Genomic DNA, 72,089 nt, shown 5'->3' with positions numbered 1-72,089 from the left:
CAAGTCTCTTGCCAACCCTAAAATGGCTCCCTTAATTAAGATATATACTTCCTGCTTCCATATACACCCTTACTTTATCCCAATCATCCCATTCCCCAAGCTCTCCCCATTCTCCCCTTCACACTTTTCTCTCCCCATCTCCCCTTACCCCATCCCACCCCACCCCCAAGTTCCCAATTTTTGCCCTGCAATCTTGTCTACTTCCAGTATCCAGGAGGATAACTATATATTTTTCTTTGAGTTCACCTTCTTATTTAGCTTCTCTAGGATGATCACGTATTATAGCCTCAGTGTCCTTTATTTATGGCTAGAAACCAATTATGAGTGAGTACATCCCATGTTTATCTTTTTTTTGGGTCTGGGTTACCTCACTCAGGATAGTGTTTTCTATTTCCATCCATTTGCATGCAAAATTCAAGATATTATTGTTTTTTTTACTGCTGAGTAGTACTCTAATATATATATATATACATATATATACATATATATATATATATATATATATATATATATATATATATTCCACACTTTCTTCATCCATTCTTCCATTGAAGAGCATCTAGGTTGTTTCCAGGTTCTGGCTATTACAAATAATGCTGCTATTAACATAGTTGAACAAATGCTTTTGTAATATGATAGATAAAGTACACAATGGAAAAAAGAAAGCATCTTCAACAAATGGTGCTGGCATAACTGGATGTCAACCTGTAGAAGAATGAAAATAGATCCATATCTATCACCATGCACAAAACTCAAGTCCAAATGGATTAAAGACCTCAATATCAATCTGAACACACTGAACCTGATAGAAGAGAAAGTGGGAAGTACTCTACAACATATGGGCACAGCAGCACAGACGTTAAGGGCAGTATTGAATATATGGGACCTCTTGAAACTGAGAAGCTTCTGTAAAGCAAAGGACACTGTTACTAAGACAAAAAGACAACCTACTGACTGGGAGAAGATCTTCACCAACTCCGCAACAGACAAAGGTCTGATCTCCAAAATATATAAGGAACTCAAGAAACTAGACTTTAAAATGCTAATTAACCCAATTAAAAAATGTGGCACTGAACTGAACAGAGAATTCTCAACAGAAGAAGTTCAAATGGCCAAAAGACACTTACGGTCATGCTCAACCTCCTTAGCCATCAGGGAAATGCAAATCCAAACAATTTTGAGATACCATCTTACACCTGTCAGAATGGCTAAAATCAAAAACACCAATGATAGCATTTGCTGGAGAGGTTGTGGAATAAGGGGTACACTCATCCATTGCTGGTGGGAATGCAAACTTGTGCAACCACTTTGGAAAGCAGTGTGGCAGTTTCTCAGGAAATTCGGGATCAACCTACCCCAGGATTCAGCAAACCACTCTTGGGAATGAGTAATATTTCACTGTGTAAATTTGCCAGATTTTAAAACTCATTCCTTGGGTCAGGCACATCTAGATTATTTCCAGGTTCTGGCTATTATGATTAAACCTACTATAAACATAGTTGAACAAGTGTACTTGTGCTATGTTTGCACATCCTTTGGGTATATGCCCAAGAGTGGTATAGTTGTATCTTGTGCTATTGAGTCCTAGTTTTCTGAGAAATTACCACACTGATTTGCAAAGTGGCTGTACAAATTTGTACTCCCACCAGCAATGGAGGAACGTTCCCCTTTTTCCACATCCTCTCCAGCAGGAGCTGTCACTTGTGTTTTGTTCTCAGCCATTCTGACAGGTATAAGATGGAATTTCAAAGTAGTTTGGAATTTTGTTTCATGGTGGCTAAGGACATTGAAAATTTCCTTAAGTATTTCTAAGTCATTTGAGACTCCTCTGTTGAGAACTGCCTGTTCAAATCTGTACCCCAGTTTTAATTGGATTACTTTGTTGACGTCTAGTTTCTTGAGTTCTGTATAATTCTTGAGTTCTGTATAATTTGGAAATTGGCTTTCTGTGGAATGTGGGGTTGGGGAAGATCTTTTCCCATTCTATGGGCTGCTGTTTTGTCCTATTAACAATGCTCTTTGCCCTACAGAAGCTTTTCCTTATCATGATGTCCCATTTATTAATTATCAATCTTAGTTTCTGGGCTACTGGTATTTTATTCAGTAAGTTGACTCCTAAGCCAGTGTATTCAAGGCTATTTCTCACTTTTCCTTCTGTCAGGTTCAGGGTAGCTAGATTTATTTGAGGTGTTTGAGCAACTTGGACATGAGTGTTGTGTTGGTGATAGATAGGGATCCTTTTGCATTCTTCTCCATGCCAACCACCGGTTAGACCAGCACCATTTATCGAAGACACTTTCTCTTTTCCATTGTATAATTTTGGCTTCTTTGTCAAAAACCAGTAGTCCATAGATACGTGGATTTATGTCTGGGTCTTCAATTCTATGCCATTGATCAACCTGTCTGCTTTTATTCTAATACCATGTGGTTTTTATTACTATAGCTCTGAAGTAGAGTTTGAAATCAGGTATGATGATACTTCCAGAAGGTCTTTTATTTTAGAGGATTGTTTTAGCTATCCTTTGTTCTTTGTTTTTCTGTTGTTCTATTGTTCTCTCAGGTCTGCAAAAAATTGTGTTTGAACTTTAGTGGGGATAATGTTGAATCAGTAGATTGCTTTTGGTAAAATAGCCATTTTTACTATGTTAATTCTATGAACTCATGAGCATGGGAGATCTTTCCATCATCTGATGTCTTCTCCAATTTCTTTCTCAAAGACTTGAATTCTTTGTCATACAGGTCGTTCACTTGCATGGTTAGAGTTATACCAAGGTATTTTACATTACCTGAGGCTGTTGTAAAGGGTGTTGAGTCCCTGGTTTATTTCTCAGCTTCATTATCATTTGTATATCAGAGGGCTGCTGATTTTTTGAGTTGATCTTATATCCTGTCATTTGACTAAAGGTGCTTATCAGCTGTAGGAGTTCCTTTGTAGAGTATTTTGGGGTTGCTTATGTATACTGTTATATCACCTATGAATAATGATACTATGACTTCTTCTTTTCTTATTTGTATCCACTTGATTTCCTTTAGTTGTCTTACTGCTCTAGCTAGAACTTCAAGTACTATGTTGAATAGATAGGTAGAGAGTAGAGAGCCTTGCCTTGGTCCTGATTTTAGTGAAATGTTTTTGAGTTTCTCTCCACTTAATTTGATGATGGCAATTGACTTGTTGTATATTACTTTTATTAGGTTTAGGCATGTCCCTTGTTACCCTTATCTCTCCAGACTTTTTTTTTTATCATGAAGGGGTGTTGGATTTTGTTAAAGGTTTTTCAGCATCTAATGAAATGATCATGTGGTCTTCCTTTCTTTCAGTTTGTTTATATGGTGGATTACATTTGCAGATTTTCATATGTTGAACCATCCCTGCATTTCTGGGTTGAAGTCCACTTGATCATAGTGGATGATAATTTTTATATGTTCTTGAATTTGGTTGGCCAGTATTTTATTGAGTGTTTCTGCATCAATGTTCATGGATGAAATTGGTCTGTAATTCTCTTTCTTTGTTGAATCTTTCTGTGGTTGGGAAACAGGGCAACTGTGACCTCATAAAGGAGTTTGGCAATGATCGGAAGACTCTTTTTGATGATAGACACTGTAAATTATTTCTCCAATATTAACTCTCCTTTCTTTTCTGACAAAAAAATGCCTTTGAATTGAATTAATTGCTATCATCTCTTAAATTCAAGACAATAATAATAGTTCTCAGCCTACCTTATAGCTAGGATTGGTCAAATGCCAAGGTCCTTGATGATAAGAAGTAAGTGAAAGTTGCTAGAGTTAAACTGGGGAAGCTCCATAGAGAGAAATAAATAGGCTAGCATCTTTTGCAGTTGCTTTCTTCCTGGGTCTTTGCTGTTCCTTCTGCCATGTGTAGCACTGTACTGCTGCCAAACCTATCACCATCAAGTGAGAATGGGTTAAAGACACACAGCAAAAATAGAACAGATGAGAGGATCTGCTCCTTGTTGACATAACAACATGATATTTCCATCACAGCAACAGACCTCATATTTGTTTTACATGAATAGTAAAACATTTATCTCCTTATGCTTTAGTAAATTAAGTTTGTTATTAGATACACTTAGTAGGATATTATCTGTCATGTTTAATTGTAGAGATAAGTTTGCTAATTGGTTTAGAGAGTCATTTATATTTAAAGCCTATAAACTACCTAATGAGTTTGATCAAATAATTTCGAGCACTTCATTTCTGATTATTTTGTATTCATTTTCTTATTTTTGTCTAATCAGTTCTGATATTTTCAAATTATTTATTAAAGTCATTAGCTTATCCATTCATGGTTTCTACCTTGTCATATTTAGAATACCTTTTTAGTACATGATCAATCACCTCAATTTCCTTAAAATCTTGGCCTTATTTTTGTTAACTGATTAGAAGAGATGGCTATTATTTGTCCCTTCTATGTTCACTTAAGACATCATTGGTTGTTGTACCCATTCTTAGTAAGTAGTACATAGGCTAAAATATGTATTTTTGTAAAATTAAGTACTTTCTTGGATAAGATGGAGTGTTAATAATAAAAATATATAGATGTATCTACTAATATCTTTAGGATATGTTCCTGAAGAAATAAGCCAAGAACAAACTGATATAAATGCAGGCAATAAGAGAAGTTTGGAAAAATTTTCTACTTAGGTTTTGGTATGTGCGTGCACGTGTATATATGGGCCAAAATTTGATGTCAGGTGTCTTCCTCTGTTAACTTTCCTCAATATTTACTAAGACTGGGTCTATGGCTGAACCTACAGTGTTCTTTTGCGGCTACTCTAACTAATCAGCTTCCTCTGGGATGTGTCTTTGCTTCCTGAGTGATGCGATTATAACAGCACCTATATATTATGTTATTTTTCCAGCTTTTGTGTAGATTCTAAGAATCTAAATTCCAGTCTTCCCATTTGAGCAACAAGCACGTTACAAACTGAGTCATCTCCTCAGCAGCCTCAGGAAGCTTTCCCTTCAAATTGTGTAGTTTGAGTCTCATTCCCGCTTCAGCAGCAGAACACATAAGGCAGCCTTCCATGTCCCCCACCCCTGCTCATGTCTCTCCTGTGGATCCCACAGATTTCTAATCTCCCTCTTCTGATTCGTAGCTTTCTCCCAGATCCCAACCCCAACAGGCACACCTACTAAAAATCCCTGAAACAAAACATCCAGAAAATCTGGAACACTGTGAAAAAGATCAAACCTAAGAATAATAAGAATAGAGGGAGGAGAAGAATCACAGCTCAAAGACTCAGAATATATTTTCAACAAAATCATTGGAGAAAATTTTCCTAACCTGAAGAAGGAGATGTCTATAAAGGTACAAAAAGCACATATAACACCAAATAGTCTGGACCAAAATAGAAATCCTCTTAGCCTATACTGATCAAAACATTAAACATATAGAACAAAGAAAGAATATTAAAATATGCTAGGAAAAAAGGCCAAGTAAAATATGAAGGCAGACCTGTTATAATTACACCCGATTTCTCATTGGAGACTCTAAAAGTCAGAAGGTCCAGGACAGATGTTCTGCAGCCTTTAAGAGAGCATATATACCAGTACAGACTACTATATCCAGCAACAATTTTCATCACCATAGATGGAGAAAACAATATATTAAATGATGAAATCAAATTTCAACAATATCTATCTACAAATCCAGCCCTACAGAGGTGCTAGAAAGTAGACTCCAGTCCTAAGGAGGTTAACTACATCCATGAAAATACACGGAATAAATAATATCAGACCAGTAAAATAAAAAGAATGGAAATACACACACACACACACACGCACACACACACAGAGAGAGAGAGTCTCTCTCTCTCTCTCTCTCTCTCTCTCTCTCTCACACACACACACACACAGAGGCGAGCACGCACGCGTGCACACACACACACACACACACACACACACACACACACACACACCACTACCTTCACCACCACCACTATTAAAAGAACATGAGTCAACAGTCATTGGTCATTGATACCTCTCAACTTAGTATCAGTGGCCTTGATTTCCCAATAAAAAGACACAAACACACAGAATGGATATGAAAACAGGATCCAAACTTCTACTATATACACACACCTCAACATCAAGGGTAGATATTACCTCAGGGTAAATGGTTGGAGAAAGATATTCCAGGAAAATGGACCCAAGAAGCAAGCTTATTTAGCCGTTTTGATATCTAACAAAATATACCTTAAACCAAATCTAATCAAGAGATAGGGAGGACACTATACACTTATCAAATGAAAACTCCATCATAATGACATTTCATTTCTTCACATCTAGGCCCTAAAGAAATGGCACCTATGTTTTCTTAAAAAAAAACACTAATGAATTAAATCACATATTAACCGTCAACACTGTCATCAACAGACAGGACATCCAGACAAAAACTAGACTAAATTACTGGAGCTAACAGATGGTGTAAACCAAATGTAAACAATAGATACTTTCCGAACAAGATGAAGTTATTCACTCTCTTCTTATCTACTTAATGTAGTATTTCATGACTTAGCTGAAGCAATAGAATAAAGGAGATTAAAGGAATACAAATATGAAAGAAAGAAGCCAAAGTACCATAATTTGCAGATGATATGAGAATATACACAAGTGACAATAAAAGTTTCACCAGAAAAATCTTACAGCAGATACTTTCAGCAAAGTAACTGGGTACAAAACTTTATCACAAAATTCTGTAAATTCGTTTATACAAATGAAAAACAGACAGAGAAATTAACCAGAGAAATAACACTTTTCACAATAGCCTCAAATAATATAAAATTGGGGTAACTCTACCCAAGCAATTGAAACACTTGTTATAATAAAAACTTCAAGTCTTTGAAGAAAGAAATTGAAAAAGATATCAGAAGATAGAAATATCTTCCATGCTTATTGACCCATAGCACTAGCATAATAAAAATGGTAGGGTTACCAAAACAACCTACAGATTCAATGCAATTTCCATTAAAATTTAAACACAACTCTTTACAGACTTCGAAAAGACAATTCACAAGAAAAAACAAAACAAAACAAACAAAAACTCTGAAGAACTAAAACAATTCTGAAAAGTAAAAGAACTGCTGGAGGTCTCTCCATTCCTCATTTCAAGTCATACTACAGAGCTCGTATAATAAAACCAGCATTGTATTAGCATAAAAAGACATGTTGATCAATGGAATCACATTGAGGACCTAGGCATAAATCTATGCACCTATGACACCTGTTTTTTGATAAAGAAGATCTAAATACACAATGTATAAAAGAAAATATCTTTAGCAAATTGTCCTGATCATACTGGATGTCTACCTGTAAAAAAGTGCAAGTCGATTCATATTTATCACTCTGCACAAAACTCAAGTCCAATTGGATCAAAGGCCTAAAAATAACCTTGTAGAACAGAAAGTAGGGAAAGCCTTGTACTCATTGGCACATGAGAAGACTTCCTAAACAGAACCCAGCTAGCACATGGACTCAGATAATTAATAAATGGAAGCTCAAAAAAATGAAAAGTTCTGTAAGGCAAAGGATACTATCATTTGGACAAAGTGATAGCACACAGAATGGGAAAACATTACTTCACATCTGATAGAGGACTTATATACAAAATTTAAAAAGAACTCAAGAAAGTAGATGTCAAAAATCCAAATAATCCAATTAAAAATGGGATACAGATCTAAACAAAGAGTTTAAGAAGAAACTCAAATGGCTAAGAAATACTTAAAGAAATATTGAATATTCTTAGACATCAGGGAAATGAAAATCAAAACTACTATGAGATTCCATCTTACACTTGTCAGAATGACTAAGATAAATAACACAAGAGACAATTCATGCTCTTGAGAATATAAAATAAGGGCAACACTCATCCACTGATGGTTGGAGTGCAAACATATATAGCCACTTTGGAAATCAATATGTCAGTTCCTCAGAAAGTTGGGAATTGATCTACCTCAAGATCTAGCTAATCACTTGGGCATATACCAAAGGACACTTCATTCTACCATACTGATCATACTGATGTTTACCTATAGACACTTGTTCAACCATGCTCATTGCTACTCTAGTTTTAGTAGCCAGAAACTGAAAACAACATAGATGTCCTTCATTAGAAGCATGGATAAAGAAACTGAATGTTCTACATTTGCACAATGGAGTATTACTCAACTTCTTAAAAAATGATATGATGAAATTTTCAGGCTAGTGCATGGAACTTGAAAAACTCATCCTTAGTGAAGTAACTCAGACTCACAAAGAATATATGGAATGGATCCAGTTATATGTGGATGATAGCCATTAAATAAATGATAATCAAGCTATAATCTCTACTCCCACAGAAGATAGGTATAGAGGAAGGGACTAGGTAGAATACCTACCAGATCTTCATGGGAAGAAGAAACAGAATAGATTTTATGGGAGGACTGGGGTCAGGCAAGGATGAGAAAGGGAGGATCAGGTGTGGGGCAGAAGGGAAGAGAGGGTTGAAGGAGGAAATGCAAGGAGTGACTGCTGGAATTGAGGGGCTTTTGAGAGATGATACAGAAACTAGTACAGTGGAAACTTCCTAAAATATATGAAGCCAGTCCTAATGAGGTCTCCAAATAATTGGGGGATACAGAATACCAACTGGCTATCTCTTGCCACCAAATAAGGCTGCTCGTACTGGGACTGACTTGCATTCGGTTGATGTGTTGGCTAAGGGAGTCCCATGGAAAACCCCAAACAATCCAGGATGTTGCTAAGACAATGCATTCCTCTCTGCAAACTGACGGCAGGGCCCCATTGCTGAGGAGAACACCTACACAACTCATTAAACATGGAGATAATTCAAGCTTGTGCCAACATAGAGCCTCCACACTAACATTCTAGCATCTTTGATGTAAGAAGGTTCTCTTCAGGCTACTGTAATACTAACTCAGCCAAAAGAAGACAAGACAAAACAAAACAAAACAACGTTGACCTACAATGTCTTGCCTGCAAAATATGCTAAGTCAACGTTGACACGGAACTTGTGGAGGTGGCCAACTGATGTCTGATTTTGACATAAGGCCCACTCCATGAGATGAAACTTATACTTGACACTAATTCAGTGACCAAGAACCTGAGACCAGATAGCTTAGAGATGTAGCAAATACTACTGAACAAAAAGAAAAAAAGACAGTAAACTGATTCCTAAAGATATGCTGCTATGTTCATAGATTGGTGCCTTATTCAGCCATTATCAGAGAGACTTCCTTCTGTAGCTGATGGAAATAAATTATTAAAAAATCTACAACCAGACATTAAGGAGACACACACACACACACACACACACACAGAGAGAGAGAGAGAGAGAGAGAGAGAGAGAGAGAGAGAGAGAGACAGAGACAGAGACAGAGACAGACAGAGTGACAGAGAGAAAGAGAGAGAGAGAGAGAGAGAGAGAGAGAGAGAGAGAGAGAGAGAGAGAGAGAGAGAGAGAGAGAGAGCGCTACTTTGGAATACATTATTTTAAAAATATGATGTCTTTATGAATGCCTCTGCTTACAACTCAGGGAATCCCAAGCAAGAGAAGGCAGAAAGAGTGTATAAGCCAGAAGGTGTAAAGGATACTAGGAGAATAAGACCCTATGAATCAACTATGCAAAGTGCATATGAACTCACAGAGACTAAAAGCAGCAAGCAAGGAACTTAAATGAATCTGCATCAGTTTTTCTTAGTATATAGTATAGCTTATAGCTTAGTATTTTTATGGAACTCCTTAGTGTGTAAATGACTGGGTCACTGGTTCTTGTGCTTGCTCTTATGGCTCTTTTCCTTCTGTTGGTTCCCTTATCCAGCCTCAATGTGATGGTTATTGCTTTATCTTATTGTATTTTTATTTTGTCATGTTTTGTTTTTATCTCTTTGAATCTTGTCCTTTTCTAATGAGAGACAAAATGGGAGTGGATCCAGAGGGGAGGGGAGTTGTATAGGAAATGAGAGGAGTAAATGGATGGACATATTGTTTAAGAAGAGAACCTATTTTCAATGAAAGAGAAAAATGGAAAAAAAGTGTATTTTCAGTCTAAAAAATGTAAATGATGCTATCCCTGAAATGACAAAATTGTTTATAAACCTAAAGGAATCCAGTTATTTAGACAGATGCATATGCTTTAGTTTAGACTCACAATATGGTGTTTGGATATCTGAAAAAAAGCGATATAAGTAGTTACTAATCTGTAAATGATAAGTTCACAACTTTATGGAACAAAATGTTCTTCAATAGATTTGAAAATCTTGAAGGGGAGATGTTCCTCCAAGAACTAGTTTTCATGGTACCAGAGTTACCTATGCAGGCTTCCGAAAAAGAAAAACAGGGAAGCAACTAACAGTTCTACACAACTGTCATGAAAACCCTAAAGGTTAGAAGTACAGCGATAAAAAGCATGGTGGAGGACACATGCTCTCTAAATGTACTTAAGACCCAATCAACAAAAGGGAAATTATCCCTAGTGCTGGAAGCCTAGCCTGCTATTCAGGGCTAATGAAGTCATGGATATTGGAGAGAACCTAAAGTTATGACTTTATCAAAATAACATAATTTTTAACTGCATTCTAAATATTTGTCTTCATACTCCCAAATAATTGTAATCCTCACCTCCCTTTAAGGAAATTTCTCACTGCAACACAGATAGAGCCATTGCTGAAAACCATACCCAATCAAACTACATAGTTTATGGCCTAGTCCCAGCAAAAACATCTACAAAACACTCCAGTATTTAAGGCTTAGGGAACATTATGGAAGAGGGGAAGAAAGATTATATGAACCAGAGGATCAAGGATTTTGCTATAAGACTGTCTCCTAGTAATATCAGAAACTTCACCTGTGAAATCTTACCAACATGATTTCTTAAACACGAGTTGAACAGAATAACAAAAATAGACATGCTCAAATGGGGGGAAAGCCCATGATGTTTCAACACAACACAAAGATCTATAGGCAACTAAGGAATGTTGACAGTTAGGGAAATAGTCTTACCCAAGGAAGAGTACACCAATTAGTTACCCAATGCCAAATGATCAACTCTGAAAAGACACATAAAAGTAACATTATACAGACTGAGCAGGTTATATGTTGTAATATATATATATATATATATATATATATATATATATATATATATGTGTGTGTGTGTGTGTGTGTGTGTGTGTGTGCATATATACACATGCACACATATATACGTATACATATATATCATATACACACGTAACAATGAAGAGAGGTCATGAATTAAAGAAAGTTAGGAGTATATGAATATATAGAAGGGTTTGAAGGGATATAGAAGGGTTTAAAAGGGACTGGGAAAAAGATGTAATCCTATTTTAATCTCAATAAATGACATAAATAATAAAAATAATGAATTCTAGAAAGGAGCATGGTCTTTAGGTGTGATAGCTTTTTTTCTTTGACTTTAAGTCTAGCCCATTTCCTCATTTTCCTTATTGTAACTTGCTTACTTACTATTTACCATATGTTACATTGATGGTAGTTGGAATCTTTCTCTGTTTGCTTATCACGGAAAACAAAGGACATTGCTGGATTAGCTGCATACTAAATTTAAAAAGGATATATATTTTTAAATTCATCCAATACATTTTTTCAAAGCCTAATTTGTATTACTGGGTTATAAAGGAAATACATAGACATTTTTTCCCTTTAGCTAGTGTCTGCCACTTTGCTACTAACTAAAGATGAGTGAGTGGCTGGCTACTCCGCTATTATGGATTGTGATACCACAAGATAAAGTAGGAAAGATAAATAGGATTTGACTTCATTGGTTTAACCACTAGAAGAATCATGAAGCTAAGAAGAGAGGCTGTAGGAGGGGATCAATAGTTGACAAATGAAAAGAGTCTCAGTCAGTTGGAAGGTGCATTTATTTTCACATGACGTAGGAAAATAAATCACTTGCAGAATCCAACAGTCAGGACTGTCCTTGGCAAAACAACATTCTGCTTTTCTCTATTTAAAATCTCTGGAAACTATAGTACAAAGTGGATTTTAAAAATAATATAATTTGGGAAACTGGAGGTGCATCTATCCAAACTGATAATTGCCTCAATTAATTACTAAATATAATATCAAATTATCTGAGGGAATGTGAGTTATTACCCACAGTCTGTTTACAAACATGCGATTCTTGTTGCTATCAAAGCAATAAAGAAGCTTATTTTTAGTCTGCTAGTGATACATGATCTCTATGTTATTGCTTATTGAGAGAGTTTTTCCTCTCTGATTGTATTTTGCTTCCCATATTTTTGTAACTTAAATTTATCCTTTAGTATAGGAAATTTCTTTATTCTTTGCATATATTATAAACCTGTTAGATACATTTTGGGGCTTGACATTTGCCCTTATCTTTTTTCCCATCTGTTCTCTACTATATTTTGGTAGTAGTCACTAGTCAGTAGCTTAAGGTTATAGACACTGTGCTTTGCTCCTAAAATAAGTAGGCTATCAGGGTTTGTTAGAGCCCAGATTCTAAGTGCCTTCTCATCTTGTATCATGGATATTCTCCCCAAAAGGGCAGAAATCAAAGACAGATCCTAACTCAAATTCCATAGTTATGTGTTGTGTGCCATTTTTCTATAAATCTCAACATTCACTACAAATGGAAAACGTTGCTCCAGGGAGGAAGGAGAATCTAGTGATGCTTCTCTTCATACTTGGAGTCTGAAGCTGCCTGCAAGCTGCAGAGAGATCCAGTGGTCATCACCCACGTGGGGTGGGCTTTCTAGCAAAACAGCTGCATTTGAGTTATTGCTGTTCCTCAGAAGTAACCCGGGACCTACACTCCTGTTAGTAACCCCCCAAAACACTCATGGATACACCAGAATCCACATTGGTCCAATTATTACTTTGGTCTATTGTGGACAACTTTTTTTGTAGTGAAGAGATATAATGATTCGTGTCTTCCTTGGAAAAGTCTGTCAAACCATAGACAGAAAGCTTATTTTTTTGAAAAGAGAATTGTCAAAATTGTTCATATCCAAGTGACCAAAGCATATAACACGATCAGACCAAAAGTAAAAGAAGTGAGGGATGCATTCTTTGCAAAAGGAATAAAAAGTTTTCTGCTAGGATTCAACTAGTGTATGATCTACAAAAAAAAAAAAAAAAATTGAAGTGAACAGCTGATTAGAATGACACAAGGAGTTGTCTGGATGAATCCAAATGCAAGGACTGCTTCTGGCCTTCAAGACTCAGAATAAGAGACCCTTGTACTTTTAAGACGTACCTTATCCATGCATGCTTAGATGTTTGCTTACCTTTTTGCAGGAAACTCCATTTGCCTTCTTACCTTAATGAGAGAAAGCGACAGGGGTGACATACCCTACATGTCAGGATCCAAAGAGAACTGTCAGTCAATCTTAATTAAACACTATCAGATAAAACTGAGCCCGACTGAGTGTGGATGAGGTTCTGATTTGCAGAACACAGCAGACAAGGAAGGGCAAACTGAACAAGGTAGCTGCTAGCATACCATGACATGGTATGGTGATTTTGTTGAGGTAACATAAAACAGAAAATGTAAGGTCATCACTCTACATAAATTTAATTTAGCTGTAGGTTGCCATTTAGCAATCATTCATTTATAAAATATTACATTAAAAATCTAAGTAAAATTGTTACTTCAATCTTCATTTCTTGTAAAAAGAAATTGGGGCTTTAAACCACAAAGTCTTCTAGCTCCTCTTTTGAAAATGAATTTCTTCTTGAAAAATGCTATGCCCAAGTTTTTGATTTCTCCCTAATATAGAAAGAAAGAAAATATTATAAGTAGATGTCATTCCAAAGACACCCAAGATATCAACACAGCTTTCTTTTTACATACACAGTTTTGAATGCAGCAATAAAGATATTTTCACTGATTGCTATTAAGTAATTTTGGATCAAGAGACAGAATAAAACCAATGAAATTTATTAATACTTGCCTTTCTATATCTACCCTGTCTATAAGTAGTGGCAGCAAGTAAATAAAAATGCATCATATTTTAAAATTATTGCTATCTATTGCTGTTCACAATCTGTAGTTATTTGCTTCTTTGTTAATGTCATGAGGCAGAAATTATAACTCCACATTGAAGATGAGACAAGTTGAGTAGTGGGCTAATGGTCCCATAGTTATTAAATGACAGTCAATGCATAAATCCATGTTGCATTAATTCCCAAATCTGAACATGTTTGTTTAGTGTCTAGCTTTTCAGTTTCAATGTCTTTCCATGCTAATAGTCATTGAGCATTGTCCCAAGTCGGAGCTTGAGTGCACACAGGAAATGATATATGGTAGCCACATTTGGGAAGAGTAGGCCCCGAACAGTCACTACACTGCATTGGAGATTGAAAAAAATTAAACCACAAATGCTAATTAAGTATCAATTTGTGATGTTTAATTGTATCTTTATCTTGACATATAGGTAAAATGACTGGTAAAATATTTATAGATGTTCTGTAAGGCTCTTCCAGGAAGAAATTAACGTAAAAGTGAGTAGACTAAAGATACACTCCCACTAGCATCCAATCTGTTTGTCTGGATGGAACACAAGATTCTACCCACAGAGGAAGGAAACTTGCTTCCTGGTTCCTTTTTTAGCTGGGACATTCATTTTCTTCTGTCTTTGGCCATTAAATTTTCTAGTTCCTTTGTCTGTAGGCTGTGGTTGTGGGCTGAATTATACCACCTGCTCTTCTAATTCTCCAGTTTTTTGGACTTCCTCACTTCCACAACAGTGTGAGCCAATTCCCATAATAAATCTCATACACTATCCATATCTTACTTTGTTCCTCTGAAGAAACCTGACTCTTACAGTACTACAGATGAGAAAGCCAGCCAGATTTTGTAGAAGACTCTCAGACTTCTCTCAGATGACAGATTACATAGGCTCTATGGGGAAGCTGAAGTAAATGAAGGCAAGGGAAGATTGAATGAAAGGGATTGGATTTGTTCCCAGAGTTCCAGATCTCAACGTGAAGAAAATGAGGAGGAATAGGAAATGATTCACGAACACCTCCTATAAGTTTTGAAGAAAAAAATCCCTAATAAGAGATAATTTTCCTGTGATTTATCTTTTATAATTGGTCATTTTACTCATTGATGGTTTGATTAACTAATTTTGGGTTAATTTTCATTTGCCTCCAAGTAAATGCATGAATCTGTCCTCTATTTTGGAGGTTAGACAATCAATGGATATATTTATGAAGTAAAGCAGGAGTTTTAGGCAATGTAGCTATTCTACACAATTTAACAATTTCTACAAAACACAGTTTCAGGTACTGTAAACATTTAGGACTTTAAATGAAATGTTCTGCTGGTACTAATTCTTATCCAGATGTATCTTTGGATAAATAACTCCATTTCACTTTTTATGTAATTTCAGTTTTTAGAAGCATTAAATTCATAAGGAAATGATCACCCTAAAAATTTTAGAGGAAGAATATTTTGAATGCCATCTTGGTGCAAGAGAATTGTCTGTATTCTGTCAATCGTGTTTTAAATAAACAGGAAGTATAAGTGGAAAAACTAGACAGGAAGTAGAAATGATGCAACAAGAACAGAAGAATTCTGGGAAGGAGGAAGTTGATTCCCCCCATTCCCGCCCAGATTACTGAAGAAGCAGGATGTGATCTGCCCCTCTGAAAAAGGTACTGAGCCACATGGCTAACATAGATCAGAATAATGGATTAATATAGCTACAAGAGCTAATAAATAGCCTGACCTAATGGGCCAATCAGCTTTATAACTTATAGCGGTCTCTGTGTGATTTTCTTTGGGACTTGCCGGCTGTGGGGAACTTGGCAGGACAGAAAACCCCAACAAGCAGCCCCCTCATGTTACACCATCTTATGCTTATATTAGTGGTTTGGGCTGTGTCTTCAATCCATTTGTTGTAATTATTGGCTGAGTTAACTGTCTCATTAAGAATCAGTAGGAAGGCATTTTAGTTACCATACCACTTCATTCGATTTCTTGGGGATGCGGTATAACTGTCAACAGACAGATATAGCAGCAATAGTGCTCCCTTTCGAAGTACTGATCATTTGTTTTATTTGGTTATTAGCTTGCCTTCTAGTTTAACATTAAATTTTCAAAAGGTTTTATTTCTTAATTTTTTGAACAGTTTATTATTGCTCCAGAAAATTGCTTATATTAATGTCATTTTCCTTAACTGAGTACTAGAAAGCAACAATGGTTTTGATAGGAATGTGTGCATATGCTTATTAAATGGGGTCTGACTTATAATATGGCAAGTGCTATCGCTGATGATTATGTAGTTTAAAGTGAAGTTATGACTTAGAAATAGATGTGGCATATGTTCTACACTACTTTAAAAATATGCTTGTGGGAAACTTGAAAAAAATGCACAAATCCTGCTTGAATTGAAGAACTGCATAAATTGACTTACAATTTTTCTTTGCATAGAAATGCTTATACCTCTTCGCATTTGAACATCAGATATTTTAAAATCTAATTTCATGTTAAAAAACACAATAAGGACAGCAGCTGCACCTACAGGATTTTTTACTTGATGTCAAACTATCTTTTATCTACTTTACATTAGTTTCTACTTATTCTATAATCTTCTTAGCCAGCCTATCCTATTTAACATGTATACAAGAAAAATCTCAATAGTTAATTGATATTACATACCATACACAAACATACCAGAAGAATATAACTGAGGGGAAAAACAAGGAAACTTCTTAAAAAGCAAGCAAACACCTAGAGTCATGTGCAGAACTGGCAAATAATTTTATTTACATAAAAATGCACACATACTTCATTTGTACACAGAAAATCTTAAGTATATATTACCCACATATTTTACAATAAATAGTATTTTACTCATGTTTCTAGATGAACACAAAAAGATGTCTCAAAATATTATTCACCAATCACAAATTTACCAAAGCACCCCAGTGAACTCAAAGGAGAAACTTCAAGCATGGACAACCACATACTAAACCAAGCACAACTTGTACAAAAAAAAGAAAATAAGACACTGCAGATATCACCAGGGAAAGAACAGAATAGAAATGTGAAATAGGGAACAGAACTGCTGGCTTTCTGAACAGTGTGATAAGAACATATTTGTTGGTTAGGACTTACCTTCCATGAGCCCTCTTTGAGTATTTTATTCAGTTGATTTTGTACAGATGAGAAGTGAGAAAGAAGTTAACATCTACTACAGAGAGAGTAATCACACATCTGGAGCCCTAAAAGCCTTCATCCTTTTGCCTCTTCTCACATAATGTCAAGTTACATCATAAAGATGGCCACCCAACCCTTCTAGAAGATGAGGACACTGAGCATAAAGTAATTTCTAAAGCTTAAGGGTATGGGCACGGTAGGTATCAGCACTTAACATTTAGAAATATCTAAATATAACTCATATTGCCACACAGATTTCTTATTCTCATTTTAGTAATTACCTAAACACACACAAAAGAAAACCTAATCTGAGGGACTACAAATAATAAGCCCATGACTGGAATTTTCTGCCCAGAAACACTTCTTTTAGATTTCAGAATTGTTCCAGGAATGTATATAAAATCAGATTACCAAATGAAGGGAATGAAGTCCTAAACTTTGATGAACATAGAACTTTAAAAGACAATCTCCCGGCATGAAAGTGTTTGAAAACATTGTCATCTTCATTTCTGTTGAGCTGATTTAGATCCACATTTGCTTATCTAATACCCTAATGGGTATGTCACACTATGACTCAAACGGAAATCATAAGGGCAAAGTGCTTTGACCACATTCTACTCAACTGCCCACATGGTAATGAGTTTGGTTCTCCTGTGAAGCCATAGTCATTAAAACTGGCACCAATACGAAGAGACAGGAGATTTAGAAAAGGTTTTGACACCAGAGGCACAATTCTTCTATTAAATACCACCTTTTCAGTTACTCCGCTGAACCTACTCTTTCTAAGGAAACCTTCCAAAGCATTTCAACAGCAGGCTCATTTGAAGAGCAATGTTTATCATGTGCACAGTTCGGTTCCTTCCTTCACACATGGCTACTACGGATGCTTCTTACAGAGAAGCGTCATTTCCAGAATGTTACCATTCACATTGTGCGACAGTTTCACAATCAGTTTGACTTTTTTGATAAAGGTACTTAACACGGAAACAAATGCACTCCATATTTGAATATATTATTTTAATTTGAAAACTGGACATGGAATTGTAGTCCACTGTCAGAAATAAAAAGGATATTTTTCCATGGAGAGCTGGGGCGGTTTCTTGGGCATTTTAGATAAATAGACACGAGTATTTCATTTCTACTACTGAGAAAAGAATCATCCAGAAGAAAGGTATGGTGTCTCACTATGGTAATTGTAGTCAGGACAAACCTTTTGCACAAGTTTATAATCAACACTGTAAAAAGCAATGTAAATGCAGATCACCTTAAAGGGTTTGGAACATAACCAGGACACATGGCTCTGTGTCTGCTCCTGGTAGCAGATCTTGGAAGGGTCGAAATTGCACAGAGCGGTCTTCTTTGCCCGATCTGTTTTTTCATACTCAATACGGCAGTTGAAAGCTTTGGATTCCTTGGTCTCCAAGGTAGACTGGGGTGATACTTCAAATTCCACTATTTTAGAAGGCGGTACCAAGCTCACTGAAACATTGCCCAGGCCTGTTGAATTGTGTCGGAAATAAACACTGAACGTTCCATTTCCGTGATCGACAATTTTCCCTGTGATGAGCAGGTTAAGTTTAACGGTCTTAATGTTAGAATGGAAGTCACCCCAGCCAAACATTTTCTTAAATTTTCCTGTTTTCACTATTGGCCGTCTTTTAGTTCTTGCCAGTGGCTCCTGAATCTCCGTGATGTTGGCCAGCCAATCCCAAAAGTTTTCCATGCTGTCTGTATATGCAGGCTTTGGACCCGGAGGTTGCTTAACAAACAGGCGCAGAGGACTGGTAATCCGCGCGTGTACCACATTTCCAACCAATGCTCCTGGAACATCTCTGTCTTCCCAGTCCACACCCTCTGTAGTGTGTATCACTTCTTCACTGTCACAGAACAGCTGTGGGGAAGAAGAAGAAAGAGAAATGTACGTTGGGACAGGCTTTGAATATAAGCATAGATTGATAGGAAAAGAAAATGAGATAATTTGGATTCCAGTGATCAGTTCACACGCAGGCATGTTCAACAACAGAAGGACAAGAGCATTTAATTCAGACACTGCAAACTGGTGAGGAAAGTTTGAAAATGCTGAGGTTAAACCGAAGTCCTCCAGCTTCGATCTTGCTGTGGTCTCCCTATCCTCAGCATTTGATTTGCAGATTGGCTCAAGTAGCGGGTTTTGGCCCTCATGTGATAAACTGTTAAATTTGTGACTATTAGTTCTTTTAGTCAAATGAGTATATAAATACCCAAAATTTCTATCAAGGAGCTATAAGACCATGTAAGTGTATAATATTAATAAATCTTTTAAATATATTTTGAAAGATTATGGCATTACATTATTCAAAGGCTTAATACATATAATTCATAGGCTTCATTAAAATTCCATCTCAAAATATGTAACAAAAATAATGATTGGTATTCAGTTTTTCATGGAAATTTTAGATGAAAAACACAATTATATATTTAGTTGCCTACATTAACAGAAAATGATATTAAAGGGTACACATTGATTAAGAGACTATATAGCTTAATATATTGTATTATAATAAAACCATACTCCAAAGAAGGATTACTAAGAAAGACCTCTATGTCTGTTCCATAGGTTCCAAAGTATTTTGGTTCAAACCATAGCCACCGAGGCAACAATTTTATTCAGATTTGACTTTTCTTTGTATTGTTTAAGCAGTAGAGATCCTCATAAATTTCCAAAATCATTTAGGTAGGTCAGTGTGGATTTTGAGGGGCAAGGTTATGACGTGTATGATGTTATAGAGTGGGGAACAGAGGCTCCTGGTGGATATATGGGTAGCATCGTATCTTAGTGGTACAACACCACTATTGTAATGATTCCAGAGAAAACTGTCAGCGTGATGAAGAGGAGGAGGAACAAAGAGAGACTGGAAGCACACACTGCTTCTCCACCCCACGCAACCTTTCAAAGCAACTGGCAAAATTCACTTTAAATTATTTTCAATAAAATTTCAGAAGAGAATAGAGACAGCACAGACTAAAAATATCACAGATCTAGTTTGAATTTGTGATGGTTCTTAATGGTCACAAAACCTTGGAAGTTTAAATTTTAGAAGAACCTAGCCAGACATGTCTTAACATATATAGTACCAGAATCACTGTGGGTTTATGTAGGCACGTGCTGAATCAATAACTTCTAGACCCATCACGGCAGCGGTGGAGCTATTACAGAGATGATACTTGTAACACTCCATTTGGCTAAGAAACTTTTTTAAAGTCCCAGATGAATTGGAATTTCCCTAGTAATCACACATTAGGGGAGGGAAAAGACTGATGCCTGGTGCCAGACATAGGATGAGCTTGTCCTCCAGGAAGAGATTGCACACAGTTCTGACAGTTAGCACATTACCTTGCTTCAGAAAGAGAGACATGCATGGTCACATCTTGACCGGGACTGCTTAGTTGTAGACACCCCTCTAGCTTTTTATTTAAACTTAATCCCTATTATCTGAGTATTCCAAAGAGACTTGGAGGAATCTGTAGATTTGTTTATTTTTCATTCTTCCAAAAGTGACCACACTGAATACATATTGCTGCTATTCTGCTTTGTTTCCCCACTAATATTTGTCTCTTTAGTTGATGTGTTGAGGATGGGTTGTTTAGCAAGGCTTGTTAGGGAAGCCAGGGCCCACTGTCTTGTACATGGTGAGCAAGCGCATTAACACTCAACTGAGGGGAAAGGTGGGAGGGGAACAGAGAAAAATGTAGAGCTCAAAAAAAAAAAAAAATCAATAATAAAAAAGAATGACGTGCTGGAAAAAAACTCAGCTGTAGTTCAGTACTTTAGCTCTTGGTTCTGATTTATTTTGATAGAGGGTATTTCCAGTTTTATCCAAGTTGGCCTTAGAATCATGAGGCTTCCTGCCTTTGCTCCTTCAAGTGTTATGAATACAGGCATGTGCCACCGTACCTGGTGTCACTACTTTTATCCCTGTGGTATTATAGATGACATATTTAGGATGGATATATATATATATATATATATATATATATATGATAACTATAGCTTTCTAATTTTGCACACTCTTGGTTATAATGAATACAAATCAAAGGTAATAGACGTTGAGTTTTTCTGGCTCCAGTGCTGACTTAGTTTCTGAAGGACTGAAAAATTTGTGTTAAATGATACATTTGAGCCACAGGGAGATCAAGACCACATGAGCAGATAAGAAGCCCAGCTTCCTTCCTGCAAGATTGGGACTATTACTACCTACTTTCAGCTATGTACTGACTTTGTGAACTTGGCCTTGCTTGGGAAATATGTCAGATACAGCTGCTGTTTGCTGAGCATCCCCTGTACATAAACTGTTCCTTTGCTACTGATCTAGACTTGACTTGGCACAACTTCAAAGCGACTTACCCCATACCTGTTTACCTTCTTCTCTTCCATACATCATATTCCTTCTGATTGCCCTTGTAAGGTGTATTTGTTTCTTACATTCTTATTTTTAAAATAATAGGGCTGGAGAGATATCTCAGTGGTTAAAGGCACTTATTATTTCAGAGGATCTAAACCCAGTTGCCAGAACCTATGTCAGGTGTCCAACAGATGTCATTAAGTCCAGCTACAGGGATTCTAATGCCTTACTCATTTAATGCACACACTAATGCACACACATGTAAATCCATACACATTTACATGAATATAAATAAGAATAATTTAAAAAAGGTTTTATTATTTCATTTCTTCATTTACTTTTGAGATTGTAATATATTTACACCAATTCCCTTTCTTACCTCCAAACCATCTCATATATCCCTCCTTGTTCTTTCAAATTCCTTGCTCATTTTTTCACTAATTTTGTTACATGTACACACATGTGCACATGCTTGCATACACATACACACACATCCATAAATACAGAAACTGAGCTTGCTCCTTCTGCATATTATTACTCGTTTGTATGTTTCATGACTGACCATATGGTGTTTCTCTCATTCTCACCGTTCCTTTCTTGTACTTCCTTGAGTGGGAATGAGGCCTCCTGGGCTTCTCTCCACCCCCTTTACTATGTGGACTATTGTGGTCTTTGTTCATCTCATGCTCAGTTCAGTTTAGGCAGTCTTGCTGGAGAGACATTACTAGGAGACACAAAATCAAAGCAAACTCACTGATCCACTGACTTCTACATTATTTCTGTTCCTACAACTATTTCTGAGCCTTAGAAGTAGGAGTTGTTTTCCAGAGGTATCCACTGGGCCTGGGCTCCACAATTCTGTAGTTGATTGGCTGTGGTTTTCTGTAGTGGTCTCTTTCTGGTGCAGAGAGAATATTTCTTGATGATCCAGACTAACACTTCAGAAGAGGGTTTCTCATGCCTGGTATAGAGGGTTTGTTAGATGATTTCACCTCTTGGGGAAATATTGTCAGTTCAATTTCATTTGAACTATAATAAATATCTATCATATTAAACCATTTAAACTTTAATTATATTTATTGTGTGTGTGTGTGTGTTTGTATTTGGAGTTCAGAGGACAGCTTCCAGGAGTTGGTTCTCTCTTTCTACCATGTAGTAATTAGGGGACTGAACTGAAGGTTTAAATCAAGCTTTGTGGCAAGCATCTTTACCCACTGACCAAATGCAGCAGGCCCTGGATTTTATAACCTTCTACCAATTTATACCTTATTGCAGTCTTTGCTACCAGAAGTTATTTGTATTTCTTTCCTTTAAGTGTTTATTGCATGTTACATGTTTTCCTGAACTTTTTCTGCTTAGAATATGTCTGTTCAATCTGTGCTTTGTTCATCCTCCCTACCAGTTTTTTTTTTTTTTTTTGAGAGCCCCTAAACATTGAACCTACTTTAGTGGCAAGTGTCTTCCAATCTTACCTAATTCTAACTAATTAGAACATGCAGTAAACCTCAGCCTCTTATGAGACCCTCCCCGTTCTGCTATGACCACTGCTGTGGCAGGTTTGAGGTTACTCTCTGCGTTAGCGTTCTATTGCTCTTCAGAGACACCATGACCACTGCATCTCTTCTAAAGGAAAACCTTTAACTGGGCTTGGTTTACAATTCAGAGGTTTGGTTCATTATTGTGGAGAGAAGGCAGCACACAGGTGGGTGTGGTACTGGAGAAGGAGCAAAGAATTCTACTACATCTGGATTGACAGGGGAGGTGGGGGGAGTCACCTGGCCTGGCCTGGCCTGGGATTGTGAAATTCCTGGTGACATACTTCCTTAACAAAGACATACCTCCTAATCGTGGCACTCCTTAATGGTATTCAAATATATGAGCCTATGGGGGAACATTTGTATTCAAACCACCAAAGTCATTAATAAAAGCAAATGGCCATTTCCTGATTTATGTAAGATATATTTTCCAAAAAAATTATAAAAGATATAACAGAATTTTACCCAAACATATGTGACTTCCTTAAGAAATATAAGTGAGGAAACAAAACAAATTTAAGTCTATCAAACAAATAAATTAGATGAGATTGTTTATATAAAGATTCACTAACTCTTGAGAAAAGATAGTCCATGTGAGATTTAAAATAAAATTCTATTCCTAAAATAATCTTTCTAACACTCTTCTTCATTTAGAAACATACCGAAGGAGTCCTTGATGTGATGGCTGGGTTAGATAAAATAATATTTAGCCAGTAGCACAAACTATAACATTTCCTTCCTGTATCCTGACTAAAAGTTTCTTATATAGGAAGTGCTTATATTATATATAGAAGTACCATTTGTGTATAAAATATCTACTTATCTCTCATCCATTTATCTGTTTCCACAGACCATCATCTCTAATCTGCTCTGGCAATATCATTAACCAAGTTGATAAAAACTGTACAATTCCACTGAGTTATTTGCACAATGCTGATTTCTGGAGCTATGTACAAATCTCAACAAGGAGTTTAGTAATAATTTTTTATTATAATTAAAAATAGAAATACATTTCTCATCATCTTGAAATGCTGATGAAACTTTCCAGACTTCTTCCTTCTCTGGTATAACATGTACATCTTCCTTTTATTATTGGCCATTACTACATGGCTTCATAACTGAGAAAGTACACTTTTGCTGACGATTCTAGCAGATCAGCTAGACGGTTGCATGATCTACGTTTCTAAAGTACATGCATATCCTCAGAAAAATTTTGTGAGGGAACACAGACTAGACATAAGTTGCATGATCTATGTTTCTAAAGTTCATGCTTACCCTCAGAAAAATCTTATGAGGGAACACAGACTAGAAAAACAAACCACAACAATGCTCCAGTTATAAGCATACAACCTTTTACACAGAGAAGCCACATGATATGGTGGGGGAAAACAACCATTTACTGACCATGGATATTATTCCCTCTTCCATTGCTCTATGAGCTGAACTCCACATTTTCTCATTTGTATCTCATGTTTATTTTGAGACAAAGAGAAGAATGATTAGAGAGCAATCTTTAGCAAAAGACTTAATAGCCAATGTTTCTCCTATGTCCAAAGGCAGACTCTCAGGACTCCTACTGAACACTGTCTCTAAAGAATTATACAAATTTGTAAGCCTCCAAAGAACTGACTAATGAGTAATTGAACACTGTGTTCTCTGCCATGTGATAAATTAGCAGCTCAGTAGAAATCCGCCTTCTCAACCAAGGAGATCAATCATCTCGTATTTGTAGTCTCACTAGCAGTGAGGTCACACCTAGATTCGAGGCACATAGAAACTCCTTTTGCTGACAAAATGTGCTTATGGATTTTTAAAAACATTTTTTATAAAATTCGGTATAAAAATGTACGAATAAAGCACCACACAGCAAAATTAACTGCTTACCCAAAGTCTATACAGCTCAGCTAACTTCTAGACAATGAAAATCGGTGCCCTGAATTGAAGCTGTGAAGCAGCTTCCTATTAAACTTTTCACTTTCGGTATTTTAAGCAGTCAGCCACCATCAAATGGAAAAAAAAAAAAGAATCCAAGACACAATTAGAACTCGAAGAACAATTCGTTTCGTATCTTCTCTTTGATTCTAAACAAATGAGTTCTGCAAGAGGACCTGCATCGGGGTAGGAACCTCCAGTCCTGAACTGTTTCTATGATAAAGTATTCTAGGAGAACACAGTACATTTCTCTTAATTTGGTAAAATTTCCCATCAAAGCAAAGTTGTTCATTGTTACCTAAAATACATGTCTGTGCCCCTTTGCTTACTTTCTCTGCTTGCTGGGGCTCTCATACCAGTATCAGTATCATCCCTGTTTTTTGTCCTATTACAACAATAATGTGAAAACACTTACCTCTAAGCACAGGACTGAGTTTTATGAAGGGGAGGAAGGAGCAAGTGTTGATCTTTATCTGTTTGAGCAGTCTCTGTTTACAACACATTCATCAAAGCTTACATAATTTATGTTTTGTTTGGATGAATCAATCTCAATAATCACACACATTAGTTATATACCGTGATATCATATTACCCTTTTCTGCTTCTTACAAAAGAATCCAAAAAGATTAATAAGAGCTCAAAATTGTCATCAATTAATTGAAGCAGTCAGAGAAAAGCAGGTAGGGTAATAAGACCATTTCATTTCAGCTCCTTTTGTCGTGGTGGTGGAGAGGGTAGCTGACAGGTTCAAGTCATTCCTCCTAACAAGCTGAAGTTGAATTTCACTGATAATTAAATGCATTTTTCTTAGAGGCAGGAAAACTGCAATGACTTTTATAGTAGCAGATGAGAGAACTGTCACCAATTACAGAAATAATTTATAAACAAAAAGGCACATTTTTCTGAAAACATCCTTTAAAAAATTTTTCAACTAGATCTGCTAGCTATTTTTAATAAGCATTTTACTTTGGGATTATTTTAGTGAATAATTTAGTGAATAAGTTGCACGCTATGAAGTGTTTCAGTGTGCGCTGCTCACTTTTCCTTCACTGTGCTCAGTGTCTTCCACTGTTGCGATGCACCTCTCGTAAGCAGTGAGGTACCAACACTGACGCACATCAGCTCCAGGCCTAAAATTTCCCTATGGTTCCCCTCACCAGCCACTGTGTATTCCAGGATCAAACTGAGTCATTGTGATTCCCTACTCAGCTTGTCTCACATAGGACAGTTGCTCCGATATTGGTGGTTTGCCATTACTTTGATTGTTTGGAGGAATGTTGGATGCATGAATTTTAAAATGCTCCCCAACTTTGGTGTGTCTGCTTTTTTTTTTTTTTTTTTTTTTTTTTTTTTTTTATGGTTAGGTTAAACTGACGCCTTTGCTGGAAGCACTTGAATGCTAGTGCCACTTTCAGCCCTTTAGCTGAAGGGTCTCTGCTAGCAAGACGACTTAACTGCTGTTAATGCTGATATTCTGCTTAGGTAGGGAAAATCCTGATGAAAAGTGTTTTCATTCAGAATTATCATGAGGCTTGGATCTCTAAAACAAACCATTTGGGCCTTTGAAGCCCAATGGTTTTAAACATGTGTGTTCTGACTTAGCAGGAAAACATTAGTATTAACATTTCCTGTTTAACAAAATAGAGAGTCTAGAAAAATACACAAATAGATCCCAAGCATATTGTTTTGACAGAATTAAGTTATTGATTCATTTATTTTTGTCCATACCTAAGATCACAAGAATGCTTACGGCACGCACTGATACACTAGCTTTCAAATCACTGGACGGATACAAATGGTGGAGTGTGCTGATAGAGCCTGTCTATCGTAAGAAGGCGTATGTGAGCATAACCATTTGCAGCTGTATATACACAATAATCGAAATAACTGTGCCGAGTCAAGAATGAATAGAAGAGACTGAGGAAAATGAGCTCAGTCAGATGCGGTAAGATCAACGATCAGAAGAGCTGGACAGAAACAGGAAACCATGTCATTTTCCTAACACCTTTTACAAAACTGTTCTGTTGTTATAGCTTTTGCTTAGCAAAAAAAAAAAAATGATAACAACTCAAAAAAATAAAATAGCTCTTTAAAGCTATGAAGGGGCTGGTGAGACGGACAATGAGTGTGGATGAGTCAAGTCTATCTGTAGGTACTTGGCTAAGCAGGGGGAGGGTGCAGTGCAGAGGAGCAAGGAGAACCTGAATCCCCTTCAAATAAGCATCCACCACGTTGTAATCACCTATTCAACATACTTTCCAAATGTATTATTCTGGGTGCCTAAGACTGTGCTCTCCGACCTGGAAGTTTAATACTGAAAAGGACAGTTTGTCTGTTCTTGCAGAAGTCACACCAGTTTTATGGCCTTTCACAACTGTGAAATGTGCTATAGTGGACTTGTGAGTTGCAACTCAGTGCTGAGGAGGAGATGACCATTGTAGGCCTTACAAGTATAATTTTTTACAAGACTGGTGATAGAAACATTAAAGACATAGCCATCCCAATTAAAGAAACACGGGCAGTACAGTAGAAAGGACTGAGCCGAGCTGGACAGTTAATATCAATTTTATTCAGATAGAGAAAGAAATTAAAGATGTTCCACTGGATAGTTGAAAGTGAATGAATTAGTGACTAGATAAAGAAATTATATACCTCTGCGACTAAATAGAAATTCTGTATTGATAGGTTTCTAGCTACTAATGAGAATACAATGAGATTATGGATAAATTTTCTTGCGAAAAGCTAATGAGAAGCTATTATTGTGACATACACATGGCCTGTTGCTCATCGTGTTCTGAATTCCTGGCTTTCAAATGCAGTTTTAGAAGAAATGACCTTATCAGGTCTTGTCTTTCCCCTTTACACATCCAAAGAATGATGAAGAGTTTGTAATATACTTTCCGAGGTTCAGAAACAGACAGACTTTGGCCATGATTGTCATTATCATCTTTCAAAGTTCTATATAGGCTTGATAGTTCAGTGTTACTTGTTAATGAATGGGACTTGTTCTAAATAAAGAAGTATACTTCAGATTTGCCAGTGTATTTACAAGGGTCTAAGAAATCTGCTAATAGGCAACAAATCTAACTAATATTCTTGATTGCCATTGGATACATTAGTGTCAATATCTAAGAGAAAACAAAATAATAGAATTGTTCCTACAGCTAGTATATCAAAGAGGCGTTATCAACAAAGCTTTTTTTGAAATTTTACTTAATTTACTATTAATGGGAGGGAGAGACTACCACGATGCTCACAGTGAGGTCTGGGCGATTTTATGGACTTGGTTGTCTTCTTCCACCTTCATGTGATACCAGGGATAAAACTCAGGTTGACAAGCTTGTGAAGTATGTGCCATTACCCACCAACGATTTCGCTGGCCCCAAGGTTTCAGGTGTCCATCTTTGCATCGAACAATTATATTTACAGTTTATATTACCTTACTTCAAAATACTCACTGTAACAGTGCAGCACACAACACATTGCATAGATTACCTGCTGTTAAAAAGGAATCCTTATGGGTTATAATTATATACAGCACACCAATAATTTGTATCCTTTTATTTATAAAAGAAGAAAATCCTGACTCTACAGGAAAAATAGCAATGAACTATATGTTTTCTTGTATGTAACAAACTGTTTATTTTCACTTTTTTAAAAATAAGGAATATAGCAATGCTACAACATATAAATTAACAAAGTTCTAAACAAATAAGTTTTGGAGAAAGCTGTATTGGGCTTCTTGAACACCCCAGATCTTAGTCATTTTCTTTCAATGTGACAACCATTGCTAAGTAGAAGGGAGGAGAGAATAAATGGTTTGCTTGATGAATTTGGCTACAGCACTATAATTATTTAATCTATATAGTTAGCAACTAATTATTTCACTGGGTGTCCTTGTTTAAGGCAAGAGCTCTACACTGGTCACTGTTATATAACCAAAAGGTGACTCGCAGATCACTTTATAGCTGAAAAATGGAACCGATAATGAAATGTGTTCTGTAGCCTCATTTTTGTTGCTTGTATATAACTGACATAATTGGATTACTTTAATAATCCTGTCCCATTCCTTGCATTTAAAACAAAATGACAACTTGCTTAGCAGAAACCACACACACACACACACACACACACACACACACACACACACACAGAGAGAGAGAGACAGAGATAGAGACAGAGACACACAGAGAGAGACAGAGAGACAGATACAGAGAAAGAGAGAGAGAGAGAGAGAGAGAGAGAGAGAGAGAGAGAGAGAGAGAGAGAGAGAGAGAGAGAGAGAGAGAAGTGGTCAGCTTATTAATATATCTTGAAAAACATTCTCTCTGAGGAGAGAATTTTCTAGAATATCATCCATACAGTCATGAGCCTACTGGACGCATGCAATGCTTTATTGATGACAAATGCTACAGCTTGTCTGAGAGTAATATTTCCAGTGCTTCATTACAAAACCATCACAGCAGATTAAGGGAGGAAACAGTGAAATGAAGAATAACAGAGTCAGACATCTGTCGATATACTAATTGCACATATTAATATTTCATGGCATTGTTTCAAAATTCATTTTGCCTTTAAAAACAGAAACGAAAGCTAAACAGTAATCATCATTTCTGCTGAGAGTCACATGTTCATTTTATCTTTAGAAAATTTTTAATAGTTTTTACAGTTTTCTAAATTGATGCAGGAACTAAATAACAGGAAATACAGATCTGAAGACAGAAGTCTCATCAGTAAAAGCCAAAAAGTTCAATTGCAATGTTTGGCAGTAGTTTTACTGCTAAGGTTAAATACGGCAATTCTTATTTTATCTATATGATGGTAATCATTGACAGAAATACCATGCTCATTAAAAATTCTGTACAAGTATCTGTGTACACATTGGGTCACTTTAGATTGGATGTTCACGAGAGACTGTCACAGCTGTGGAGGTGACATGTAAGCTCACATGTGGAAGATTATCTGGGTCTCATTGTTGATGTGGCAGGAGTAAAATAGGCAGAAGGAAAATGTGTGGGAAGGGAGACTGATGGCAAAACAAAGCTCAGAAAAATTCCAATAGTTGGGTTAAAATGGTTTGTGAGGGCAAGGGCAGAGACATATAGAAAAGGTAGGGAGGTATCAGGTCATGGGGGCATTAATCTAAGTATGTTACTTGTTGGAAGTGTTTAATAAACATGTGTTGAATTTTTATAAGATAAAAGTATTTCAACCAGAAAAGTATACAGATAATATTGGTGGTGCAATTAAAATTAAGAGTTTGAAACAGTGGTGTCTATACTTTCATTTGAATGCTATTTCAGCAACTTACATTAAGCTGACATAAAACTAGCTAGGACAGGAATTATTGCATCAGGGAAATGATCATTTACTGTTGTAATCAGCTAATAATTCACTAATTTATGTAGTCTTGGGATGTGAGTAGCTAGTTATGAATTCTAGTTACACAGAGGAATACAGAAGTCATCAGAACTTTCCCTACACACAATGCAGTCCAAATGTAGATTGATCCAGAGAGAGCTATCAAGAGAGTTCATCTTAGGGCCTTTTCATTTATAGTGCCCACACAAAACCATGGGTCTGAGTTTGGTATTTTAAAGATTTTATAATGCTTGCTGAGGAGTGTTTTTTTTTTTTTTTTTTTTTTAAAAATCCAGTTCTATGCACTAGATCTTTCTGAGTATCTCCACCTGAGTATAGTCTAGTGCTTAATTCCACAGGGGATTTTTTTCTGACAATGTTTGCCAGAGCAGCAGTAACTCCCTTCTAGATTGATGTTTTATAATTAGTGAACTGTGCATTCATATAAACTCTTAAAATGTTAATTTTATCTCCAAGTTTCTTTAACACATCTTAATATCAGAAACCAATATACAAAGAGTAAATCACAAGGGTGAGCCTGAATCCAATGTGACCGGTTTCTTTGTAAGGAAAGGAAAGAATTCAAATAGAAAGCCATGAGCAGACATCATTATAGTTAGCGGCACAGAGTCAGACAAGGCCTGTCGTAGCTAAAGAAGGCCTGGTTCTACTGAAAATGAGGAAAGGAAACTGACTTCTTTCATTTGAGTCAGCAGAGTGTATGAGCTCCAGCCAGCACTTTTCCTGTGGCCAGAAAACTTTGAAGGAATAATTTCTGCTTATTTCATTTGTAGGTTTATAATATGGTGTCCCCTTATCTTCAGTTTCATTTTTGTAATCTTGAGTGCATGTGGTGAAACAAAATCTGAAATTATCAGTGTTTATATAGACTCTTTCAAAAGGGACCACCTTCATACAGCTTCTGTAGCAGCAAAAGGGTGCAATCGTTCTATTCTATAAGTACGATTTTGTCAGACCTTACTCTGTATAGCTTATCAATTAAACTTTACCTTGGTCTCACCAGCTAACACATAAGACACCCTTTCCCTGGAAATGCATCGGCCACGTGGTCAGATTATCAGGTCGATGATTTTCACTCTCTTTCTATCCTTCAGTTCCAATCCCCAGTCTTATCCCCAGCATGGTAACTGATTGCCTGCTGCAACCTCCTTTTCCCCTCTGTACCCACATCCTCTCCTATAGTCTTTCTTCCTTGCTCTATCCTTCAGTTTCAGCCTCCAATACCCTAAGCACTCTCTTTTGGAAACCTGCTGGGCACAGTGTCCAGAGGATCAGTTAGATGGTCTTCACTCTCTTTCTGGTCCTCCAATTCCAATCTCCCAGTCTCATCCCCACCTTTGCAGCAGACCACTTGGAACAGCCTGTCTTCTCTCTCTTTCTCCATCCCCTATGGACTCCACAGATCTTCATGGCAGACCCAGCTTTCTCCTTTTCTGTGGACCTTCTCAGCATCCCCCGTCTCTCCTAGTCCATTCTCATTTTTGCTTGGCCACTCCAAATATTTTGAAACAAATCCTATCTTGAAACCTCAGTGGCCACAAGTGACAGGGACTCAGAATCACTCTCAACCAGGCAACCCACAGCCAAAACCTCAGATCCAGAGAGAGCAACAGAAACCAAAGAAATCAGAAACCCACTCAACAAAGACAAGACCATATTTCAACACATAAAAATCCAGATGCCTAGACATCTGGCACAATCCAATTACAATCAGGATGTTATGTCTCTACTACAGCCCAGTAACTCCACTACAGTAGACCCTGAGAAGGCAATGTATATGAAACAGAAGATAAGGACCGCAAAATAGGTATTGTGAATGTGCTCATGCACCATAAGGAAGATATGAATAAATCCATAATGAAATCTATGAAATAACAAATAAACAGTAGAATGAAATAGAAATTGAATCACTCAAAAACCCTAAACTGATATAAACTGGAAATGAAAAATTTAGGAACTCCAACAGGCAATGTTCACCAGCAGATTACAAGAGACAGAAAAAAAGACCCTCAGGCAAGATAGAAAAAATTGGTCACCTCGGTAAGAGAAAACGTTACATCTAAAAACATCAAGACACAAAATATGCAGGAAATCTGGGAATGAAAAAAATTAAGAATAGTAGGAATAGAAGAAGGAGAAGAAATCCAGGACAAAGACATAAAAAATATGTTTACCAAAATCACAGGAAATTTCCCTAACCTAAAGAAGGAGATATCAACGTAAAAGTAGACCTGACAATAAAAGACTTTTCCCATGATAATAAAACCAAAAAGGCAAATGTGCAGAACAAAGAAAGAATATTAAAATATGCAAGGGTAAAATACCAAGCAGCATATAAAGGTAGAGCTATTAAAAAAGCACCTGAAGATGAAATCTACACAACTCATTGAACTCATAATTCACATTGATGCTCACCTAAAGCCTTTACCCATACATGATCTAGTTCATGGTACTGAAAGGTACTCTCTGAATGCTACCAAAGGAGAAAGTTAAACACTAAAACCAGCTACAAACCCATTTTAATTACAATGAAGACCTGCATGCAGGATGAGCTAGGGTCATGCTTTGGGACCAATGAGTATCTAATCAGAAATAAGCCCAGTCCATGAGACGGAACCCATTCTCTACACTGCTTAGGTGGCCTAGAATCTGAGACTAGATGGGTCAGGGATTTAGGAGAAAACCAAATACTACTATTCTTCGAAAGCAACATAGCAATAAATGAATCCTAACAACATCCTGCTATATTAAAAGATCAGTGTCTTGTTCAACAATTATCACAGAAGCTTCCTGTAGCAGTGGACGAGAATAAATCGAGAGACCCACAGCTGAACAATGTGTAGAGTTCTGAGACATTGGAACACTAGACATAAACTGGATGTCTCCATCAATGCCCCTCTGTAAGGCCTTAGGGAACCCTGCAGAAGAAAAGATGAAAAGAGTGTGAGATAATCAGAGGACACCAAGGAAACAAGACCTGATAAATAGAGCGGGGTGGATGCAAATATGAATTCACAGAGACTGTGGCAACATGGACAGGGCTTTCATGGGTCTGGACCTGATTGCGGATGGGGAGTCTCAGTGCTAAGAGTGGAAGTGGACACAAGCTGCCATCCCTAATTCAGAAACTACCTCAAGGTGATAATTGTCTGCAAAGGAAAAACTTAGTTTTCTCTAACAGAGTCTCACTGACTATGTAAACCACTCCTAAAATGGCGGGACCCATGCATGGCTGTAGATGCCCAACACAAAATGAACTCACTGGCATTTTGGGAGGTTCTTTGTCCCATAATGCATTGTTGGAGCTATTTTTTTGTTTCATTAACCATATAGGTTTTGTGCACGTGTGCGCGCACACACACACATTTCCAGTTTTCTGTTTTTCTGAGATTTCTGTGAGTGACAATACACATTCTAAAAGACCAGCAGGGCCAATCTAGACTAATATACCCAGACATATGTACCATTATAGTTAAAGGAGGAACAAAATCTTTCCATGATATAAAGAAAACAAAAACATTGATACATAAAGAAATAAAACTCTGTAAAAGACAGAATACATTATATTAGACTGGACAGAGAAATTCTTATAGCTAAGAGGCCTTGAATAAAAATGCAAAGCTATAATAACTGCACACAAAATACCACTGAGAACACAACCAAGAACACTAAAAATCAACAAGACAATGCCTTCAAACAACACAACACTTCAATAGTAACTTTAAATATTAACAGTCTCAGTTCTCTAGTCAAAAGTCACAAGATAGCTGAACCAAACACAAAACAAAAACTATGTATCTGTTATTTATAAGAAACACAGCTTTAAGCTAAGTTTAATGATGCATGCCTTTAATCCCAGCACTCAGGAGGCAGAGACAGGTGCATCTCTGAGCTCAAAGCCAATCCGGTTTACCTATTGAGTTCCAGGAGAGCCAGAGCTAAATAGTAAGACACTGTCTTGAAAACAAACAAACAAACAAACAAACAAACAAACAAATAAATGGAAAAAGTCACAGCTTTAGAGATATCACTGCCTTATAACAAAAGAACTGACAAAAGTGCTCAAATCAAATGGGACTGAGAAGTAAACAGTTACTGTTATCATAATGCTAACATAATGCATAAAGATAGACTTTCAACTAAAACTAATCAGAATAGGTAAAGGACACTTTGTTCTAATCAAGGGAACAACCAATCAAGAACACATTACTATTCTAAATAACTTCTCAGCAAACTCTTCAACACCCAGTTTCATAAAACATGTGCTACTCTATTTAAATACATAGATAGACACAAGCAATTAATAGGTTATTTCAATACCCTGCTTTCTCAGATAAACAAGTGATCTGTACAAAAATAAATGCCAAAATTAAGTGATATCATACATTAAATGGACCTAACGGGTATCTACAGAAGATTCCACACAAACACTAAAGAAAATATATTCTACTCAGCAGTACATGGCAGATTCTCTATACTAGACCACATCATGGGATGCAAAACACATATTTAAAAATTTGGAAAGTCTGAAATAATTCTATGCAAATGAAACTTAAAATTGGCAACAAAGACATCTCAAATTAAAACACAAACAGATCAAACAACTCATCACTGAATAATTACTGGATCAAAGAAGAAAAAAGAAAGAATCCTGAAATTCCCCGAAACTAAATGAAAAGGAAACTACAAACAAATGAATAATGTAGCAGATGTAAGTAGGTTTCTACTTTGCTGGCGATGTAAATTTGCAGATCTTTACTGGAAGATAGTTTACATTATTCAGAAAAGTCTAAAAATCCTCATTCTAGGTCATGAAATAATTAATTGCACTTTTTTTGATTTTTCGAACAGGGTTTTGCTGTAGCTATCGAATCAGTCCTGGAACTCACTCTGTAGACCAGGCAGGCCTCAAACTCACAGAGGTCCACCTGCCTCTGTCTCCTGAGTGCTGGGATTAAAAGGGTGCACCACTATGGCTTGGCTTAATAGCACTTCTAAAGTGTTATCCTTATAAAAATTTTTACGCCATCACCTGTAGCAGATATGTGTATGATGTGATTAACTATTTATACTGTGGCAGCATGCAAACAGGCAAAATCTCTAAAATATAAAGATAATTGTGCAGATATTCTTTGATATAACTACTAAAACTCTTATTTTCTAGTATTTCTAAATGATGATATATTTTAATATTGCCTTTTTAAACGATTTCTTAAAATATCTATATAACTGTTCCTGAGTTATTATTTCAATATGCTGATATATAGCAAACATGGGGGAAATTAAAGTGAATATTCTAAATAATTATAAGACAGAAAGTTCACAGATGGTTTCCCTCTTAAATTCAATCTGCATGTATATTTTGAAAACAACCTAAGTAAGCCATTATAAATTGAATCAATGTCTTCTAAATAAGATGACTACAATGTATGTAGCCCAATGTTAACAGATTCTAAATTGCTGTCTATCAGAGGCTTGTTTACTCTTCTAGATCCTGGTGGACTTGGAAAGATGAACTTTATGATTAGAGAATAAACAATTATGCACTTTATTTATTTATTTTACCAATGCTGGCTAGCACAATACCAAGATAGACTAGGATTGTCAACCAATGTTTATTGTGATGAAGTGGAAATGAAAATTATTGAAAGCATATAAAGATACTTGCATGTGAATAAACATATAATTTAAAAATAAAAGAAAATACAAGATACTGTCTTAAGTTATTCAAGAAATATATACAAATTTCAACCACTTAAATAGAAAGAAAAACAACACAAGCAAATTCCTTTTGCAGTTGTCATAGAGAGTATAGATCTACGGACTGCTCAGAAGTCTTTTCTTTTATAATTTTGGTTTTTCAAGACAAGGTTTATCTGTGCAGCCCTAGCTGACCTCGAACTCACAGAAATCTGCCTGCTTCTACCTCCCAAGTGCTGGTATTAAAATCATGCACCGCCACTGCCCAGCTATGCTAAGAAGTCTTAATTAGTAATTATGCTTACCTCTAAGCTTGATACCCTGAGTTCTATCCCAGATATCCACATAATGGAATAAGATAAGTAAATGACCCACGTTTATAGGAAGTCCTTCTGTATATGAGTTGCCTTTATTGGTTAATGAACAAAGAAGTGGCTTTCAGACAATGGCTTAACAGAATATTGCCAGGCTGGAAGATCTATCTATCTATCTATCTATCTATCTATCTATCTATCTATCTATCTAGATATAGGTATAGATATAGATAGACAGAGATATCTATCTATCTATCTAGATATAGGTATAGCTATAGATATAGATAGGTAGAGATAGATAGATATATAGATAGATAGATAGATAGATAGATAGATAAAGTAGGCAGAGTCAAGAAGACGCCATGAAATAATGCAATGAGTCTAAAGAATACACATTTTGATGCATTTGAAGATGAGAGCAATAAATATTGTCAGAAGAATGACTGAGAAAACATAAACACATGCCTGAAAGAAATGACAAAGATGGTCTAGGACTGAAAGTCTGAATTCAGTGACAAAATAGAAATATTGAGGGCTTAAACAGAAATGAAGAGGAAATAAGAAATTCAACTCAGTGAGAAAACTCAGGGCTAAAAAACAAAGGGAGAAACCAGAATAATAGGATTTGAAGATAAAACAGAGGAACTGAACTAGCTGGGGGCGTCTTCCTGGACACCTGGGAACCCCTCTAGAGTCAAGTCTCTGCCAACCCTAGAATGGCTCCCTTAACTAAGATATATAATTCCTTGTTCCCATATCCACCCTTCCTATATCCCAACCATCCTATTCCCCCAAGCTCTTCCCATCCTCCACTTCACACTTTTCTCTCCCCATCCCCCCATCCCTCCATCCCCCCCACCCCCATATTCCCATTTTTTGTCCGGCAATCTTGTCTACTTCCAATATCCAGGAGGATAACTATATGTTTTTCTTTGGGTTCACCTTCTTATATAGCTTCTCTAGGATTTTTTTATGAATTATAGGCTCGATGTCCTTTATTTATGGCTAGAAACCAATTATGAGTGAGTACATCCCATGTTCATCTTTTGGGGCCTGGGTTACCTCACTCAGGATGGTGTTTTCTATTTCCATCCATTTGCATGCAAAATTCAAGATGTCATTGTTTTTTTACCGCCAAGTAGTACTCTAATATGTATATATTCCACACTTTCTTCATCCATTCTTCCACTGAAGGGCATCTAGGTTGTTTCCAGGTTCTGGCTATTACAAATAATGCTGCTATAAACATAGTTGAACAAATGCTTTTGTAATATGATTGGGCATCTCTTGGGTAAATTCCCAATAGTGGGATTGCTGGGTCCTGGGGTAGGTTGATCCCAAATTTCCTGAGAAACCTCCACACTGCTTTCCAAAGCGGTTGCACAAGTTTGCATTCCCACCAGCAATGGATGAGTGTACCCCTTACTCCACATCCTCTCCATCAAAGGCTATCATTGGTGTTTTTGATTTTAGCCATTCTGACAGGTGTAAGATGGTATCTCAGCGTTGTTTTGATTTGCATTTCCCTGATTGCTAAGGAGGTTGAGCATGCCCTTAAGTGTCTTTTGGCCATTCGAACTTCTTCTGTTGAGAATTCTCTGTTCAGTTCAGTGCCCCAATTTTTAACTTGGGCAGCTGAGGAGAGGGTGCCAGAAATGTCCAGATCCTATTGTCATACTCATGAATATCTTGCATATCACCATAGAACCTTCACCTGGCATTGGATGGAGAAAATGACAGAGCCCCACATAGGAGCACCAGACTGAGCTCTCAAGGTCCTGATGAAGAGCAAAAGGAGGGAGATCATGAGCAAGGAAGCCAGGACCGCGAGGAGTGCTTTTACCCACTGAGACTGTGGGACAGATCTAACGGGAGACCACCAAGTCCAGTCGGAATGGGACTGATGGAACAGGGGACCAAACCGGACTCTCTGAATGTGGCTGACGGTGGAGGAGGACTGAGAAACCAAGGACAATGGCAATGAACATGAACTCTACAGCATGGATGGGCTCACTGTGAGCCTTGTCAGTTTGGTTGCTCACCTTCCTGGACTTAGGGGGAGCTGGGAGGACCTTGGACTAAACATAGTGAAGGGAATCCTGATGGCTCTTTGTCTTTGGAGAGGGGTGGAGTGGGGGTATGGGTGGAAGGGAGGGGAGGGAAGGGGGAGGAGAAGGGGAGGAGATGGAAATCTTGAATAAAAAAATGAGAAAAAAAATAGAAAAAAAAACAGAGGAACTGAGTTGGTTAGGCAAAGGTTGTAAAAAATATTTTTTTTTTTTATTTTCAGTGTATGAATGTTTTGCTAGGATGCATATAAATTTCTGGTGCTTCTGGAGGTCAGAAGAGAGAACCATATCCTGTGGTCCTGGGCATAGGGATTGCTGTGAGCCATCGTACAAGTGTGAGAAACCAAACCCATGTCCTCTGCAAGAGCAACAAATGCTCTTAGCCACTGAGCCATAATTTCAGTCAAGCAGTATGAAAAAAATTAAAAACACATTAAAGGAACATGAAGAAACCATGGGACATCATGAAAAACAAAATCTTTAAATTATAGGTACAATATGAACCACAACAATACCAGAATAGCATAGCAACCCCAATGATAACAGCAGCACACACCCCTTGATAGTTCTCTGATTGGACTCAAGACCAGTTCAACAAAAAGGAAGTCATACCTAGCACTAGAAACTGAGTCAACGCCTGGTGAAGTGATGTGCTGAGGACTGGGCTGAGGCAAGGCTTTCTCTAAGGCCTGGTGTATGCAGAAGGAATGCAGTTCCTTCTCAAAATCAGGAATATGCTTGGCAGTGTCAACAATAGCCTAAGACTAGGGCCTCGGGAGCTTTTCCCTGAGATCCTGATATAGGGAGAAGGAAAACACCTTTTTCTCTAAAACCAGGAGTATGTTTGACAGAGTTGCTAGTAGTCGGGGCCCAGGTCTTTGAGGACACTGTGGCTTTAGAACCCGAGATTCCAATGTTTTCCACTATATGGGGCTGATTATCCTAAAGCTGCAGGGTGTGTGGTCTGTAATATTTTTGAGATTTTCTGTGTTCTCACTGTGCAACACTGTTGGATTAGCATCCTGCTGAATTTGTATACCACAGTTTGATAGTTTCTCCTTACTTTGTAGATGTCTCCCATTTTATTCCATTTCTTCATTGGAAATGGTATATAAAATTCCACATTTCTTAATAAGCTTGCTTGACTTAAGGCATGAGTTACACAAGGCCTTCTGATCCTAGTATTTTTCTCCTCTATCTTCTATCTAGGACACTTTATTCTAATTGAGGAAATAATCAACACAAGAAACATCATAATACTGAACATATGGAGCACATAGTTTCATAAAAAGTACACTATAGGAATTAAAGACATGGAGTAACAGCAACCCAAACATAGTAGGTGATTTCAAGAGCCAACTCTCTCTGTAAACTAATAATCTGAACAAAGCATAAACAAGCAAACAAAAATCAGAATGAAATAACATATATCAAATATACCTAATGTACATATACAAAGTATTTTACACAGGCGAATGTATGTTTTACTTGGCAATTTATGAGAGTTTTTTAAAAAAAATAAACCACATCTTGGAACACAGAACAAATCTGAACACATTCAGAAAAATTAAAATAACTTCTTGCATCCTATCTGATCACAATTCTTTATTAGCTTAAATCCAATAGTAAACAAATTTCTAATAATTACACAAGTTTAGGGACAAAAAAACCATATTACTAAAGAATCAATAGATCAAAGAAATCAAGAAACAAATTGAAAAATTCCTTGCATTAAGTGAAAAATTAAAAGACCCAAGAAAAACAAAACCCTAGGGACACATTGAAAACAGTGCTATAAGGTGAAAGTACTAAGCACATTAATATATCAGAAAGAGCACAAGCAAATGACTTGATGATGCAACTCAAGAAAAGGAATATTGAAAAGAAAATTATGCTCTCCTAACACAGAGGTGATTAAAGTCTAGATTCATGCAAATCCTGAGGCTAAACTAAGAGGATATCAACAAATAAAACAGAGAAAAACAAACAAGGAGACAGAAACAGGAGTAAAAAAACCTTTGAACTAATGCAAGCCTAGCTCAACATGGACTCCCTACAGAAGTCTATCAGATTTTCAACAAGATATGTACAAAATATGTCTAATTCTTTTTAAGAAAAAAGAAAAACACAGAAGTAACCTTTCAAAATCACAATCAAGCTGTATATATTCTGAAGATATGGTTCAACATATGTAAGTCAAGAGATGTAAATGAATCATATAAGTTGGCTTAAAGAAAAAAGTCATATGATAATGTATCGATGCAGAAAACATTCTGACAAAATTTAAAATGTGTTCACAATAAAAGTTCTAGAAAGAGTAGGGCTGGGGAGAATATACCTCACCATAGGAAAGACTCTATATGACAAACCCACAGCTCCATAAACCTAAATGGAGAAAAACTCAAAGCAATTCCAGTAAAATTATGAATGAAATATAGATTCCCACTCTCCATATTCATCTTCAGTCCAGTGCTTGAAGCACTCTCTAGAGGAACAAAACAAAAGAAGAAAATGTAAGGACTAACAACAGAAAACAAAGAAGTCCTATCATCTATGTTTGTAGGTGACATGATATTACACATAAGATAGTCCCAATGTTCCACAGAAATCTCCTGGAATCAATACTACTAACGCTATTTACAGCAAAGTGGCAGCTTACAAAACCAGCTGTCTTTTGATACACGAAACATGCTAACATAGGTGTCATCCAATGGTCCCCAGAGGCTTGTGTGTTTGAATCAAGAAAGTGTGGTCCTGTTTGAGTAGGTGTGATCTTTTTGGAGTATGTAAGGCCTTTTCAGGGTAGGAGTGGCCTTGTTGGAGTAACTGCACCACTAGGGATGGGCTTTGAGGTTTCAAAAGCCTAAAACAGGCCCAGATGCTCTCTCTATTTCTGTTGTCTGCAGATCTGGCTGTAGAACTCTCAGCTCCTCTCCAGCACCATGTCTGCCTGTGTGCCACTTTACTCCTCACCATGACAATAATGAACTAAACCTCTGAAACTGTAAGCCAGCCCCAATTAATGGTTTTCCTTTATAAGATTTACCATGGTCATGGTATCTCTTCACAGCAATAGAACACTGATTAAGACACCTGTAATCCGAATAGCTTATAAAATAACCTAAAGAGACTGGGGTGGACACTAGAAGAGGGATAGAACTTCCATGTCCATGGAATTAAATTTGTGAAAATGACCATTTCATCAAAAGCCATTTACAGATTTAATGCCATCCTAATGAAAGTCTCCATGACATTCTTCCCAGAAATGAAAATCCTCAGATGCATATAGAACCACAAAGGGTCTAGGAGAGTCAATGCCATCCTGAACCAAAGGTACAATGCGGGAGAGATTACCATTCCATATTTCAATCTGCGTTATAGAGTTATAGTACTTAAAACAGCCTGGTACTGACACAGATGCAGATATGTAGACCCAATGGAACAACATAGAAGACTCGAACCTGACTGTATATAACTACAGCCCTGTGATGTGCAACAAAGGTGCGACAGAAACATACAGTGGAGGAAAATCAGCATCTTCAAGAAATCATGCTGGGGAAAACTGGATGCCCACATGAAGAAGAATGAAATTAGATCTATAAACAAGTGCAAAACTGAATTGCTAATGTATCAAATACCATAATGTGGAACCTGCCACTCCTAGAGGAAAGCGAAGAGGGAAGTGAAAGATACAGGAAAAGACTTTCTGAACAGGACTCCATTGGTTCAGGATGAACAAACAACAATTGACAGCAGGAACCTCATAAAACTAAAGTGCTTCCACATAGCTAAGAAAGCAATTAATCAAGTGAAGAGGAAGCCCACAGAGTCAGAGAGAATCTTTTTCAGCTCTGTATCTGGTAAGAATATTAATATCCAGAATATACAAAGAATCAAGAAAACTAATGGCCCTGTTAAAAAATGAGGTATGGATCTGAACAGAGAGTTCTCAATAGTGAAAGAAAAACGGGCAAGAAATAACTTAAAAGCATTCAGCATCCTAAATGTCCTTCAACTGATGAATGGATACTGAAAATGTGGTACAAAGACACACTGGAATGATATTTTAACTGCATTCTAAATATCTATGCCTACACCCAAAACTCAGTGTAGTTCTTACCCTTTGTTACAAAAGCTTCTCTTTTTGTAGCAGAGACAATCACAGAGAAAGGAAATCATTAATTATTTAGGTAAATGGATGAAACTAAAAATATTATACCAAATGAGGTACTCAAAACTCAGAAAAACAAGCACTGTAAGTTTGCCCTTAAATGAAGATCTTCATTCCAAATCTTTGGTTGTGAATATATGACTTGAATCAATCACAGCAACCAGGACCATAAAAAGAGACTATGGGAAAATGGGTGCAGGTATAAAATTAGACACAGAGCTGTTACCCCTCTTGGCTTGATAACCTTCCAAGAGCCATAGATCCTCTAACAAAAACCCTAGTACCTGACTTGAGAAAGCCCTTTCTAGTTGTTGATCATGGGAGTCCAAGAAACTCCCCAAACAATATAAGCAATCACTGCTGCCCTTTGGTTGCCCTCCAGATCCTGAAGATAAAATTCTATTTCTGAAGACATTACAGGATATAAAAGAATCAATCTGGAATTGACCTGGAGGCATACTTCTTGATGTCTAGGTCTCGCAGTGTCTGAAAACGCTGTATAAGCTGCCAAAGAAGAAAAACAATCAATTGCCCTACCGAGATATAAAGCCTATCAACCACAACAGTGATCAGCATGGCAAGGCATCCTCAAACAGGCAATAGCGGCAATTCTATCCTAGAGTCGGCCAATGTCTGCTTGCTTGTACTTAAGGTCCACTCAGTAGGAGGGAGTGCCTATCTGGTTCTGCAAACATAGCCAATTACGCATGGACGGTAAGGACATGGATGTTATGAGAGCCTACTACTTACTGCCACTTTCCTAAGCCAGTAGACGTTAATAGTAACTGTATTCTAAATACTTATCATCATACTCACAAATTAGTGCAGCATGTATTCCTCATCCAATAAGCTTTGTGCAGCACAGAGAGATCATCAATGAACTCCACTTTCACATATGAGAAAACTTCACAGGGAATTTTAGCAGCTAATCCAAGTTTTACATGAAAGTGATCTTAGTAAATAAGCAGATCTAAGTTCCCTTTACTAAACCTTGCAGACATATATGTGTATAAATTGATGACATGACCACTCATTGTTATGGCTGAGGGAAGGTTTTTATTGTAGATATGAGGCAAGAAACAGCCAGATACATCTGGAAAGAGTACAGAGCAGAGAGAGAAAGCAGAAGGCTGAACATGATCTACAGACTGGATGTGGCCAGGAGAGAAGCAGGAGCAAGTAGAGAGAGGAGATGAATGAGAGAAGACAAGAGAGACTGTGGGCAAAAGACCAAGGCACAGTATACTGGAAATAAAAGGGTTGTGAGGACAGTGAGAAGCTGGGAGTGGGCTGAGGCAAAGGGAAGCTCCTGCACTGAGGGAAGTCTAAGATGTGTGTTGTGTGGGGAGGTGGAAAAACCTGTGAAGAGCTAGGATGCAAGCAGGGACTCTGAAAAGTTATGGCAATGACACTGAAAGAGCCTGGAGACCAGCATGTGTTTTGGTATGCTAATTAGCAACACAGGTAGGTATGTGTCCCTGCTGCCAGTGATAGGTTCCCCCATGGTAGAGGAGAACCCAACTAGCTTCACAAATTCCCGAAGAGTGGTGCCTTTTGTCTGTCAGAATTTCGGAAAATGGTTTCCTTTGGATCTCACAATATGTAACAGTCCATTTTAAATGTTGCATTCAAATCATTTTCTAACATTATCTATACAGGCTGTGCCATCACGCAGTCCTAAGTCAAATGCATATTTACTGCGATAAACATCTTAGAAATGAGCAACAATCTTCTCACTAATACCCAGTTTCTAAAATTTTTACTTTGCTCTTTGGATACCAGTCTGTATAAATATAATACCGCACTACTAGTTTCTAAATGAGAAAATAGTGAACTTATTAAGTTCAAACATTGTACCCTGATGTTTAGTTTTAGGTTCTTGCATTGTTTACTAGTATTTGTGATTGAGGCTATTTAGGCAATTCTGTTCACGCTTAAATATGGGTTTCTCCCCCCCCTCGTGAAGATTATAAAATTGGAGCATTCGACTATCATACCAACACCTGCCGGCCATCCGTCTGTTGGACTTCTTACTTAATGTCCTCCCTCCTGTTCATTTCATAAATGCCCTAAAGATTTCGCTTTACATTTGCGAAGACCGGCTCATTAAAATACTAATTTGAAACTGTAATTATCTGTTGGTTCATTTCAGTGGTCTAAACACAGTGGTGCTGATATCTTCTAGCTGCAGGACAAATTCACATCTGCTCTTGTCCCCCGGGTCTCAAGTAAGAATTACTGTAGTGAGGACTGAAAGAGATGTACAGAGCCATCAAAAACAAACAAACAAAAACCAAAAATAAAGGCAAGACAGAACTGTACATACATGAAATCAACTCAATTGCAAACCCATTCATGACAATTCCTTTGGGGATGGGAGAGCAAAAGCAGTTAAATAGACATGATGCCAAGTGACCCTCCCAATGTCAGGTAGGGAGAGAAAGTGGCAGGGGCACTGGAGAGATGGCTCAAAAGATAATAGCACTGACTGTTCTTCCACAGAACCTGGGTTCAATTCCCAGCGCCCACATGGCAACTCACAACTGTCTGTAAGTCCAGTTCCATGGGATCTGACTCCCTCACACAGACATACATGCGGGCAAAACATCAATGCACATTAAATAAAAATAAACAAATAGTTTAAGGAAAACAAAAAAAAAGAAAGTGGCATGGGTCGACGATTCCTTTCTTTATAGTAAAGATCAATGATATAATTAGTGTGGTGTGGTATTAAAGAGCTGAGGGGATGCCCATTGGTAGTGAGAATTCAAGATAACTTCAATGTTCAAATATAGATGCATGAAGAAGAAAAAAAGAAAATAAGAATAAAACAGAAAAGACATTCAAATGGTAAGATGTAATGAGAAAGATGGCTAGGAAAGAAGAGAGGAAGAGAAAGTAGAAGCAACCCTGGGACATTATCTGCAGTTGAGAGCACTTTCTATGAACAAGGCCCCATAGAGAGGATGCAGGGATGTATGAAAGGAAATTTGAGGAACGCTTACTGTGTGCTCTGTTGACTTGAGTCTTGGATCTGGAGAGTACCATTCGCACAGGTGAGGCAGCAGGTTTGTAGAGGTCAGACTCTGGCTTGAGAAGTCCATTGTACAGTCTTTAATTTTGTCATGAGTGGCACAAAGAGGCACAGAGCTGGCTTCTGCCAGGGGTTGGCCCTGCTAGCCACCGATTGCAGGAAGACAAGCAAGAGTGCATGATTATTATTCTGGCTTAAGGCAAAATATAAAGGACTAGTTGGAGAAATCTCTGCAACCTGGGTCATTTTACTATTTTCCAGAAACATTTTTTCTTATTTTTATCTATATTTCACAAGTAGTTCTTTGCTTACATAAAATTACAACAATGGACCACAGCCTCATCGTTCAAACTCCATCAAGGACAACTACTGAGGATTCAAAAAGCTCTGAATTTACACTGTGCTCTCCATATCTACCCGTCCTCAGAAACCGACTAAAATTTACATTAAAAAAATGCAAGCTACTATTTGTTGCTACCAATGCAGCCAAGAAGGGCAGCCGACTTCCTTGACAGATTACTCACTGCATAAAGTAGAATATAAAATGCCCTTATCTACACATAAGAAGCAAATTAGCATATACTAGCATATACTACGAACAATAACAAAAAGTGAAAGATATTTAACAATGGCCAAAGCAAAAGAAAAAGAGTTTGGTTTAGCACAAGAGAAGAAAGAACAGATGCACATCCTCTGTCCTGAGCATAGAAAGAGGTCAAGCAAATGGATGAAGGATGAAGTTGAGTGAATGACACTGAAATAGGGGATTCCTATGGAAACATCCACTTGGAAATTATTTAAGAAAAGCAGTGCTTCAGCTCTTATTCGTACCTGTTGGAGAGATGGACCTTGTGTTTCCATGTTTTAATTAATAAGTATTTAAAACTAGGAGCGTGAAGTCCATTTTTCTTCTATATCTTCAGTACCTTGGGATGAGATTGTTAATAATTTAGCTAACTGAGTACACCTAATGCTTTGAATCTTGAAGCAAGAAAATAAAAATTCAACATTTTCTATAGACACAATATAGGCTTAATATTTAATGCTTCAGAGATCATGAGTAAAAGAAAGTATTAGAACCGTAAACCACCTCTGAGAGCTAAACTAATGAACGTTTCCCACCTGCAGTTGGAAAATCATAGACTCAGTATGGATTTCAAGAGAAAGCACCACTGGCCGACGACAGAAAGGACAAACTGGGTTGTACAAGACTAAAGTAATAAACCTTGGGGACCCTTTAAAGACAAAGATGCCACCATTAAATATTTCCAGCCACTTGGATGCAACTGAAAGATGCATTCTGGGGGTCCTTATCAAGAAATCCAGTAGGTATCTGAGTGGTGAGATGCTAACAACCCCAACACAGGTTCTGTTCCCCCCAAGACATAGATAAAACAGCTCTTATTGACACCTCTCTGTTCAAAGTGATTTCAAGGTTTCTTTTCTAGTTTTAGTGTTTGCTACATGAAGTGATGAATACAAGCTGGGCTGATATAATGAAAAACTGTGACTGAGCCTTTTCAAAAGGATGCTCAGTATGATGTTGCTATTAATTTTTAAAGTATGGCAAACAATCTCTTGAGAAGCATTCACCCATTGAGATCGTATCATGCATGTGACTACCTCTATTTACTCTTTAATAAGGTATATAAAATATATTTAAAAACATGCAAATGGTTACCCTTCATCCAAAACTTAGACCCCGAGGAGTCACAATTTTTCTCCATTATTTTCCTGGATGTGATCATGTTATATCATATAAGAAACTGCATTGCAGATTTGAGTCCATGCTGAATACATTTTTTTTTTTGCATCTTGTCTCAAGAGTTAGAGAAAATGATAGGGACACAGAATATCTGATTAGGTTCTAGCATTTCCTCTTATGCTCTGAATACAAGTCATTGGCTCCAATTAAAATATCGCCAAGCTATTGATGTATAGAGTACAAGCAAGTATGTAAGAAGCCACAGGAAGGCAATGATTGAAAGACAGTCTAGGCCCTGAAAGTGACTTTGGCTTTGTATCAGAATCAAGTGTTCCTTAGATCGACAGTCATCAGATAACCTCTAGTTTCCAAACCGCCACCAAGATAAATAGTTTTGTGTTTAGAAACTTTTATGGCAATTTGACTTTCCTGACATCATTCAATGATGTGGCTTTGAACTTCATAAAGGCACAAGAGTAGAAATTAAAATAACAAAAAAAGCAGTTTTCACAGATGGTTTAAGAATTAAGTATTCCATAAGGTACCAGAGAGATGGTGTGCATTTCACACTGCTGGCTGCTCTTCCAGTGTACTCAAGTTTGGTTCTAAGCACCTTTATAGGTTAATTTTAGCTCCAGGGGATCTGGAGATCTTTTCTGGCTTCAGAGGACACATACAAATAAATCTTTGTTTAAAAAGAAGTAAGATAGCTGGAGACATCTCAGACATTCTATAGAAGGACGGAGATCCCTGCGCAGGTCCTAAGTGGTGAACTACTCAGGAGAATTCAATGTGGTATCAAACCAATGGAAGGCAGCTTAGCACACTTGGAACGGGAGCTGGCCAGCACCCACTAGCAAAACAGAGGCAGAATAAACAATCAGGGCTTTAACACTAATACAAGCTCAACATGAGCTTTTCGTGTCAGTGTTCAAAGTGTATCAATTATATCAATCGCCTAATGAAGGCTCAACTAAGTTGGATTTGTACAACCACATATAAAAGGAAAGATACTTTATTCTTTCCAAACAGATGTGCTTTAAAGAGGCTCTAGATTGGAAATGGGTCATGAAGATTTCATCATGATCCAGATAAAATATAAACTGTTTGAGGCTCAGATTTCAAATATGAGAGCTATCTAGAATTGGGCTATTGTAATACAGCGATGGTGCCTTATTTCTCAACATGAAAGTAAAGTATCAATGCTACTTGAGTACTGTACTCTGGGGTCTCATCTAAAGTAGGTAAATTTTATTCACTGGGATAGAGCCCACTGGAATTACTATTTGGTTTTTTTAAGGGTAAGAACTATCAAATACTTTTACCCTTCCATGTGTTCACATTTGTAATTCTCAGAGATTCATGAAACAAACTTGTACTGCAGAGACACCATAGTTGTATTCCAGAAAATAATTTATTAACAACGGGTACTTGCTTCATTTAAAGAGAAGAAATCTTAATTCTTTAAAGATGAGACTTATTTAATTGTAAAATTAAATTTTCACTTAGTGTATCCACAGTTAGAAAACGGCATTCTGTATTATTGTCACCAATCAGAATACACACTAAGCAGATGAAAACAGAGACCAGTCATTGTCCCCAGAGAAGGTCATTCCAGTTTACACTGACTAGAGACTCATGCCATCCTCCAAGGAAAGGGCCTGACATTTAAATGGATTAGCCATTGCTCTGGTCTGGTACAGTATGAACCCTCATACTATAGTTTAAGATCTATGATCTTAAACATCATTAACCTCAAAGAACATTTGCCTGACATCTGCATATGATGCTTTATGCTATCACTTTTCTTTTGCTAAATACCACGATCTATTAATAAAGCCCGAAGTTGCATAAGCATTCTGGAAAGCTTACGCATGTGTTGGAATGCTTTTGCTAGATTGATGATTCACAAGATTATTTTCAACTAAAGTTTTTGCATACGTCTAACTATGTATGCTTTATTGTCTGGTGGTATTCATTGTGTATTCCAGTGCCAGACCTTGGTATGGTCTCTTTCAATTTCTTTCCTTCTGGATTGATCCATCCTAATAGCCTGCTGAGATCACTGTGAGTCTTGTCAGGCAACACATCCTTTCTCTCACTGAGCCTCCTGTCATCAGCTAATTTAATAAGATTGGTCTCTGCCCTTTCAAAAATCTGACCTTGTCAAAAGGCTCTGCAGGTAGCCAAGCTGATTGTACAGATACTACCTCCAATTCCTTTTTTATCAGGTGTAATTTGCAATGGCAGTCACATCTGTCCCCAGATGCCAGAGCTGTCCTCTCTAAAGAGCTTTAGGAGTGGCTCTGAAACTGTCTTTTATATGACTGCATTTATCCTGACATGCAGGGTATATAATGAACGTACTTAGATAAAAAGAATCTCACTTCTTCCTAGCATAGAACATGAAGCAGTGATAACCTAGAGAATAATAGCAACAAAAAACAAGAAGTTGTACTGCTACTTTCCCAGTGGTCACACACGCTAACCACTGCACAATCTGTCACCAGACCGAGGTAGTCAAAGATGACGAAAATATAAGCATGGATGAATTAAGGCATTTTAGAAAGTTTCTGAGCACATAATATGCCTTTATTACTTTTCACCAATACTTGAATATTGCAAATCCCTGTATTCATTAACTCTAAAATAATGTCATTATTCCTTTCTATTGCAAATTAATGTTTCATTCTGTTCTCATGGAAAAAATTAGCTATATGACTAAAATTGTTTACATGTTTTACACAATTTATCTTTCCTTATAAATACATACTGAAAAATTTTGAAAAACAGTAACTGTCCTTTGGCTCTGAATACTCCACACAGGAGTCTAGAAATAGGTCCCACGTCAAGTACAGTGATTATTATCTTTTGAATGTTGTTCTAAATTAAGGATGCACATTGCCAAAAAGTTAATGACTGTTAACTAGAAAACCTTCAATTAAGTAGTTGGATACCAACTTCGCCTTGGGTTAAAGGCTGGGGGACATTTATCCAAGCGTAAATTAATCAAGAATTAACAGAAGAGCTGTGTTGTACAGTGTACTTGAATTCACTCTCTTCATGTTGACAAAATACAATGCAGGATCACACACTTAAGTTGTGTCCGTACAGACTACAAACTAGTTTGAAATAAAATAAGAGAACATTCAAGTTCAGACCAATTTTTGTCAGGTGCATTCTCCCAGCTGTGTCAGCAATATAGTAATTCCAATCAAGAAGCAACTTTAGTCCCAGAGAATCCGGGGGAGATGCTGGCACAGTCTCACTTACAGTGGCCCTTCTGTCTTTTCAGAGCAAGAAGCAGCTAGCCTGAGGAAGTGAGGGGATTCTCCTCAGCATCCCAAAGGCTCAGATTATGCTTTCCTTCCCATCTTTAATTCTACAGCATCCAATGCAGCTTCTTTTGCATTTTTCCTCCTGTGATGAAACATACATGAAATCCTTTGTCATTTTAACTATGTTTAATGGATGATATTTTGAGCACTTTTAATCTTAGGTCAAAGTACAGAGACCTGTACCTCTCACTCCTATGAGCAATCTTCCCCTATAATCACTATTCACCAAGCATGGTATACTTTTTTAAAGTTATACACATCATAATACAGAGGCCCTAGTTTGCAATAAGATCAATAGATTTGAAAAAGTGGATAAGAATATTTATCAATCCTTATAGATTATACTGAGTAGCTTCATTGCTATAAAACATCTTTTATTCTTAGCCTCACTTGGCCTCTGGCAACCTCTGATCATTTTTTTCCTTTTCCATAGTTTCACTATGGAAAATTTTCCAGAATGTCATATAGCTGGAATCCTATGGTAAGCAGCCTTTCCAGATTGATTTTTCTTCCCTTTGTAATATCCATTTAAGGTTTCTCCATATCTGTTTTTGATATGGATGGTCATTTATTTCCAGCCCTGAGTAATATCCTACTTCCTGAAAATACAACAGGTATTTACCCAGTTCACCTATTAGAGTTTAGTTCTTAAATATTCAATGAAGGCCAAGTTTGAAGGCTTGTTTGCCAGCCTGTGATGCTCGTAGAAGTTAATAAGCCTATAGGAGGTGACAGAAAACATGCAGTGGGAATATGTCCTTGAAGGGGATACTAGCCCTTCATCTCTCTCTAATCGCTTACTGACCACCACAAGGTAAATAGCTATGTCAAGGGTTTCTTATCTTTGTGAACAACATAGCAGAAACAAGTTGGGAGAAGAAATATTTATTTGGCTGTCAGTTTCAGGGTATGGGTCTACCAACTGAATAGCCATTGAGGAAGAAAACAGGACAAGACACAGCCTTCAAGGATGGCCTCCTACAGTCTCTACTTTAGACCTGTATCACCTCCAAATAAAGCTATTTTGCTAGGGGCCCATAAAGGTCCATTCCATTGATGAGGTGTGAACCCTCATGATGTCTTTGGAGAAGCCCTCACACACACACATATTCAGAAGTGTGTCTACTGATCTCGTACAGAGTTAACAAGACTGTTCTTGTTAGTACATGCACACTCTTCACCATTATGTTTGCCTTATTACAATTCCCGAAACACGGGGCAAGCCAACGTGAGTGAAACTTCTTAGTCTTTCCTTTGTATAAGTCAATTCTCTCAGGTTTTTTGTTACAGCAAAGAGAAGTGAACACACCCAGAAATGGACATTTTTACTATTTCCAAATTATAGCCATTTTATATGTAAGAATTAAATTACATTAATTTTTCACTAAGTTGTATAATAATCACTAGGGTGTTTTTGAAGTGTTCTACTGTCCCAAACTGAAATTCTGCCATTAAGCAACAAATCTCTACTCTCTAAACTCCTTATAATGTACTAATTTGCTTAACAGAAATATTCTGTAACAGTAGGATTACAGATATGATGGTTTAAATGAGAATGTCCCTTATCAGTGCATATATTTGAAGTCCCTTGAAGTTAGCACTGTCTGGGGGAGGTTTAGGAGGTGTGGCCATATGGAAAAAGTTATGTTACTGAGGATGGGCTTTGAGAAGGAAAGTCTTATACTACTTCCCTCTCTCTCTCTCTCTCTCTCTCTCTCTCTCTCTGCCTCTCTTTCTCTGTCTCTCTTTCTTTCTTTCTTTCTTTCTTTCTTTCTTTCTTTCTTTCTTTCTTTCTCTCTATCTCTCTCTCCAGTGTTATGCCTGTGGTTGAAGATGTGAGGTTTTAGCTTATTCTTCTATCTTCCATGGCTGCCGCTTGATCCCATGCCTCTCCACCATGATAGACTACAGACCAAATAATTTGTTCCTTCTATATGCTACTTTAGTTGTGGTGTTTTATGACAGCAACAGAAAAGTACAGTACTGCTGGGAGCAATGTGAACTACAGTGGTCCAGCTCAGAGATTTTAAAAGGCAACAATAAGAACAATGGGCTAGAAGCCAAGGGTGTGATGTTTTAGCATATAATCTAGCTTTCTTCTGCTGTTGTCCTAAGAACTTTCCTAGGCTAAAGAAATGAATCAAAGGTAACATATTTATTTCCTTGGCAAAGGATTTTTTAAGACAGTATAATATTGAGTGTGTGCAGTGGCTATTATTAATGGTTTTTATATATGTCTACTATTAAAATGCGCAAGTAGAACAGAAGAAAAACTTAAATGTCGAGTTTGAAGGGAAAAGGCTCATTAGGAAGCATAATGTGGCAGTTGCAATGTGTGTTGAAATAAATAAGGATATTACCCCTGCTAAGGAGAGTCATCATATTCTACACTGGGTCAAAAACAATGGTGCCAGGACTAACCTAAGATTCCAACTTGTGAAAGAGCCTAAACCATTCTTTTGTTGTTCTTAGAAAGTGCCTGAATATTGATGCTGATGTAATTTAGGGGACAGGGTCTATCCCAAACTAGCAGCTAAACGTGACAGTGCCATCCATATGGTGTTGACTTTAAAGGCATAAAGTATGCAAGAGTGAAGGGGTTGTAGATTCTTCCTGAGGTTCTAGACAACCACTGAGACCAGGCAGTGTGTGGCAAGTGAGTCCCTGCACAAAGGCTTTGAGAAGTCAAAAGGCCATTGCATGATGTGAAAGTGGAGACTCTAAGTTATTGGAGATGTCAGAGCTACCAAGGATGCTACACACAGGAACTGAAACCAACATGAGGGAGATGTATGTTGCAGGGAGCAAAGCTAGAGGGATAGAGCCATCTAAACCCTTATACACTGGAAAAAGTTTGATGTTTGCCCTATGGGATTTTGGTCTTGTTTTAGAATTTCTTTAATATGCCTCCAATCTTTCCCTCTGGAATGGTAATGTATATTCTTTGCTTCAGCAATGCAATATTCTGAAACTGTCTCCTACATTATAAAAGACTAGAACTTTTGCTGTCCAAAAGTTAATAATAGATCTTGAGATTCCCTAAGACTTCTATTCTGCTGTGTTTGTTTGACCTGCCTTGAAGGTTTGGTATTAACCAAGCTTATTTGCCTTGGATTCCCCCATGTAATCAACCTTTACAACCAAGCTAATGCATAACTGTAATTTTAAACTATTGAGGACGAAATGTTCATGAGTAATGCATCTAAATCACACATTTATAGATTCATGCAGGTTGTGAGGGTGTTAGTAAAGGATCTAAGGTAAGTGAAACATGAGAATTATAGATGTACATATGGTATTAAAATTTTAGTTTCTAAGTGTACCAGATTGATGTTAAGCCTCTACTTAAATTAGTGGAGTTCTTATAAGATAGTCATATACTCTTTGTAAGAGTTATATATACTGGTTGCTAAAGCTTTAATTAGAAAAACAATTAATAGTATAGGCACAAGCTTAAAATTTTAAATTTCTTTTGATCATTTTAAATTATATATGCTATATTCATGCTGATAACTTTGGGCTTCACTGTTACTGCAACACATGAGTCTGCATTAGCCTGTTTACTGATGTTTATTAACTGTTTTCTCTGGTAGAAGGAGCCCAAAGCAGATCAAAAACAAACAATAGCCCTGCCGATGTATCTAAAATACCTCTTTTTAAAATCAACTTAGCAAAATTCATGTCTCTCATAGAATTCTCCATAGCTTCCAAGGACAAGTCATAATTGAATAAGCTTATTTATTACTCAAAAATAAAATGCATGAACTGTTCAGGAGCACTTTGTCAAATCAACATAGACTTTAAATTGTAACTCTTTTTTAAAGTTTCAGTAGTCCATACTTATAGCTGTTACCAAAAGTGGATTAATACTTATGAGAACTCTAGTGATTTAAGTAGAGATTTAACATTTAACACCAATGTTTTAAACTTTGAATTTGGCAGCTTTACTATCAACATACATATCATAATATCTCATGTTTCATATACTTTAAACCACTTACTGACACTCTTACAACTTGCCTAAACCTGATATTTTTCTTTTCCATTATGGAAAAATCTAGCCATTTTAACCTTTATTAAAACATATATAAACTCTGTACTATGTGGGAAGCATGCAGTTTGCTACCTTTTTTTTTCCCATGTGTTAAAACTGAGAGATAACCTTGGGTCTCAGAAATACTTTGGACTTTTAAACAGTGTTGGGACTGTGAATGACTGTGAGAAATTTTTCAAGTTGGACTAAATGCCCTTTACATTACGATATATGATTTTATGGGAGTCAGGGAGTGGAGTGTAGTAGTTTGAATGATAATAGCTGCCATAGACTCAGATATTTGAACACTGGGTACCTAGTTGGCTGTGCTGATTAGGGAAATTTAGGAAGTATATTCTTTATGGAGGAAGTAAATGACTGGGGGTGTTCTTTTAGATTCAAATCATGGTGCCGGTAATTGACACGTGAGTTTTGAGCTTCCTGGTTTTGCAGCCATGTCTGACCCTTGCTGCCATCCTTTCCTGTCATGAGGGACTCATTTCCTTGGAACTCACATAAACTTAAAACTTTTTAGAAAAAAAGTTGCCTTAGCCATAGTGTTTTATCGCAATAGAAAAGTAACTAATACATATCATACTCATTCATATCTTTGTTGCCTGGTTTGTTACGTAGCACTGTGATCCTAAGTGCTCCATGTAGCTATGCTAGAATTCTGTTCCTTTTGATGGTTATATATAAACACTTGTTTATATATACACACCAGGATTTGTTTATCCATTAGTTCATTGATGGACATTTGGTTGAATATGCTTTTGGTAATTGTGAATAATGATGCAAACAGTTTGGTGTGCAAGTTTCTGTCTGGGGCACAGTTTTCAGTTCATATCTAGGAGAGAAATTGTGAGTCATATGGTAATGCTATGTTTAGCTTAAAAGGGACTGCCAAACTTTTCAACAGCAACTGCACTATTCTATGTTCCCATGAACGACACGCAAGGGCTCCAATTTGCAGCTCTTCTTTGCAGGCAAAGTGGTTAGTTCAAATGAGGATTAACTTACAACCATTTGGCCTAAGAATTAATTAGCAGCTTTGTTTACCATAAGCTATTATAATTTACTGTTATCAGATCTACAGTTTTCCATTGGAATTTTCTTCACCCATCTTTTCTCTAGGCTTTGGACTTCACTGCAATACTACTAATAAAAGATACATTCACTCTTCCTATAGCTTCTAAACTAGAGAAGCAATTCAAGCCACATTTAAATCCCCAGTTCAATAGAATAACTAAGGTTTAACCTGTATTGTGGCTCTATCACTTACCACTGTTGGTTTTGCCAATTTATTGCCATCTTCCTGGCCCATTAGTTAATATTTCTCTTTGTGCTTCCTATGGCCACTTCCCCTTTGTCCAAATGAGATAAGATGCTTTTGTTTTATCCTGATATTATACTATGCAATCCTATCTTTAGCAAAATTATTTCTTAAAAAGATTAGCCAAAGGAAGAAGGCTTACTAAGAGATGTACACTCCAACAGAAATACCCTTACTTCTTCCTTACATTTGCCCCTTTCCTTCGTTCCTCTGGCTCCTTCCAACTTGAATCCAGAGCTGGATATGACAATAGTTCTGCAACTAGTCTCTGCCTCCTTTTCTATGCTAAATCCATCTTATAGGCTATGAAATATGTCTTCTTTTTATGATCGTCTACTCAAACTTATTCAGAAGTCTGACAATAGCAGTCCTGAACTCCCACAATGATCCAAGCATTTTCTCATGACATTTTTTTTTTTACTGTTCCATAATGGAGTTGTATTGCTCCAATCTTGCCTGCCTCATGAGCACTTCCATTATCTGTCTTTTGACTTGGTCTTTGTGCTTTCTGAGCACCATGATCCTATGTCTAAAGAATTTTCACATTTTGTTTGAATATAACATTCATGGTGAAAACTAAAAGAGAAATGCATATTCTTTGCCAGCCTGTCATAGTTTATTATATCTGTTTTAGGTTTAGCTTAATCTGAAAAGCATCCCCACATATGTCACAATAATAGGGCATATGGCTGGTTGTCAGGTAGTTTCTGTATTTGTATTAGTTGTTTTTCTTATTGCAGCAAAACACGACCAAAAAACTTAATGAAGAATTTATTTTGGCTTGCATCTAAGAAAGAAGTCCTTTATGGCAGCAAAGTCAGCAGCAGGAATAGGAGCTTACTGATCACATGGCATCTGTTGCAAAGGAGCACAGTGATAAATTCTTCTGTTCAGTTAACTTTATCTTTTCTAATGCATTTTGGGATGCCAGACCATGGAATAGTGACACTCACATTTAGGGTTGATCACTCTACCTCAATTAACCTAATTTAAATAACCTCCATTTTCATATACAAAAGGTTATTTCTTCAAGCAGACAATGTATAGAATCGATCCAAAGTCCATTCCTTATTAATTTGGCATCCAAACTTGAGTTCATAGCTTTCCATTGATACACAGAAAGAAGAGTTAAACCCAGGTGTGCACAGTGCACTTGAATTCTCAGTCTGCAGCATGGGTAGTTGTGTGATAGAAGAATAAAGTTAAATTCGTAAGACGCAGAGCTCAGGCATGCATATAGTAGCTGAACTGTGTTCAGGAAGAATTTAAAGGCAGTGGGCTTCTTCAGAATTCAAGAAAAGTAAAACTGTACTCAAGGTCATCCTATTGGATCAAGGTGATGGGAAATTTTGTGGTATGCTGTGCTGTTAGCTGTTTAAAGTAAAACAGGAAAACTCAACAGAAGGTTGTCAAACATGTGGCGCTGTAGGAATTCCTTCAGCCAGTAGCCTTTGAGATACCAGCCCATGAGACTTAGCCAGCGACATAGGCTGGAGCAGGCCTGAGACAGTAAACTGCACAGGAGCAGGACTAAGCCAGCGACCTGGGTTGGAGCAGGCCTGGGAAGGTGGACTCTACGGGACCAGGAGCAAATCCAGACTAGGGACATTTGAGGAGGCAGGACTAAGCCAGCAACCTGGACCAGAGCAGTCCTGGGACAGCAAGCTCCACAGGAACAGGACTGAGCCAGCGACCTGGGCCAGAACAGACCTGAGATAGTGAGCTCCACAGGAGCAGGTACAGGGAAGCAACCGCTGAGGGAGTGGACCAGAACCAGAGACCTCTGTGGGTTCAGGCATGAGTCAGGGACCTATGAGGGTATAGGTAAGTACCAGAGACCTCTGCAGGTCTGGGCATGAGTCTGGGACTTCTGAGGGAGTAGGCCTGAGATAGGACCTCTGTGGATCTGGGTGTCAGTCCGGGACTTCCCAGGGAGTAGGCAGGAACCCGAAACCTTTGTGGGTCCCAGTGTGAGTCTGGGACCACTGAGGGAGTAAGCCTGAGTCAGGTCCTCTGTGCATATGGGTACACCCGAGTCTGGGACCTCCTAGAGGGTAGATCAGAGCCAGAGACCTTTGCAGGACCAACCCCAAGCCAGGGACCTCTGCAGGAGCAGATCCAGACCACGGACATTAACAGAAACAGGTACAGGCCCTTTGAATATAAGTATAGCAATTTCTCAGAAAATCAGGAAAAAACCTTCCTCCAGACCCAGTAATACCATTTTTGGCTAGCTATATATTCAAAGGATGTTCAATCATGCCACAAGGAAATGTGCTCAACTATGCTCATAGCAGCATTGTTTGTCATAGCCAGAAAATGAAAACAACCTAAATGTCCCTCTACCAAGGAATGGGTAAGGAAAATGTGGTACATTTACACAATGGAGTACTACATAGCAGAAAAAAATGACATCTTGAAATTTTCAGGCAAATGCATGGAGCTAGAAAACATACTGAGTGAGGTAACCCAGACTCAGAAAGACAATTATGTACCCACTCATAAGTGGTTTTTAACAGAAAGCAAAGAAATCCAGCCTACAATTCACAGTTCCAGCGAAACTAGACAATAATGAGGACTCTAAGAGAGACTTAGATGGATCTAATATACATGGGAAGTAGAAAAAGACAAGATGTCCTGAGTAAATTGGGAGCATGGGGACCATGGGCGAGGATTGAAGAGGGGAGAGACAGGAAGGGGAACAAAGAAAAATGTAGAGCTTGTAACATGAGGGCTGGCTTGTTGGGGCATCTATCCTGCTCAGACCCACCTATATTCCTGCCTGGCCAATCAGCATTTATTTAAAACATGATTGACAGAATACAGACAATTCTCCCACACCAAGAGCTCAATAAAATCAATTTTAAAATGATACTATTCCCACTTGGGCATGGCCTCTTTTACTATAAATGCAGAGATAAAGGACATACTTGCTCTCCTTTCTGACTGCTGGATTCAGTTCCTGTTCCTTGTTCATGCAGAGGACTGTCATCTGTGCGTCTACCCCTAAATAAATAACTCATTATTATACTCAATTCTGAGATAGTTCCAGATTTCTTTTTTGCATTCATCTTCAATGCTAGGAAGATAATTCAAAAATCAGGAGAGAAGAAGCTTTGTCAGACTAAGGCAGTGACAGTGTTTGTAACAAGGGTTCTCTGCTGTTATTCATCTAGCCATGGATTTATTTAATTCTAACTGAAGAGTTATTCTCATTTAAAACTCGGTTCTAAGGGCCATGCATAATGGCACACACCTTTAATTCTAGGCGTATCTGTGTGCGATGCAGGTTAGCCAGAGTTACAATAGAGAGACATCACCTAATAAATAGATAAAATAAAAGACTCTTCATTCATATGCTTCCATTTATCTAGTTATAACTATCATTATAAATTAATCATACAACACACACCTATCATTATACTTATTCTGTAACACACACACACACACACACACACACACACACACACACACACACACACACACCAGTTCTGTGAATACAGATAAAGAGTATTTGTTCCGTAGGAAAAAAATCTGCCCAAGGTGAGCTATTTAGTCTATCAGAATTAGAGAGATTCTGACTTTAATGAACAGTTAATATGAGACTGTTGTGTTTTGAGACAGGTGTTTGAATACTTAATCCCCAGCTAGCTAGTGGTGTTATTTCGGAAAGTTGTAGAACCTATAGGAGATAGAGGAAGTGGCCACTGAGAGCAAGCCTGAAGTCTTCAGAGGCCCCACCCCTTTCCTTTCTTTCTCTCTCTGTATACCAGTCCCCATTTCACTCCTACTGCCATGTTTTCCCCTCCATGACTGCAAGCCCCTTGAGATATATGAGTGGCCAGGTCCCCTCCTCTGATGACCTTCAACTGCCAAGTTCAACCCACAGAACATTCTAATTGCCCTAACAGCTAGACCCAGACCCTTTTCTCTAGATAAAAAGCCCAAGCTCTGGAATTGAAATCCCACTAATCCCTACCCTGGAAATTTTCACCCTGAAGAGGTCCACAGCTCCACAAGAAAATCGAGTATAAACCCTGCTTGCTGCTCAGTTCTGTGTTGTTTCTCACTAGAACAGAGGAAGCCTCCCTCATGAGTTTTTTCCTCCCAATAAATCTTTTCTGTGAGGTTATTTGCATGGTGTGACTTTGTGGTATTCCTTGACTGCTGATTTCCTGAATACCTTTCCATCCAAGCTGTAATGCTTAAAATGATGAGATGTAACCCATTCACTTAAGTCCCAATAAGCCTTCTCCCATTAAATCATTAGTCGCATAGTTTATAATGAAACATACTAAATTAACTTTCTTTCCTTAGCCTTCTCTTAATATGTGATGTGGATGGGGAAGAAGGCCCTGCTAAGCCAAAGAGGCAATAGAATCCCCGTGTGAGATACAATATTTTTGTGACTACCTATTTTATTTTATTTTACATGATCCACCTGATTCTGGATATACTCTCACTCAGCAGTCTTCAAATCCTGAGGTCTTTGAACTCCTAGAAATGAAGTTTCTAGAAACGAATTCCACATAAATGTGAAATTTCCTTACTTCTGGTGCCTTTGAAGATAGTATAGAAGAAAGCACTGAATTCCTCTCTTAGAGAGGCAGGAGGTAGCTAAACTCACTCTGATCAAATAAAAACAACACTTTTCCTCGCTTGTCTTGATAAAAGAATAAAATAAAGGTGAGGCACTAAAGGGTTGTTCCCTCGTGGGTGCAGTATTGATTCAATTGAGGTTCTTCTTTCCTGTCATGATTTCAAACTACAAATTCTCTATTTATGTCAGCAGATTTGTGGGACAAGAGTACAGAAAGTAAAGTTCATTATCTCAAAGCAATTAAGCACTGTATTAAATAAACCTTATTAATATATAATAACATAGTATATTATACATATATTAGTAAATATATAATAATCACAATACATATAATATATTATACATAATAATTGTACATTGTTGGTAGTCATTGGCATCAGTTCTGTGTTTTTTTAAGTAGGAAAAAAAAAGAACGTTGAAGAAAACATTACATGTGTGCAACATAATTGTTAAGCTGACTCTCAAGTTAGTTCAAAAAGGCATATTGCCACATTTCCTCACACCTTTTAATGAACATCTGTAGAACACTGCAGACAAGTTAATTAATTTAGGAATTAATTTGAGAGCTTAGAAGAAGACGCTTTACTACTTCAAGAGAGAACAGAATTATTTTCATGTTATTAAATTTGTAGCCAGCAGATTCTAGTTTTTCCAAATTTGTCATATAAATTCATTCTTTGCTCATTTACTTTTGATATAATCACACACTGTTTCCTAGTACAGTGGTAAAATTATTTCATAAAGACAACTGCTTCTAGCCATATGTTATACCATTTGTTATTCCCTACAACTTGTCTGCTTTGGAAAAGATCCTAGTTAGACATGATTTTTTTTCTTTTTTTTAAAGAATAAAAATCCAAACCATAAGCTATTGAAAACTGGAATTAAATAGCCAATGGCCAAAACAAGGACCAAAGTGGTTGTGAGGTCTGTGCCTACATTGCTACACTAAATTAGATATTCAGTACTAGGCCAGCATCACTTTGTGTGCTGAACTGTGGCTCTAGAAAGGGAAAGGTGGAAGGAAGGAATCCAATATGGAGATAGAGATCAGACTCTGTAATGCAGAGGCAGTGAGGAGACTCACCCAGTAAGCAAATGGGCAGGTACCCATGGCAGCATGTCGTCAGATTGATGGGCAGAATTGCTGCACACAGCAGCAATACCACATAACCTGATTGTGGATCCCTGGATAGATGTGAGTGTGGAGTGAAGACTGTGGGGGCATCAGCAAGTCATTCTACAGTGATCCAACAGTTCAGTGAACAAGGCCAAGAGCAGCTTGCATTGTTTAATTATGGCACTAATGGTGCAATCTTTGTATTAAGGGAATTTGGCTAGCTATGTCAAAACAAGACAAAGTAAACAAAACAACTATCCTTGTTCAAAATTAGGAGTTTCTTCTTGCCTTTTCTTGAAGTTCTTTATCTTGAGGAGTTCCAGGACTTCAGCTCAGCCTATAAACAATAACCTAGAGTGGCATCAGGTACTTCCTATCCACTTATCTTGTTTCTAGGTGAATGGAAAGGTCATGTACACTTTCATCCATATTATCCTCTAAGGTAACAGAGACAAGACATACAACACACTGTTCTTTCAAACAGGATAGGCAGAGTGCCTGGCAGTTTCATTCAAAGGCAGAACTGAGCAACGTTGACAACCAAGTAATAGACTGTATCTCTAGTTGCAAGCTTCAATCCATGCAACTTCAATGAAGCTAAAGAGCAAGAATATGGAATGGACTTCCACAGTGCATCAATAAAATTAAGAAATCATTTGACAGTTATAATGTTGACGAATGAGATGGAAGACCACAGTTAAGTCTACACAGCAGACTACTTGGCATCTGAGGAGAAAACTAACATATTTGGCTCAAACTTTTCTCTGAAATCTAATTTTCAGAGCTGAAGTTTTCATATTCAGCCAGCTGCTAGGGTTTGGTTAATATCCTGTCTTTTAAACTGGGCTGGATCTTGTACTTACTAATCTTGGGCATCTCATAGGCCATCTGCTTTTACATAATCTGTAGAACTTGACACCTGCTGGGCATGGCCTCCCATCAGTTTCTTGGTCCTCAGGTTAGTGCTCACAGTAGCATGCTAGGAGAAACAACATTCTTTTTCTCTTTGTACATACAGGAAAATAACTATCTTAGTCACTGTTCTATTGTTATGAAGAGACACCTTGACCAAAGGCAACTCATAACAGAAAGCATTTAACGTGGGGGGTTCCCTAGAGTTTTGCAGGGTGGGTTCATGATCATCATGGCAGGAAGCAGACATACATACATACATACATACATACAGACAGACATACATACATACATAGTTCAGAGCTTTATCTCCTTATCTGCAAACAGCAGGCTGAAAAAGGAAAGAGACTGGGTTTAGCATTGGTTTGGAAACCTCAAAACTCCAACCCCAGTGACACACCTCCTCCAGGAAGTTCACACTCCCTAATCCTTCCCAAACAGTTTCACTAACTGTTAAGTAAACATTCAAATATAGGAGCCTATGGGAGCCATTCTCATTCCAGCCACCACAGTAACAGATTCCAAGTAAATCGCTTGGATCTCTATGTTCTTGTGTTGAAATTGGGACAGTTGAACTGAGGCCTTGACTGTCCTTCTTGGCACATCATTGTCTTGTATGTTGCTCTCTGTGACTCTTGATCTTTTTTATCACTAATCATAAACAATTCATTTCATGTTTTATTAATAGATTTTACTAGGAATAATTTTAGACAATTATAATATTTTATCAGCTTCCAGAAGGCAGGCATCCACTTAGCATTCCTAGTTTTTGACCATCAGTCATATTTCAGAATCTGTAGCTTGTAAGAGTGAGGCAGGAATAAGCACGTGTCAGTTCTAACTACCCCAGCCTTTTCTGTTCAGCTTAACAACTGATCCATCTCTCGTGCTCCGTACCTCATTATTTTAAACCCATGCAAACATTCCAAGTGTATTGAAGCAATGTATCAAAAATTTACGATGGTAGCTATTTATTTCTTTTTACTACCTTGTTTCTTTGCAACAGGGTCTCATTTCCTTCAGGCTGACCTCGAACTCCCAATGTAATTTAAGAAGACCTTGAAGTATCAGAGCCCCCAGGTTCTATTTCCGAAGTGCTGAGATGGTTTTGTGTGTGTGCTCACAATTGTTTACATGCACTATCCACTCAGAATCAGAGCTCAGCAGACCACGGTGCACTGGCAGATGCCTCTCTCTTTCACTAGACAGGGGTTAAAGCAGTGGGGGGACACTGAGTACCACAGCACAGTTAGCATTGCTCCAGTGCTAGCGTAGTCATGGTGATACGAAAGATGCACACCATTTGCAGTTCTGCCTGCTCACTGTATTTTCTCCAAGTTAGTGTGCCAGCTGCTGAAGCACGGAAATGCTACTAATTAACTAGCTAAAACTTTGAACAAATCGCAAGGGAGAACTTAAATGACAGGCAGTATGATATATGTTCTCTCTAAAGCTAGACACACTCTAATGGAATTTGCACATTGTTGAAAATCAGTCTGCAAATGAAGGCACTCTACTAGTGAGAGTAGCTGTTATCAGATGGACTCACCCCTAACATAAGCTTTCTTCTGGTTCTTCAGAGTATAGGTGGCTCTTGACTGTGCTAGCACAGTCAAGATACAGAATGACTAAGAGACAATTTGTATTTGCTAAAACAATGTAGTCTGAAAATAAGTATGGCTTGTTCTCAGAGTTGAAAGACCCAGTTAATGACTAGAATATTTTCCTTATTTTATTATTTATTATAATTTATGTATATAGGTATTTTGCTTGTATGAAAAGGTTGTGCATCATGTACATGGCTAGCCCCATGGGATGATAATAAAGCATTTCAGGTTCTCTGCAAATGTAGTTGCAGATGGTTGAGAGCCTCTTAATAGCCACTTCTGGAATTGAACCTCTGTCCAGCCATCTTTCTATTGCCTTTCTTTATTATTTTAAACATATAAAAGTATTCATATTTTTAATTATTGAGGCAATGACCACAAATATTTGGTGATATCTTGCTCAGTGTTCTAGTACTGTGAAGAGGTACTATGACCAAGGCAGCTATTATAGAAGAAGGCATTAAATTGGGGGCTTACTTACACTTTCAGAGGTTTAATCCATTATCAGCATGGAAAGGAGCTTACATGGCATACAGTCATACATGGTGCTAGAGAAGTAGCTGAGAATTCTGCTGAATCCACAAACAGAAGGAAGAAAGAGTTGCTGGGCCTGGCTTTGGCTTTGAAACTTCAAAGCCCACCCCCAGTGACACAAATCCTCCAATAAGACCACATGCACTCCAACAGGGCCATCCCTCCTAATCCTTCTCATATAGTGCCATTCCCTGATAACTAATCATTCAGATATATAAGCCTACAAGGGGCCTTTCTTATTCAAACTACCACTAGTGATATTTATTTGTTTTGTTTCTTTGAGACAGGATCTCACTTATCTCAGGCGGACCTCAAACTAACTATGTAATTTAAGATGACTTTGGACCTCTGAGCCTCTGGTTTCTTCTAGCTCCCTTGTGCTGAAACCACAAGCTTATTCTACCATACCCCACCTAATTTCTTACATCATACTTTTTAGTAAAATGAAATTGATACATTTTACACATACAGGTAAAACAAAACCCCACATATTTATATCATAGGACATTCTACTAGCTACATTTACTCATATTCACCCCAGTCCTAAACAGATGAAAACTTCTTTAGATAGGATTAATATAGGAGATGGCGCCACAAAGTTAAGTTTCTTATATGATATATAATTCTGATTTAGTAACAATATTTATTTGAAGTCAAACATTGCCATAATCAGTTCCTCAGAATTAGGAGAAAATCATAACTTTAAGTAAAGTTCCTGAGCAAAAACATTAGTAAACAGATAGCTTCAACTCAAGATTAGGGCTAAAGAATGTTATAGGATTGTGTCACATAATGCTTGGCAATGCAGATACACTCACTTTTACTCGTTTATCTTGTATTTGCCCATCCATATATGTATACAGCCAATTTGCTATATTTCAAACTCTAACAACGAATTGGCTTTCTCTGGCAGTCTGTTTTTGCTTTGTTACATTCCCACATAAAAACATTTTGTTGTTATCTAGAGTTTTCAAATGTCTTAGTAGTATTATCACTATTTTGCTAAGCTTTCTTTTAGTACGGATTGTCATGCACCCTGCCCCCATCTATATTCTTATTTCAGGATCTATGACAACACTCGTGTTTTGTCGGTGGCTGCTTGTTTATCCAGGCCGCCCAGTCCTGAAATAATCACACAGAAACTATATTATTTAAATCACTGCTTGGCCCATTAGCTGTAGCTTCAATTTGTAGGAGGAGGCTGCTTGCTCATTTCCTGGCTGCCCAGACTCCCAAAATAATCACACTGAAACTATTTTATTTGAAACAGTGATTGGCCAATAACTCTAGCACATTCCTACCAAGCTCTTACATATTAAATTAACCCATATCTATTATTTTATTTTTTACCACAAGGCTCGTGGCCTACCAGAAAGGTTCCAGCTAGTGGCTCATGTCTTTCTCTTCTGGCAGCTCCATGGCTTCTTTCTCATTCTGCCTTTTCTTTATTCCCACCTACCTAAGTTCTGCCTTGCGCAGTCCTAAAACAGTTTCTTTATTAACCAGTGGTGTTCACAGCATACGGAGGGGAATCACATATTACTCACATGTTACAATCTTGTAAAAATCTTGATATTGTAGATGTATTTATACTGACCTTATCTTTTTCTTGCCTCTCCCTTTCTTGCCTCTCTCTCTCTCTTTCTTGCCAGGAAGAGCAATGTGGTGGCTTCGAAGAAAATGGCCCTCCTTATAGCCACATATAAGTATAATTTTCATCCCTCATCAAGGAAAGTTTTCTTTGCAAATGATAGAGACCAAAACATGAAACCACAAACTATCAAAATGCAGTGTTGTGGGTCCAAGTGATAAGTGATAGAGATATATTTGCCAAACAACCCATATATATATATATATTTGTTTGGCAATATATATATATATATATATATATATATTGCAGAAGAGCCTGAAGAAAGATGGTAAGGACCTGAGGAACAGAGATTTTGCTGTGATGACTGTATCTCTTCATAAACTCATAAACTACATCTACAAACTCTCCCCAGGATGTCTGCATAAACGTGAACTTCAGTTGTTCACAATGACAACAACAAGAGCTGTGACTAAGTACACTGAGGAAAGGTGAGGAGACTTTAGTCCTTCACTGAGAACACTAGTCACAAAGGAATGCTGAAAGCAGAATAATTAATTATTCCTCCCCACAGAAGAGCACATCAACTGATAATTTAACATCAAATCATCACCCTTTAAAAAAAAGTAACATTATACAGAGCAAGAAGGTAAACTTAGGAATATATGTGTATTAGATATAGGCTTAATGAAGACAAGATGACATGAATTTGAAAGAGAGAGATTATGAGTACATGGAAAGGTTTGAAGGGAGGACACGGAAGGGTAAAATAGTGTAATTCTGTTACAATCTCAAAAGTTAAAAGCAGTAATAAAAATATTTTAAAAGGAAAACATGTAGGCCTCTTCAATCAAGGATCAAATTCTCTTGGTTGAATCACTGGTGTGTTTATAAATAAAACTTTATTCTGTAGAGCAGTTTTAGTTTAGTTTGTTTTTTTTTGTTTTTGTTTTTGTTTTCAAAGTTGAACACCAAGTGCAAATGCTTCCATATATATATAGCCCCCGACATCATCCTCCACCAGAGTGGTACATTTTCTGCAACCAATAAATTAAGATCATAGGTACAGTTCAGCGGGAGAGCATTTGCTGGATGCATCTTTTGTAAATAGCTTTCTCTATTGATTTATTCTCCTGAAATTGTCTGATGAAGCAGGTTGTTTTTAATTTTAATGAACTCTATGTTAATGAGATATGTTTCTATAGTCACCCTAAGTAAATTTCTGCCCAATTATTTGTTCCTTTTTTCACTATATTTCCAGAGGTTCTGGAAAACAGAAGAAAAACGGTGAAAACATCACAAATGGAAGTTCATTTGTCTGACATTAGGCTCTCCAGGTTCCAACCTTTATGTCCTTGTTATTCATGTTGAAGCCTCAGTCCCTGCAGTGACCCTGTCTGTGGAAAGGGTACCATGAGATAAAGGGCCTTAGGACATTAGGACTGTGACCTTCAGACATGATAATAGAAAGCCCCCATTCACTTTATAGGTAAAAAGAGTAAAGACTCTGAAGACAAGAAAGGGAAGATCTGTGTAAGGCTAAGGACTTATCCCTCTTAGCACATTGATATTGGAATTCTATAACACGGACTATAGGAAAGCAAGCTTCTGTTACATAATCAACCCAGTCTGTGACACTTTCATACAGAAGCCCAAGGAGACTAATACAACATATAGAGATTGTTCTATCTTCTGAGGATGAAAATAATACATGTCATTAAAGAATAGTTGATTAAAAAAATAACATTTAAATAATTTACCATCGCATTTGATATAGAAATTTCAATAAATATTAACCATTTTAAAAAATAATTAGATACTTTATCTACAGGCATTCAAGAGAACAATATATTTATCTTCCTTTAAGATATAGTGACTATAACACTAGGTATAAACAAAACCCTACATAAAAATATTGTCATAAAAATAATGCTTTATATTTTTATGATAAAAGGATGCCATCGCCTAGACAATAAACTTTGTATAATAAGCAAGGAAAATTATAAATTAAAGAAGAATGAAATAATTTTTCAAAAAATGCAGATGTGGCTTTATAAGACATTTTAGTTGTTTTTGAATTTTAGTGCTGGGATTGTATTGCTAGGGGCTTATATTTCTTCCTAACATACTGATTCTTACTTAACTACATTATGTTATGACTCTAAATAAATGTTTAGGGATTACAAAGATTATTCCTTTATAGGTATTTCTCTTTGTACATACTGGATCAACTCTCAGACAAAATTGTTTCCTGAAGAAAGGCATAGATTTCTAAATGTCTCTATCTTCTTTCAAGGTATTTGGAATTCTCCTTATATCTGCCCAATTATTTCATTATAGAAAAGCTTTACTTATTCTATGAGGGAAAATATATTCCCCACTTTAAAGATAAAATCAACATTGAATTATGCTTACAATCCTATTTTTCAGAAGTATACAAAGTTCTAATACCTTCCGTTTGTTTTCTCACTAAATTGAATTTATTTATTCGTTCAAAGAAGAGATAGACATTATCTTACTAAGTGATGAAGATAGTTGAACAAAATCAGTTTTTTTAAAAAATTCAAAGTATGGTGAAAACTGAGACATATATATTGCACACTAATATTTCTATCTTTAACATTTCCAATGCTGGTCTTTAAGAGATCTAGATAACTTAGAGTCTCCTTATAGAATGTTACCAGCAGAGTACAATCTTAGTAGAGACTTGTGCAATTCCATCTGAGAAAAGACCTAACGATTTTTCATGAGTCCAAATTGTAGTTTTAGACCGGGCGGTGGTGGCGCATGCCTTTAATCCCAGCATATGGGAGGCAGAGGCAGGCGGATCTCTGTGAGTTCGAGACCAGCCTGGTCTATAAGAGCTAGCTCCAGGACAGGCTCTAAAGCTGCAGAGAAACCCTGTCTCGAAAAAGAAAAAAAAAAAACAAATTGTAGTTTTAGGCTGCTCTCCTCTTCCTATTGCAAATGGTTGTTTCCCAAGTTCTTCCCACCTCAAAACACAAATTTCTCAATATAAAACTATTTGGTGATCCTTCACGGGACCTGCTCACATTTCTTCTTTTGTCTAATCCTGTTCTGAGTCTGACTCATGGTTCTCTGACTTCATCAGCATTACCTCATCATATCGACAGGTTTTCTCTATGACCTCTTCACTTAGGCTCAGATTCCTCAGTTTGCTCACCTTTGTTCTTTACTGTCATCTTTAGAAGCTCACTCAAATATTTATTATTAGTTTTATTCACCTACTGATTTATTTAGCAATTTGTTTTTACTTAGTTACTTACTTCTGCCCTCTTCTTGGTAATACCAATCCTTAGCAACATGCACTTAATATGCTCATAGTAAGAGCCTGTGGAAGTTTGTTGAAAAGGAAATAAAAATCAATGACGATCCACCCAGTATTGTTGTGTTTTTTTATTTGGGAATAGGTAATTTCAAGGAATCTGATTAGATTTGGAGAGAGGCTCTATTAAATTTGAGGGCTTCACGTGTATGTAATACCTATTCTAACTAGGTCTAATCTTTGGGCTAGTGATGTAATAAAAATCTAGGAAACACAAATGTGTGGATACAGCTTACTGACAACATGGTTACTTGAAAATAATCTACTGTTTCATAGAGTCTCCCCAGTGTTTTGACAAACTAAGCTAAGACCGAAGATGAATGGAGCTCCTGGCTAGAGAGAGACACTAATCTTCCTTGGTACCACAAGCCTAGATCTGAATGAGTTTCCACGTTTTCCAAATACCAGGATGAGTTGTAAGTTTCTGGTCAGTAAGAATTACAGTTTGTAGGTAGATCTTCTAAAAACCAGACAGGTCACAAGGAATACAGGACGATTCAAGCATAGGACTGGTGACCCAGCCTCAAAGCCAATAATCTTACATGTGTCAATTAAGGCCACCAGGACTGTTAGGAGGTGACAGGAGCTTGATCACGATGTAGCACAGCTTTGATCTAGAAGCTGACACAGCACTATGAATTGAATATGAAAGTCTCAAGACTTTATATTTCTTGTGAATAAATCTGTTAAGTGTGTTTGAGACATCACTTGGAAATTGGAAGTGAAAATTTGCATTAAATTCTAACCTTGAATTCATCTATGTTATTTCTTGCAACAGGTAAAAGAACCCAGTTTATTCCACAAGGACTTTTCCATCTTTTTTGGTATAATAAAGACTCATCTTTAAATATAACATAATGCATTGTTAATCTGATAAACAATGTTATAAATCACAGTAATAGACACTTCCTAAAAACCTATTTTAAAATCTTAGCAAATTTAAAATGCTGAAAATAATGCATCTGAAGTTTTAAGAAAGTCCTGATAGCTCCATACTTTTAAAACTATGCTTTGTTTTGTGTTGTACGAGAGAGGAGAGGGCCAGCTTTTGGTCCCGTCTGTCCGGCTAGCTTAACCCCCGAAATAATCACACAGAAATTGTATTAATTAAATTACCACCTGGCCCATTATTTCTAGCCTCTTATTGGCTAACTCTCACATATTAGTTTAACCCATCTCCATTAATGTGTATTGCCACTTAACTGTGGCTTACCGGCATGGGTCTAATCAGCATCCATCTTGGGCAGGAGAAGCATGGCATCTGCCACACTGCCCTTCTTCCCAGCATCCTGTTCTGTCTTCCCCGCCTGTCTAAGTTCTGCCCTATCAAAAGGCTAAGGCAGTTTCTTTATTCAACCAATGAAAGCAACACATAAACAGAAGGACCTCCTATACCAGTTTTGCCCCAAAGTTTTATTATTTTTCCTGAATAATTGACTTACTTTTTAATTATTTCTTTTATTTTTGATTGTATAATATAATTGCTTCATTCTGCTTTCTCTTTCCTCCCTGCACACCCCCTCACCCCAAACAACTCTCCTTGCTTGTTTTCAAATTTGTGGAATCTGTTTTTCATTAATTGCTGCTATAAGCATACATATGTATATACATATTTATTTCTAAATACATAAATATAATCTGCTCAGTACATAACTATTACTTATATTTTTTCATGGCTGACAACTTAGTACTGGATAACCTTATGGCTATGTTTTTTTCCTGTGGAGGTCTATTTCTCCCCATCTTAGCAGCCTTCAGTTGCCTGTAATTCTTTGTGTAGGGCTGCAGCAGCCTTAACCTGTGATCCATAAATGCCCACACCTGGAAATGTCTTTGTAAACATCTTTGAATGAACAGGAGTAAATGGGCAGAGGAACTGACAGGAAGCAGAAATAATAAGAGCAATGTGGTTAAAAGGCAAAGTTCAAAGATCACAGAACTGCCTGCTTGCTCCCACGCAGATCAGCCTGCGTCTGAGTCTGTCTAGTTGAAAAGAGCGAATTACGGTTCTAGAAGTTTGCTGACCGGATACACAGTGTGTTGAATGGGGGTGAGGAGTTAGGAATGTAATCAGTTTACGCAACTGAAAGTGTTCTACTACCCTGTATACAAATTTGGTTCAAAGGAATTCATACTGAAGAAATGTCTTGTTGTCAAACATCTGATACTGAAACTTCTTTCATGGAGGAAAAAGTAGAAAGCCCGATATGAATCTGTGAACAGGGTTCTTTCAGTAGATAATCCTTGACATTCTGAAAGTGT

General features: G+C 37.2%; 1 protein-coding gene across 1 annotated transcript; it reads right to left on the bottom strand.

The window, feature by feature from the left end:
• Positions 1-18,348: 18,348 nt before the first annotated feature.
• On the bottom strand, positions 18,349-66,612 carry Nxph2 (neurexophilin 2). The gene is made up of 4 exons (XM_042055374.1): positions 66,491-66,612; positions 61,808-61,936; positions 59,051-59,126; positions 18,349-19,083 (listed from the first exon to the last, which is right to left on the bottom strand). Exons 1-4 carry the CDS (start codon positions 66,610-66,612, stop codon positions 18,349-18,351), a joined length of 1,062 nt encoding a protein of 353 aa, XP_041911308.1.
• Positions 66,613-72,089: the final 5,477 nt, after the last annotated feature.

This window comes from Arvicola amphibius, chromosome 7, assembly GCF_903992535.2.
Source record: "Arvicola amphibius chromosome 7, mArvAmp1.2, whole genome shotgun sequence".
Lineage (NCBI taxonomy): Eukaryota > Metazoa > Chordata > Mammalia > Rodentia > Cricetidae > Arvicola > Arvicola amphibius.
Note: the sequence above shows the minus strand (reverse complement) of the source record. Positions and strands in the feature narration are given on the sequence as shown.

Coding starts and splice junctions, on each gene's coding strand:
- Nxph2 (XM_042055374.1), bottom strand. CDS start 66,612: ATGAAAATTATACTTATATGTGGCTATAAGGAGGGCCATTTTCTTCGA. Junction 61,937..66,490: donor AGAGGCAAGAAAAAGATAAG/GTCAGTATAAAT, acceptor ATGCCCCCACAG/TCTTCACTCCACACTCACAT. Junction 59,127..61,807: donor CCTGCCCATTTGCTTACTGG/GTGAGTCTCCTC, acceptor TTATTTATTTAG/GGGTAGACGCACAGATGACA.